Consider the following 71,558-nt stretch of genomic DNA (forward strand, 5'->3'; position numbering starts at 1 on the left):
TGCTGTAGCCCAGGCTGACCTGGAATTCACTATGCAGTCTCAGTCTGCCTAAACTCCAAACAATCCTTCTACCTCAGCCTCCTGAGTGATGGGATCAAGCGTGTGCATCACCACATCCAGCCAGAGTATGATCTTGTAAATACATTGTTATGATCCTTCTCGGGGGCCTGTTTTTGTTTTTTTTGAGGTAGGGTCTCACTGTAGCCCAGGCTGACCTGGAATTCACTAGGGAGTCTCAGGGTGGCCTTGAACTCACAGTGATCCTCCTACTTCTGCCTCCCGAGTGCTGGGATGCGTGCGCCACCATGCCCGGCATTTTTTTTTTTGTTTATTTTTATTTATTTATTTATTTATTTGAGAGCAACAGAGAAAGAGGCAGAGAGAGAGAGAGAGAGAGAATGGGTGCACCAGGGCCTCCAGCCACTGCAAACGAACTCCAGATGCGTGCAGCCCCTTGTGCATCTGGCTACCGTGGGTCCTGGGGAATCCAGCCTCGAACTGAGGTCCTTAGGCTTCACAGGCAAGCGTTTAACCACTAACCCATCTCTCCAGCCCTTGGGTGCCTTTTCAAGTGAGGGTTAAAGTTTCGTTAGTAAGTTTTATGAAAACTGACTTTTTGGGGGTGGGTTTCAAGGTAGGGTGTCCCTCTAGCCCAGGCTGACCTGGAAGTTACTATGTAGTCTCAGGGTGGCCTCAAACTCATGGTGATCCTCCTACCTATGCTTCCCAAGTGCTGGAATTAAAGGCATGTGCCACCAGACCACACCTTTTTTTTTTTTTTTTTGAGGTAGGATCTCACTCTAGCCCAGGCTGACCTGGAATTCACTATGTAGTCTCAGGGTGTCCTTGAACTCATGGCAGTTCTCCTACCTCTGCCTCCCAAGTGTTGGGACTAAAGGTGTACACCGCCATGCCCGGTTTAAAAAAATATATATATATATATATATATTATATATATATATATATATATATATATATTTATTTATTTATTTATTTGCGAGACAGAGAACAAGGCAGAGGAAGAGAGAAAGAATGGGCACACCAGGGCCTCCAGCCACTGCAAACAAACTCCAGATGCATGCGCCACCTTGTGCATCTAGCTTATGTGGGTCCTTTGGCTTTGCAGGCAAGCGCCTTAACCACTATGCCATCTCTCCAGTCCTTTTTCTTTTTTTTTGGTAGTGCTGGTATGGATCAAGCCCAGAGCCTCATGAATGCTAATTAAGCATTCTACTACTAAGCTATTCCCGTAGGCCCCCAAATCAGATTTTTCACGATTAAAAAAAAAAAAAGAAAATGTAGCTCAGTAGTGGAGTATTTAACTAACAGGTTCTGGTTGGATATTAATTTTGTTGTCATAATGACCATATAAGGTAACTATTATTGCAGATACTTGGAGAGGTAAAATGATTTGCCTAAGGGCACAGAACAAGTTGCCAAGTTGCAACTCAGGAGACCTGGTTCCCAGGTTCATAGCTCCAATCTACAGTATACTTCCTATTACATTCCACAGTACTATCCTTAAAAATTCACACTTGAAACTGGGTGTGGTAGTGCACACCTGTAATTCCAGCACTCCAAAGGTGGAGAGAGAAGGACCAGAAGTTCAAAATCATCTTGGGTTACAAGGGGAGTTTGAGGTCAGCCTGGTATATATGAGGCTTGTCTCAAAACAAAAACAGGAAAAAAAAATACAGGCAAAACACAAGTCTCTTCAACTTTTCAAATCATTTTTCTGAGACCAATGTGTCCCCTGCTTTATTTTTTTTGCAATACTTAAGCTCAACCTAAGGGCCTCGTTTATACAAGGCAAGCATTCTTCCACGGAACCACTTACTCTAATAAGCCTAAAGTACCGCTGTTTTAAGCCCAGGCCTTCCCCTTCTCTGCATGTAGCAAATGTAAAAAGCGGTTCTTCGCCATGGACTTCTATTAACATGTTGAACTGTTACTGAAAACATTGTGTATCATCGAGGCAGAATGAGTAGAAAAAGCACGTATGAGACCTCTCGGGGCAGATACACCAATTCCTACTACTTTTCTGTCTCGGGTTCTTTTACAAACACAAAACGTGAAAGGCCGACCTCAGAGAGTTGTGAAAATTAAGTGCAAGCCGGGAGACGCTGGAAGAGGTTTTTCAGGTGGGAGGCAAGGTCGTGGTATGTAACAAAGTGTCAAGAAATGTAGGTTCAGCCGGGCGTGGTGGTGCACGCCTTTAATCCCAGCAGCCGTGAGTTCGAGGCCACCTTGAGACTCCATAGTGAGCTCCAGGTCAGCTTACCTCGGGAAAAAAAAAGAGAGCGAGCGAGAAAGAAATGTAGGTTATTTGTGCATGATTCAACTTCTGTGGCAGTTTCTCTTATTTTTTTAATTTCTCAAGGGTCCTGAGCACTAGGGATTCTCATTTAATTTGATCACTTTAACAGATACTTTTGTATCAGGGCTTAAGTCAAGAACCTGCAATGTGGCCCACACCTTTAAATCCCACCACTTGGGAGGGAGGCTGAAGGAAGAGTATCGCAGCGAGTTCGAGGCCATTCTGGGTTAGAAGTGAGACCCTGCCTCAGAAAAAAAAGCAAAAGAAGACGAAACAAAAACTACAATGGCGGTGAGTCTTATTTCATAGCTTGACTTTCAGTTATTTAACCTCTTCAAGCCTCAAGTTCCTTGCTTTAAAACGTTCCTTGCAGAGGGTTGCGAGAATTATACAAGGTGACTCAGGTGAAGCGCTGAGCATGTCTTCGGCCCCCACAGCGCTGACTTCAACTTGGCCAGCTCCCAAAGCACGTCGGAGTCCCCGGCGGCAAGGCCCGGGCGCGTGCTCGGGTCTCCACGTGCCCACGGGCCGCTCTCCCGCCCCTTTCCCGCGCTCCCCGCCGCCGGCTCTTTAAACCCAACAAACGCCCCGGGGCCCCGGGCTCTGCGGGGAAAACCTCCCGGAACCCCGCCAACCGCTCCTCGGTGGGCGCCACGACCGCCGTCAGCCCGGGCGAGGACGCAGGCCCCGAGGGCTGCTGGGGCCCCTTCCCCGTCCCGGGCCCCGACGAGCGCCGGCCCGGGCTGGAGTCCTCGGGCGTCTGCCCGGGTTCGAGCCGCACCGCGTCCATTCAAACGCAGCCCAGTCCGTCCTCTTCCCGCCGCGGCGCACCTCGGGCTCGGGCCCCGGGGGGGACGGGGCGGGGAGAGCGGCTCTTCCTTCTCCTCCGGCACCAGCAGAGCTAGGGGACGACGGAGCCTGGGGACGGGCGCCGCCGCGCCGACCCCTCAGCCGCGCGGTGTTGCTGAGGGGACGCGATCCGCCGCAGCGCCGGCCGCGGGTCACGTGCCGGGGCGGGGCGGGGCGGGGCGGGGAGGGGGCGCCGGCGCGCGCGCGCACGAGAGAGCGAGCGGGGGCGGGAGGGAGGGAGGGGGCGGGCGCGCGCGCGCGCGCGGCCCGAGGCGTGTGCCGGCGCGAGTTGCCGCTCGCCGCGAGTATGTATGGCCAGGGAGGGGGCGGCGGCCGGGAAGGCCGGCTCCGCCCCCCTGTGCGCATGCTCCGGCCCCCGCGGGTTATAAGGCAGCCGCGCCTGCCCCGCCAGACAAAGTGTCGAGCTGCGACGTGACGGGCCTGTCGCGTGGGTGCCTGGACGAGCGAGCGCGGCGGCGGGCCGAGAGGACGCGAGCCGGAACCCCTCGTTGGCGGGAGGGGAAGAGGGCTCCGAGGACCCGCAGCCCGCGCCGCCGCGTCACGCCCGCCGCACACGCTCGGCTCCCGCGAGCCGCGCGCACGGATAACGGTTAGTGTGGGGCTCTGCGCGGCCGGCATCCGCCGTGCTGCTCTTCCCCTCTCCCGCCCCGTGATGCCCGGTGGAAACGGGAGGGAGCCCCCCGCTAGCCGGCCGGCCGGCCGGGACTCTGGTTTCCCCCGGCAGAGGGCATCTGGGGCGCGTGGCTGCGGCGCGCGTGAAGGGGACCTTGAAGGCGCTGGGACGCGAGCGCCCGGGTCCGGGCTGCCCGGTGCTGACCTTGGCGAAGCCGCATCCTCGCTCGTCCACGCCGGGCAGCTCTCAAGAGATGCTTTGATCCTGCTTAACTTGAGGGACGACCCGGCGCCGGCTCACGTGGTGCCCGGCACTTTCTCAGCGCCGGGAAGGGACTCGGGGCGGGAGTTACCGCGGACTCGTGGCACGGCCCGCCCCAGCCTCCTCCCGGCCTGGCCGGTCCTCGTCCCACCTGGTGACTGGCGTGCGTGGCGTGGCCGCGGGGCTGGGGCCCCTCGGGCGCGTTGGGATGTGGGGCTCTTCGTCGTCAACCTGTGGCTGCCGAGCGTCCGTTGCAGCGCCCTCTCTCTCTCGGGGACTTGGGGCGGCCCTGTTGAGAGCAGGCAGGCGGATAGCGTTACATCTGGTCACTTAGATAGATGCACGCCTTTTTTGTGTGTGTGTGCGTAGTACAATCGTTTTTTCAGCATGCATCTTTAACATTTCAGGTGTTTTTTTTTGTTTTCTTGTGACATATTTGGCGCAACCAACAGTTTGGGAGAACTAGTTTGTGATCAGCCTAAACCAGGAAACACACGTGTTACTGATTCAGTCTTTTCCTGGATTTCCTAGTGGCTGAGTATAAACTGGGCGTCTACTGATAATAGTTAAATAGTGACAAGTCACTTACGTTGTTTTTGATTTTTTTTTTTTTCCCCCCGAAGGTAGGCTCTTGCTCTAGCCCAGGCTGACCTGGAATTCATTATGTAGTCTCAGGGTGGCTTCGAACTCACAGCAGTCAAAGTATTTTTAACCACTGACTAGTTTTGAAATTTTTTCAAACATTATTTTGGTTTAGGCTGGGGGTGTAACTCAAACAGAACACTGGCCTAATGTGGGAGGCCCATGACTTGATCGTCCTGCATTGAAAAAAAAATTACTCCAGTATTGAAAGAAAATGTGTGGGATTAGTGACTACTGGAACTTTGTGATAGGTGAAGTGTGAATTGTGAGTTTGGGAGAGGGTATGTAGGAACTAAGTACATGCAGTTTTTTTTTTTAAATCCCATCTACCAGTCCAAAAAGTGAAGCAGATCTTTACTGTCTTGACTTTTGGTTAGTTACTAAATAGTACTCCTACATCTAAGTCTTTGGAGATAGGGGTGTGAGGCAGGGTCTCACTATATGGCCCAGGCTGGCTTCAACCTCTGGCATAAGTCCAAGGCAGAGTCAGGAGAGACCTGAGCTGAATAATAAGACCTTGTCTTAAAAAATAAAACAATATCCAAAGTCTTGCATCCCTCGGCACCATTTTGCCTTCACATTGCCATAGAAATGACCAAGAATTTAAGCTCTTAAGACAAATTGTGAGATTTTTTATTATAGGAACCAAGACTGAATATACTAAAATAATTCATAATGGGTTAAAATCCATGATATTTCTGTCAGATTACAGTGACCCTTGTTAAATATGCAAGTTAATAGTCTAAGGAACATTTTGTGAGTCTTAAAGATTTAAGAGGGTTTGGTGGTGCATGCCTTTAATCCCAACACTTGGAAGGAAGAGGTAGGGGGATCACTGTAAATTGGAGGCCAGCCTGGAACTACAGAATGACTTCCAGGTCAGCCTAGGGTAGAGTGAGACCCTACCTGGGGTGAGGTGGGAGAAGATGTTGTGGGGCAAGTTTTTAATCCCAGCATGATCGTGGTGAGTTTGAGACCACATAGTGAATTTCTGGTCCAGCTGTGCATCTGGCTTATGTGGGTGCTGGGGAATCAAACCTGTGTCCTTAGGCTTTGCAGGCAAGCTCCTTAACCACTAAGCCATCTCTCCAGCCCTGGAAAGAATTTTAAAGACCATGTAGTTTAGTTTTCTTATTTTATAGATAGTAAAACTGAGGCTGAAGAGGTTAAATGACTTAAATTCTGTGTCTGAAAACTTGTTAATGGTTGGATAGGAACTGTCTTTTGGATTACATCTTGTCAGATTAACATTCCATAGTTTTCTGTACAATTGTAAATAGAGATACAAATAATCTCACTGAAAATTGAATTTTAGATTCGTAACTTCCCATCTTATATTCTTTCCCATTAATGCTTCAGTTCATTGCTTATTATGCATTCTATGCAAGATTCAGATCCCTGTAAAATACCTGCTTGACTGTTTTGTTACAGATGAGGACTAGGATGATGGAACTTGAACATGAGGAGAACAGTTGTGAATTTTATATTCTGCAATTTGTTACTGGCAACCATGAGAGACTTAGGATTCAGCAGTGAGCAGATCCTAGCATTTCCTCCCGGAATTTATAGTCTAGTTGGAAAACAGTTGAATATATCATTACCACAGTAAGTACTCTTAGCAAACAATTACTGAGTGTAAGGGGAATATAGGTTCCCTTGGAAACAAATACTATATTGTGTAAGATGAAAAGACACTCAACTTAGTGGAGAAGCAGTCTGGGGATGCTTCTGAGGAAATGCTATTTAATCTGAAATTTGACGAATGAATAGGAGCTAGTTAAGCAAGGGAAGGATCCAGTGAGGCAGCATTTGACTCTCTTGAAGACTATAGTCAGAGTATCAGGTGCAGTGCAAAAACTGAAAAAATTTCAGCAAAAACTAAAGCATAGAAGGGCCAGAGAGAACAGAGGAAGTAGAAAATAGAAAAGTATCACCTTGCGGGAGGGCCTTAAGTCATTTTAAGACATCACTATACCAGGGCTACTCTTATAAGCTAGGAGGCAAAACTCAAAGACATTTCTATCTTGTCTGTTTTTCTGTTTTCTAAACAGTATAGTATGGAAAATTTTCAAAACACAAGCAGTTGAGCCACTAAAGTTTCATCTCTATCCTTACCTACCCAGCCCCCACTAGATTATTGTAAATCCTACTTATGTGTAATTATATCATGTAAATATTTTGGTATGTATCTCTGAAACATAGGAATGAGTCTGTGTTTTTTTTTTCTTTTCCCTTTTGACATTGTCCTAGGCTAGACTAGAACAGTATACACAGCACAGAATGACCTTGAAGTATTGATCCTCTTGCTTCTATCTCCTAAGTGCTTACAGGCATTAAAGGCATGTGCCACTATGCCTGGCTGGAATTTATTTTTCAAAAACATATTTTTAGTTAGTCGTGGTGGTGCACGCCTTTAATCCCTTCACTCGGGAGGCAAAGGTAGGAGGATTGCCGTGAGTTCAATGCCACCCTGAGACTCCATAGTGAATTCCAGGTCAGCCTGGGCTACAGTGAGACCCTACTTGAAACACCAAAAAAAAAAAAAAAAAAAAAATTTATATATTTTATTTATTTGTGAGCAGAGAGCATGTGGGTACATCAGAGTCTCTTGCCTCTGCAAATAAACTCCACATGCATGTTCTTACTTTGTGCATCTGGTTTTATGTGGGTGCTGGGGAATCAAACCTCTGGCCAAACCTCTGGCATATCCTCAGCTCTTGGAATGTTTTAAAATCATGCTCTTAAGTTGATGGATATCTTTAGGTGGTTTTTGCTCTTCTTGAATAGCTTATCTGTTCCCACAGCTTTTGGGTAATACCTAGTAGAAACACTACCAAATTAATTTTGAACCAGATTCCTTCCAATTTCAAATTCCTAGATACAGGGATTCAGTTACCTGTTCTGCTGGACATTTCAAGCTTAATGTATATTTAAAACTCACTTTTCGTCTGCTCTCAACTTCACTTTATTCCGTAAATCTCTTGTCTTGTGACTGCCATTTTTTCCAGGTAACCAGTCTTAAATCTCAAGTCATCTCTTTTGGTTGTGTGATTTTTGTTTTAAGGCTGACCGCTAACTTCTCACCTTCCCAACTGCTGGGCTTGAAGTGATCTTGCTTGTCTGGCATTTCTACCTCCTCCTCTCCTTAATTTGTATCGTTACTTAGTTCAGACTGTTGCTGTGATTAATACACTGGTCTTTTACCCTTTTTTATTGGGTGTGTGTGTATGCTTGTTCATTGTGTATGTGGATGCACATGTATGCACATACATGTGGAAGCCAGAGATTGAAATCAGGTATGTTCCTTGATCATTCTCTACTTTATTTACTGAGGCAGGGTCTCACTTGCACCCAGAGCTCACCAATTTCAGCTAGTCTACTTAGCCACCTTACCTTGGGGATCCTCTGTCCATCTCTCAAGCACTCAGATTACAGACGAGCCACCACACCTACCTGACATTGAGGTGGATGCTGGGAATTTGAACTCTGGTCCTCATACTTGTACAATTGGTATTTATCCAATAGGCTGTATCCCCTACCTTATTTTATTTTTAAAATTTTTTTCCAGGTAGGGTCTTGCTCTAGCCCAGGCTGAGATGGAATTCACTATGTTGTCTCAGGCTGGCTTCAAACTCCTCTTACCTTTGCCTCCTGAGTGCAGGGATTAAAGGCATGAACCACGCTCATGCCCAGCAGCTTTTTCTTTTCTTAGAAGTGTGTGTGTGTGTGTGTGTGTGTGAGAGAGAGAGAGAGAGAGAGAGAGAGAGAGAGAGAGAGAGAGAAAGGGGGTGGGGAAGGGAGGGAGGGGAAGGGAAGGGAAGGGAGGGAGAGAGAGAATTTTAATCAACTTTGAACTTGTGATCCTCCTGAAGCAGCAGACCACCATAACTGGTTTATACAGTGCTGGGGATCAAACTAGAGCCTTGTGCACGTTAGGCAAACACTGTACTTACTTAGCTAAATCCCTAGGACTTACCTTCTGTTACGACCACCTTTCTTCCTTCTCCATTAAGTTCTGTTTCAGGTACCAGTTTCAGGTCATCTCCCTAATCAAAAACCTCTCATGGCTTTCTGGTGTCTACAGAGTTATTTGTTTGGATAGAATTAGGTCTAAGTTTATTTCCCTAAGTTACCTTTTTAAATTTTATATGTTAATTTTCCTTTAATTTGCCCTAAAATGATCATAGACATTTTATAATGGATCTGTGTGGCAAAAAGACTAGTCTGGGTGACTTGTTTAAGCCTTTGTATCACACAGAGAAGGATTAAAAGCAAAGAACGAGCCAGTTGTAGTGGCACAGACCTTTAATCCCAGCACGGGAGGTAGAGGTAGGAGGATCACCATGAGTTTGAGGCTACCCTGGGACTACATAATGAATTCCAGGTCAGCCCGAGCTAGAGTGTGACCCTACCTTGAAAAACAAAAAGAAAAAAAAAGCAAAGAAGGGTGACTGGAGAGATGGCTTCACAGTTTCGGTGCTTGCCTATGAAGCCCAAGGACTCCGGTTCAATTCCCCAGTACCCACATAAGCCAGATGCACAAGGTAGCACATGCATCTGGAGTTTATTTGTGGTGGCCAGAACCGTGGTGCAGCTGGATGTGGGGTGGGAGTGGGGCCGCACGCCTTTAATCTCAGCACTCTGGAGGCAGAGAAGTAGGTGAATTGCTATGAGTTTGAGGCCACCTTGAGACTCCACAGTGAATTGCAGGTCAGCCTTGGCTAGGTACAGTGAGCCCCTGCCATAAAAGAACAGAGGCTCTCTGATCACTTAGGAACTTCCAGCTATGGATGAGTTTTTCCCTCCGCTGGGCCTGGGCTGAGGCTCAACTGGGAAGGGCCCCCTTTATCCCTTACTGTCTGTATGGGTTCTTTATCCTCTCTAGCTCCCCACATGGCAGGAACTCCTTGAACCTTCTTTTCTCCTTTCTTTCCACGATTCTTCCCCCAGATCCCTATCTGGTCACATGAACTCTGAGCTACATGTGGCCCACATGGGCTTTTGGGCTCCACGTGATGTACTACTATTCTCCCCACTTTGTTTCCCCTTACCTCTCAGCCTTCCCCTCTCGCACTCCTTTGTAAAATCTGAATAAAGGGCTGGAGATATGGCTTAGCAGTTAAGGTGCTTGCCTGCAAAGCCAAAAGGCCTTGGTTTGATTCCCTTGTACTCATGTAAGCCAGATGCACAAGGTGGTGCGGCATCTGGAGTTCGCTTGCAGTGGCTGGAAGCCCTGGTGTGTCTGTTCTCTCCTTCCCTCCCCTCTCCCTCTTTTCCTCTCTCAAATAAATAAATAAAAATATTAAAAAGAAAGGACAGAGGAAGGAGCTCTGCTGATTGTCTGCACTACCCTGTTGCCAATCGCAACCTATCATTAGCCTTTGTAGAAGACAGGATTTCTTTATGTTCTGCTTCAAACTGTAATCTGCAGAAGTGATCCCTGGCTGTGAAGATACTCTTTCTCAGTCTTCAAGGTTGTGCATTGGTTACCCTTTGCTGTGTGACCAAATACTAGACAAGAAGCAAGGGAGGAAGGATTGATTTCAGCTTACTGTTTGAGGGTATGGCTCAATGTGGTAGAGGAGACATGGCAGCCAGAATGCTTCCTGGCTGTTGTAGGAGTATGAGGTTGCTTGTTCACATCTAGTCAGATTAGGAGGTAGAGATGGGACAGGAAGCAGGGATAGGCTAACCTCAAGGCCTGGTTCCCAGTAACCCACTTTTCTCTAGTGAGGCACCACCTCCTAAAGGTTCCACAGCCTCTTGAAACATTGTCACCAGGTGTTGACCAAATGTTCAAACATTCACACATTTCCCTCCCTGGCCTCCATAGGCTCAGGTCATTTCATAATGCAAAATGTGTTCAGTCCAACCTCAAAAGTCCAAAGTCTCTTCTGAGACTCAAAACAAACTCTGTGAGCTCCTGTAAAATAAATTTTAAAAACAAGCAAGTTAAATATAGTGGCACAGAGTAAACCAATCCCTTTTTAAAAGGGAGGAACCAGGGTTGGAGGGGTGGCTCAGTGGTTAAAGGTACTTCCTTATAAAGTCTCCTACTGACTACAGTACCTATGTAAAACCAGATGTATAAAGTGACACATGACTCTGACATTCTCTGCTTGCAAATTAATAAAAAAAATTTTTTGAGAGGATTGTTGGGAGGGGAAGGGGGCAGGAGAATAGCAAGCAAGACCAAAACCCAGCCGGGTGTGTACCAGTGCTGGTGCTGTCTCTGGCATTTGGGACTCACGATGGCATCCTCTGGTCTCCAGTGAGTTGGTAGCCTTGTCCTTCCATTCCTACTCCATGTGCTTGCTCTTGGACTGCCTCCACTTTATGCCTCTTTCCTCCATTGCCTGGCCTCTGTATCTTTCTGGAACACTCTCTGTGACCTGATAACTTGTCATTTTTACGTGCCTGTGAAACCACCATGTGGACTGCACTGAGTTCTGCCTCCTCTAGAGGTAGCCTGCCACTTCCCTAGTCAGCTATTTTTCTTTGCTTTCTTTCCATACAGGGTCTCACCTGGAGCTCACTCAGTAGCTCCAGCTGGAACTCACAGAGACCCTCATACTTCACATTAAAAGCTTGCTTCACCACCCCTGCCAGCTACTCTCCTCTCCCCCCAGCCCAGCTGACCCGGAATGCACTCTGTAGTCTCAGGGTGGCCTTGAACTCACAGTGATCCGCCCTCCAGAGTGCTGGCATTAAAGGCGTGTTCCACCAAACCCAACTAGCTACTCTCCTTTCTAAAGAATGTTTTTCAGATGGGTGGAGTCTTGCCCTCAGGCTACCTTTACTGTTGTTCCAGGGTAAGTGTATGATTTCCCTTTAATGAGGTTTTAACAATTGTAGCTGCTTTATCCTAACTAAGCCATGTTCAAGCTCCTTTCCTAACCAGTCTGTATATTTTCCGTTATTAACTTTGTGCTTGGAATTTTCACTAAACTTCTCCAAATGAAGTGATCAGTAGCCATATATATATTCCAGCCTGTATGTTACTCTGTCTTGAAATTTCTTCCACCAAACAACTCAGTCCATTATATTTTAGTTTATCCTCACTCAGATTTTCAGGACACAGGAGCCAAGCCTGTAGGCACAGGCCTGTAATCCCAGTTACTCTGGAGGCTGAGGCAAGACTATCTAGAAGTTCAGAGTCTGACTGGTGTGCAGAGGACTCAGGCAGAATATAGCAAGGTCCTTTGCCAGAATGTAACACTAATGGCCTCCAGCTCAGTTCCTAACAGTCCTTGTTCCCTCTGAAATCTCGGGAGCCCGCCTTTTATACCCTGCGTTCTATCCCCCCACCCACCCCCAAGACTATTGTTGCATCAGGCTTGCATTGCTGGCATAAATTACCTGACCAACAGCAGCTTTTGGAAACGGGTTTATTTTGGTTTACAGACTCGAGGGGAAGCTCCACGTTGGCAGGGGAAAATGATAGCATGAGGAGAGGGTGGACATTACCCCCTGGCCAACCTAAGGTGGACAATAGCAACAGGAGAGTGTGCCAGACACTGGCTATAACACCCATAAGCCCATCCCCAACAATACACTTCCTCCAGGAGGCGTTTATTCCCAAATCTCCATCAGCTGGGAACCTAGCATTCAGAACACCTAAGTTTATGGGGGACAGCTGAATCAAACCACCACAACTATATAGTTCAGGTTGGCCTCAAACTCACTAGGAAGATCTTAAACTCCAGATCCTTTACCTCCCAATTGCCAGGATTACAGACATATTAATTACTATGCCTGACTGACTTCTGGTCTTTGGCACTGTCTGAATTGTCTGGTAGGTTCTGTTTGCAGCACTAGAGGGCTTTCTAGCCTCAGTTTCAAACTCCTCTTCAGCTTTCCTCCTACAAAAAAGGGCTAGGAGTCACATTGACAGGTTTTTCAGAACAACGAATCCCACTTTCTCAGTACCATTTCCTTTCCCTGCCTCCCTCTCTCCTTCCCTTCCTCCCTCTCTCTCTTTCTTTCTTTCTTTTTTCCTCCAAGGTAGGGTCTTGCTCTAGCTCAGGCTGTCCTGGAATTCAGTATATAATCTCAGGCTGGTCTTGAACTCAGTGATCTCTTACATCTGCCTCTTGAGTGCTGGGAATAAAGGCATGTGCCACCATACCCAGCTCAGTACCATTTTCTAAATTAGTTTGTTTTTGCATTCTTTTAAGCAAATACCTAACAAACACCCTAAGGGAGGAAGGATTTATTTTGGCTCATGGTTTGAGGGGGACAGTCCATGGAGGGAAGAGATGGTATGCTGTCAAGGCCATTTACCTTATACTTATATTTGAAAAAGATAGGATAGGGAATGGGACCATTCTATAATCTTAAACCTGATCCCTCAGCAATCCACTTCCCCACAGCTAAGTCCCACAACCTCTCAAAATAGTGCCACCAGCTGGTGACTAAGTGTTCAAACACAAGATTATCAGGAACTTCTAAATTCAAACCATAACAGGATGGAAGCCATGCACTACTGAATGAATAGAAACGTAAAGACACTGTTTGCTTTTGAACTGTTTTGGAGAATAAGGCCTTTTTAACCTGTTTATTAAGTTTTGAGAACCAACCAATATAATGTTTTTATGTTTTCAGTTCTATTAGAGGTAATTTATAAAAAATGTTCATTTGCAAGCAGAGAGAAGAGAGACATAGAGAATGGGAGTGCTAGGCCTCTAGCTGCTGCAAACAAACTCCTGATACATGCACCATTTTGTATATCTGGCTTTATGTGTGAATCTGGGTTGTTAGGTTTGCAGGCAAGTACCCCAACTGCTGATCCATGTCTCCAGCTCCTATTAGAGGTAATTTTCATTTAATGTCTACAGATTGATCTCCAGGATCTGTAGAATTTTGTGAGATCTATAAACTGTTTGGGGAAAAATGTATCATCTTTTCTCCTTGCAATATAGGCAGCAAACCATGGTTGTGTTAACAATACCTGTGACTTAATTACCAATGTAAGGCATATACTTAGAATCATATGGTTGTAGATAACTTAAAATTATTTAAGCTCATCACTACAAATCATCTACTGTGGCTATTGTACCCACTACTAGATATTGTAGTTTACCTAATTACAAATAGTTCTACCTTTGGATTTTATATTTATTTTGGTATGTGTGTGCACACGCGCATGTCTGCCACAGTGCATGTAAGGAGATCAGAGAACAACTTTTGGGTTGGTCCTCACCTGTCTACTTCATTTGAGGCAGTGTTTCCTACTTGTAGATTTTCACACTGCTGCACTTTGTCACTCTTGTCATGAGCTTCCAGGAAGTTCTCCTGTCTGCCTCCCATTTCTGCCACCCAGTGGGCTGGGATTGCTTCCAGCTTTTTACATGTGATCTGAGGATTGAACTCAATTTCTCCAGTTTGAGTGGTGAGCGTTTTATCCACTGAGTATCTCCCCAGCCCTGGATTTTTTTAATGCTTTTTAATTTTAATTTTTTGGTTTTCTTTTTTCTTTTCTTTTCTTTTTTGAAATGGGGTCTTGTTCTAGTGAGAATTTACTTTGTAGTCTCAGGCTGGTCTTGAACTTATAGCAGTCCTCCTAGCTTGGCCTCCTGAGTGCTGAGATTAAAGCAACCATGCCTAGGTATTTATGCATTTTAAGGCATTGTTTGTTTGCTCTTTGGGTAGATTTTACTTTGTAGCCTAGGCTGCTCTTGAACTCATTATGTTGTCCAAGCTAGCCTCACATATATGGTGATCCTTCTGCCTCAGCCTTCTCAGAGCTAGGATTATAGGCATTCACGACTGCCACAGTCAGCTTCATGTTGCTGGGATGAACTTCTAGACCAGAAAGTTATAGGGGGAGATAATTTATTTGAAGACTACAGATCCAGAGGAACTCCCATAATGGCGGGAGAAGCTGGCCCCCTCTCACAGATCCACACACAGAGAACAACCACTGAGAAGCAAGCACATTCCAGGAACCGCAGGCAGAACTCAAACTGCTCTACATACCTTAGACTGGAAATCAAATTCACCTCCAAACACCCTAGGATCCCCCCACATTGACACCTCCTCTAGCAGGGCAGCTGGAGATCTAATTACAAGCTTTAATAAACTCCTGAATCTATTGGGGGTCTCCATTCAAACTACCATAGCTACCATTCCTAGGTTAAAACATAACTCAGGGCTGGAGAGATGGCTTAGCGGTTAAGCGCATGCCTGTGAAGCCTAAGGACCCGGGTTCGAGGCTCGATTCCCCAGGACCCACGTTAGCCAGATGCACAAGGGTCACACATGTCTGGAATTCATTTGCAGTTGCTGGACGTCCTGGCATGCCCATTTTTTCTCTCTCTCTCTGTCGCTCTCCAAAAAAAAAAAAAAAAAAAAAAAAAAACCTCAGATAAATGTACAGGTTTTCCAAATAACTAACGGAATCTACCACCTAGGAAAATGAGGATCCCTGCTTTCTAACTCCTTTGCTTCTAAAGTTCTCAAGTGAGAATGGAATTAACCAGAATCTATCCTGCAACATAGCAGACAGCATGATGTCACAGGATCACATAACCATGACTGTTCTGCATATACTAAGGTAGATTGATTTTCACAAATAGAGGCGGAATAATGTTTGAATACCATAAATTAAATGGGATTATCTTCATCAGATTGGGTTGTTTGTTTTTTCTTTTTGGTTTTTCAAGGTTGGGGGTCTCACTCTATGTAGCCCAGTGTAACTTGGAATTCACTCTGTAGTCTCAGGCTGGCCTGAAACTCACAGCAATCCTCATACCTCTTCACATGCTGGGATTAAAGATGTATGATAATTTGTGGGGACATGCATGCTGAAGTGTGTGTGGAGGTCAAAGGAAAACCCTGGGGTGTGAAGTCTTTGTGACTACATAGTGAATTCCAGGTCAGCCTATACTACAGTAAAACCCTACCTTGAAAAGCAAAAAAAAAAAAAAAAAAAAAAGATTACTGCTGGGCATGGTGGCCATGACTTAAATGACTTAATCCCAGAGGCAGGAGGATGACCAAGAGCTTGAGACCAGCTTGGGACGACAGAGTGAGTTCCAGGGCATCCTGGTCTAGAATGAGATCCTACCTTAAAAACCAGAGAAGGAAATTTTAGAAGACTCCCTACATTTATGTTTAATTATGACTGGTATGGTAAAGAATGGCTCTCTTCTGTTATGACTTTGAATTATCCATAGCAGTTATTTTCTAATCTCTCTATACATCCTTGGTCTTCTTCAGTACTAAAGAGAACCAAACTAACTTCATTTCATTTTTTTTTCCTCCTTTGAGGTAGGTTCTTACTCTAGCTCAGCATGTACCACCATGCCTGGCATTATTTCATGGTTTTTGCTTAAGCTAAACTAAGTGTGCTATTGCATTCTACTTTTTCTTTTTGAACATTTTATATTTATTTATGAGGGGAGAAAAGAAAAAGGGCACACCAAGGCCTCTAGTCACTGCAAATGAATGCCAGAGGCATGTGCTACCACCATGTGCATTTGGTTTATGTGGGTTCTGGGGAATCAAACCTGGGTCCTTAGGCTTTGCAGGCAAGCTCCTTAACCACTAAGCCATCTCTCCAGCCCTATTTTATTTTATTTTGTGGGTTTTTTTTTTAAGGTAGTATCTCACTAGAATTCACTATGTAGTCTCAGGATGGTCTCAAATTTACAGAGATCCTCCTACCTCTGCCTCCCAAGTACTGGGATTAAAGGTAATCACCACCCAGCGGTATGTACCTTTTTTAAAATGAGGTAGTTTCGGCTGACCTTGAACTCATGATCCTCCTCCCTTGGCCTTCCAAGTGTGGAGATTAATGTGTAAGCCACCTTCCCTGGCTGATTATCATTTTTCAAGTGTCTCCCTTATGGCCAGTATGGCCTCTAAAATCAGAATCTTGCAGCTTCTGCCTTCGAAGTGCTGAAATTGCAGGCATGCCCTACCATACTTGGCTCATGTTCCCCAACAAGGCAAATTGACAAGCTTTTTGCATCACCCATTACTTCTAGGCAATACTAGCTAAGCTGATATGAAGGCTACTGCATATTGTAAGGATTAAAATCTTAAGCGTTAATTCTAAGCTTTTAGCCTCTGGATTTAGCATACAAAGAATACATGGTTCCCTTTTCTCAACAGGGCTCTGCATACTGGGCAAGGGGACCAACTCCTGACATCTACTTTTTAAAAAAAATTTCCTTCACCTCACACATTAGTCCATTATTTTAAATATATATTTTAATATGTATTAAAACTATATTTTAATACATATTAAAAATATATATATATTTGAGAGAGAACAAAAAGAAAGAGGATGGACACACCAGGGTTTCTAGCCATTACAAACAAACTCCAGACACATGTGCAACCATGTGCATCTAGCTTACCTGAGTTCTGGGGGATTGAATGTTAGGTTTTACAGGCAAGCACCTTAACTGATAAGTCATTTCTCCAGCCCTGAAATCTTCTTTATTTATTTGTAAGGGCGGGGCTGGGGGAGGAACAGAATGGGCGTGCCAGGGTTTCCAGTCACTGCAAAGGATGCATGCACCACTTTGTGCATCTGCTACTGGGGAATCAGACCTGGGTTGTTAGGCTTTCCAGGCAAACACCTGTCGAGCCATCTCTGCAGCCCTGAAATCTACTTTCTGGGGTTTTGCCCCATAATTTATTATTTATTCAGTAGTGTTACAACACTGCAGGCATAGAATTGCTCATCATTTATTTTTGGTTTTTCAAGGTAGGGTCTCACTCTGGCCCAGGCTGACCTGGAATTCACTATGTAGTCTCAGGGTGCCCTCCAACTCACAGCAATCCTCCTACCTCTGCCTCCCAAGTGCTGGGATTAAAGGCGTGCACCACCACACGTGTTTTTTTGTTATTAGTTTGTTTTTCACTGTAGGGTCTTGCTTTAGCCGTAGCCCATGCTGACCTGAAATTCAGTATGTAGTCTTAGGGAGGCCTTGAATTCTTGGGTCCTCCTAGGTCTTCCTCCGAAGAGCTGGGATTAAAGGCATGTACCACCATACCCAAGCATGAAATTTTTTTTTGTTTTGTTTTGTTTTTTGTTTTTTGTTTTTTTGAGGTAATTTCTCACTGTAGCCCAGACTGAGAATTCACTAAGTAGTCTGTGCTACACCACATCCGGCTGAAATATACTTTTTGAATGAGCCCTTCTTGTTTCTAGAATATATTTGCCAGTTTGAAAGGAAATACTATGCTTAATGAGATTACTAACTTTTGAAAAATGTAGTTACCACTGTGTCAGCAGCAATGACTGTTTATAAGGTGGGTGTAGAATTGTGCTGAAGCTGTTTCTGCCTTTTTGTTTTTCAGAATTATTTTGGATAGTCATTTCTTATATTTCATATTCACTTATGAGTCTTTTAAAGCTTATTTGAAGTTGAAAATCTGAATCTGCTACTGTAGAATAATGTATTATTAACTTGATGAGGTAAGTCTTTATGACTAAATATCAGACCTGCTTTAATTGGTACAAATCCTAGCTGGCAGCTAAGCTCTGAGCTCAGCCACGTCTAGCACGTATTGCTGTCCAGTCAGAGCTTGATGTGTTAAACAGTGTTGCTGTCTGCGTGGGCCTTACTCTGTAAATATTCTGAGGTGAACTCATCTTTTTTAGTAGTTTTGTTTTTTTAAGTAGTTTTTTGAAAAGTGTTCCCATGTTCTCTACTTTCATACTTAAAGGAAGGCTCGTGAAATTAATGCCCAGAGCAGTTCTGTTTACCATAGATTTCAGAGTCCATTAGCAGGACTAAGATATTGTTGCAGTCCAGTTCGCATTGCTGGTAGAAATCACCCAACCAAGAGCAGCTTCTGGGAAAAAGAGATTTATTTTGGCTTACAGGCTCGAGGGGAAGCTCCACGATGGCAGGGGAAAACGATGGCATGAGCAGAGGGTGGACATCACCACCTGGCCAACATAAGGTGGAACACAGCAACAGGAGGGTGTGCCAAACATTGGCATGGGGAAACTGGCTATAAAGCCCATAAGCCCGCCCCCAACAATACACCCCTTCCAGGAGGCATTAATTCCCAAATCTCCATCAGCTGGGAACCTAGCATTCAGAACACCTAAGTTTATGGGGGACACCTGAATCAAACCACCACAGATATTAAGTAACTTTTTTGTTTTGTTTTTCAAGGTAGGGTCTTGCTGACCAGGAATTAGTCTCAGACTAGCCTCAAACTCTGGGCGATCCTCCTACATCAGACTCCCGAGTGCTGAGATTTAAAGGTGTGTGCCAGGACCTTAAGTAGCTTTTTTTTTTTTTTTTTTTTTTCCTTCCGAGGTAGGGTCTCACTCTAGCCCAGGCTGACCTGGAGTGCACTATGTAGTCTCAGGGTGGCCTCAAACTCATGGTGATCTTCTTACCTCTGCCACCTGAGTGCTGGGATTTAAGGTGTGTGCCACCATGCTCGGCCTTTAAGTAGCTTTTTAATTGCATTCATTCTACTAGATTCCCGCCCTCCACCCCCCCCCCCCATGGTCTCACTCTAGCCCAGGCTGACCTGGAATTCACTATGTGTCTCAGGGTGGCCTTGAGGTAGGTCCTCCTACCTCTCAAGTGGGATTAAAGGTGTATGCCACCACGCCTGGCCAGAAAACAAATCTTTAACTGTTGTTAAATATTTCAGACAGTTCTTCAGGGCCTTAGATTGAGAACCTTAACTAAAACTCATCTTTTCTAAGAGTGGATGCCTGCAGTCTTAATTTTTTTTCCAACTTACCTTACCCAAAGATCTCTTTCCCCATTATACAACATACATATAGTCCACTCATCCTTTGTCCCAGTGTGATAAAAATCTCAGGCTTCAATGGAAAAAAAAAATTCAGAATGCATAGACCTATAGAAAGTTGTGGCTGGAGAGATGAGTTAACAGTTAAGACATTTGCCTGCAAAGACTAAGAACCCAGGTTTGATTCCCCAGTATCCACATAAGCCAGATGCACAAGGTGGTACATGCGTCTGGAGTTTATTTGTAGTGACTAAAGGCCCTGACACATCCATTCTCTCTATATATATCTGCCCCTCTTTCTCTCTGTCTCTCTCAAACCAAATAAATAATATAAAAGCAGAAAGTGGATTCTTTGGGACGAGAAAGGGATGGGGACAATAATGGAGGGTAATGGGGGACAAATATAAGCAAAATATGATATAAATGTGTGGCAATGTCATGATTAATTTGTTTTGGGGGAGAAGGGTCTCACTGTAGCTCAGGCTGGCTTGGAACTTACTGTGTAGCCTAAGCTGGCCTACATCTCACAGAGATTCTTGGACCCCAGACTCCCAAGTGCTAGAATTAAAGCTGTAAGTCACCAGACCCAGCTTGAAATTCACTATTTTGTGTGCTAACTAAAAAATATTAATAAGCTTCTTATGGATCCTAGCACTTGAGAAGTAGGGCAGTCCCGCTTAGTAGCACAGGCTGGCCTCACACTTGTGATCTTGCTTCGACCTCATTAGTGCTCAAATTTGAGCATAGCCTCAGGTTTATCACCTCAGTTAGCATTTCTTTGTGGTGAGAATATTCACAATCCTTTCATAGCTGTTCTGAAATGTATATTATATATGACTAGTTAGTGGTTAGTTTCATGCCATTGATCTTATTCTAGTACCTGAAGTTCCTGAGTGTCTAGTTTGTTCATTTGACAGTATTTTTTTTACTCATAGTTATTTTTTTTATATGTTCTGAAATTTTAAAATGTGAGCTTTTGGTTAGTAGGTCTTTGTGAAAACTCTGTTAGCAATATCAAGCAGCCTGGGCTAGAGCAAGATCCTGCCTCAACCCCCCCCCCCCCCCAGACAACAAAATAAACCAAAAAACAGGACTGGAGAGATGGCTTAGTGGTTAAGTGCTTGCCTGTGAAGCCTAAGGTTCCCTGTTTGAGGCTCGATTTCCCAAGACCCGCGTAAGCCAGATGCACAAGTGCATGCGTCTGGAATTCATTCACAGTGGCTAGAGGCCCTGATTGCCCATTTTCTCTCTGCCTCTTTCTCTCTGTGTCTGTTGCTCTCAAATAAATAAAGCAATAATCTTAATTCTAACTATTCATTGCTAGCAGAGAAAAAATAAGCCATGTGTGGGGTAGTGCACACAGGGTGATGGGTAGAGGATTATACATTTGAGGTCAGCCTGGTCTGCATGCAAAACCTTGTCTCATCAATCAATCAATAAAACAAAGCCACATTCCAGTTTTTTCTTTCAAGGTAGTGTTTCACTCTATTTCAGGCATGACCTGGAACTCACTTTGTAGTCCCAGGCTGGCCTTGAACTCAAAGCAATTCACCTACCTGTGCCTCCCAAGCACTAGGATTATAGGTGTGCACCACCATACCTGGCATATTCTATTATCTTAAAAAATATGCCAGGCATGGTTTGTAATTCCATCACTGAGTGACATGAGGCAAAGATTATTGGAGTCACACTATCTCACAAGGAAACCATCCTGGCTTGGGATGTACCTCAGTTGGTAGAGTGATTGCCTTGCGTGCATGATTACTAGGTTCTGTCCTCAGTACCACATAAACCAGGATGGTGGTGCACACTTGTACAGTCTTAGCACTTGGGAGGAAGAGGCTAGGATCAAAAGTTGAAGTTTATCATCTGCTACATAGCAAGCTTGAGGCCAGCCTGAGGTACACAAGACCTTGTCTCAGAAAAGCCCAACAAACAAAGGTGCTTCTATTTTCCTTGTCACTCAGGAAATTATAAAGATTTAGGTTTCTTGTTAGTAGTATGTATGAAGGCCAGAAACCTATATTACTATACCAAAAGGATTTATATGTTTTGTTGTTGACATCCTATTTTATTTCTTCTTCAGGTACTTGGATTTGAGCTGCATATTGGAATTAATCTACACTTAAAATGCCACCTGCAATTGGAGGACCAGTTGGATACACCCCCCCAGATGGAGGCTGGGGGTGGGCCGTGGTGGTCGGAGCTTTCATTTCCATTGGCTTCTCCTATGCCTTTCCCAAGTCCATCACTGTGTTCTTTAAAGAAATTGAGGGTATATTCAATGCTACCACTAGTGAAGTGTCATGGATATCTTCCATTATGTTGGCTGTCATGTATGCTGGAGGTGAGTACACACTGCAGTCTGCTTTTTTAGTTGATACTAAGCAACCAGTCTCAGTATTTGGTCAAGAAAAGTCTGAATATCTTTTTGTTTCGTTTGCTGAGGTAGGGTCTAACTCTCGCTCAGGCTGACCTGGAATTCACTATGGGTGGCCTCAAACTGCCAGCGATCCTCCTACCTCTGCTTCTGGAGTGCTGGGATTAAAGACGTGTGCCACCATGCCCAGTGAGATTCTTTTTTTTTTTTTTTTTCTCCCAGTGAGATTCTTGAAATGTCACTTTTTAAAGTTTTGTGTTTAAGGGCCTGTTTCTCATTATTAGCAGTAGTGACAACTCTTATTCTTTATTCCACTGTGGTTTTCTGGAAAAGAAACAAAAAGGTGTGAGGGGCTCTAATTGCCCTATAAGTTTAAAACTTCTCATAAAAATGATGTGTTTTTTCTTTTTTTTTTAATTTTAAATTTATTTTTATTTATTTATTTGAGAGTGACAGACAGAGAGAATGAGGCAGATAGAGAGAGAGAATGGGCACACCAGGGCCTCCAGCCACTGTAAACGAACTCCAGGTGCGTGCGCCCCCTTGTGCATCTGGCTAACGTGGGTCCTGGGGAACCGAGCCTTGAACCAGGGTCCTTAGGCTTCACGGGCAAGTGCTTAACCACTAAACCATCTCTCAGCCCATGATGTGTTTTTTTTTCTTGCTCTGTGCTGTGAAATGTAAACATGAGTACAGATCTTTAATTAGTCAGGCTATCTGTTATTTAAGAACTGAAAGAAATTTTTCCCTTGGTCCTTTTTCTATAAGTTCTTAAAGCATTTCAGCTACACTTAGAACTTTAAAATGAAACTTTAAATAAATTGTAAAATAGGTTTATCATGTCTTCCTCTTCTGTTTTCTTTGACATGTGAAGGATATGTAGAAAGTAAATTGCTTACTTAGCATCACTTTAAATACTGGTTTTTGTTTTCACCTTGAGACCTTAAACCATAATTAAATCAGTCAAAGTTAAATCTGGGCTGGTGAGATGACTTAGGTGTTAAAGGCACTTCCTTGCAAAGCCTGATGGCCAGGGTTCAATTCCCCAGTACCTACATAAATCCAGATGCATAAACTGGCACATGCATCTGGAGTTCATTTGCAGTGTCAAGAGGCCCTGGCACTCCCATTCTCTCTCTCTCCCCTCCTCCCTCACTCCTTACAAATAAATAAAAAATTTTAAAGTGAAGCCTACAATAATACTTAAAATATGCAGTTGCTTAGAATTCATTTTTTAAAATATTTTAATTTATTTGAGAGAGAGAGATAGTAGTTTGGACACACCAGGACCTCCTGCTGCGGCAAATTACAGCCACATGTGCCTCTTTGTGCATCTGGCTTTATGTGAGTACAGGCCTTCAGGCTTTCCAATCAAGTCTTTAACCCTTGAGCCATCTCCCCAGCCCTGTTTAGCAAGAATTCTAAAACCAGGTATTTTGTTTTGAGGTAGGGTCTGTAGCCCAGGATGACCTAGAATTTACTATGTAGTCTCAAGGTGGCCTCGTACTCAGAGCAGTCCTCCTACCTCTGCCTCCTGAGTGCTGCGATTAAAGGAGTGCACCACCATGCCTGCTTTGTCTTTTCTTTTTTGAGGTAGGGTCTCATTCTAGCCCAGACTGACCTTGATCTCCTTCCTGAGCTTCCTGAGTGCTGGGATTAAATAAAGGCTTGAGCTAACACACCAAGCTATATGTTGTCTTCTTAAGTTTTCATTTCTGTTCATCTTGGTTCTGCTAGCAATTTAGTACCTCAGATTATACTCACATGTAGTTCTTTAATAACCAACATAAAGAGTCTACATTTCACCTATAAATAACTTAGCCTTGGGTTGCTGTGCTGGTAGCACATTGCACCAGTATTTACTGGGACCATGAGTACATATAGACATATAGCTCTGGGCTACATTGTGAGTGATGAGAACATAAACCTGATTCCCTTCCTCTAAAAATAATTCTCCTGAGATAATAAAATAAGCTCATGGTACAGAAACAACTAGTTGAAATTACCATTCATTAATTACAATTATATTGCACTAAATGAACAGGTAACTGCCTTGGAGAGGGATAAGCTGGATGGATGGGAACAGGAGTTTGAAGACTTTTGTCTACTGTTATCATTTTGTACTTTAAACATTGTGAATGCAGGCCTATTCTAAAAAATACATTTTTAAAAAATCTTAAGTGGTATATTGTATTACTTTGGTTTTTAGGCAGTTTCTCTGTGTAACACAGGCTTGCTTCAAACTCATGATCCTCCAGCTTCAGCCTCCTTAGTATTGGGATTATGGGTATAGTATATTATTTATTTTTGAAATTCAGAGAAATCAGAAGGGACTTGACAGTATGTAGTTTGTGAAAAGCAATGATCTTAAAGGTTTTGAAATCAAATCCACCAAGATTTCTAATCAGATTTTGACTATGGTAGCCTTTTACCCAGAGGTACTCCAGTGCTTGCTGCGTCCTTAAATTAACACAAACCAGAGGTTCAAATGTTGCAGTTCTTAAGCTATCAGAGCTCCGGTCACTTGCATTTTGCATCACAAGTTAGTGATGTCAGTGTGGTAGTTGCACATGACACTTTGCTTTGGGGAAACAGTTCCCTTCTTTGTCCTCATCCAGTTGGGGAGATAGCTGGCACATTTCTCTACACAAAGGCCTATAAGCGACCCTTTTCTATTTTATTTTTAACTATAACTAATTAGTACCATCCTTCCTGAAATAACTGAAGGACAAACTGACCTGTGTGGCAGCATTTTAATTAAATAGGTTATTCTGTTTTGATTGGTTCCTAAGTAATACAACCCCTAAGAATTTTAATTACTTTTTAAGACTGCTATAATCCTTTAATTTGTGCACATAGATGACACTGTAAACAGTGCTTTTTTTAAACAGTGCATTCTAATAACATTATTTATTTATTTCTTTTTATTTATTTATTAGACAAAGAAATGGGGGGAGGGAGAGAGAGAGAATGGATGTGCAAGGGCTTCCAGCTACTACAAATGAACTCCAGATGCGTGTGCCCCCATGTGCATCTGGCTAACGTGGATCCTGGGGAATCGAACCAGGGTCCTTTGCCTTAACCACTAAGCCATCCCTCCAGCCCAACAGTGCTTTTTTTTTTTTTAAACAGTACTATTTTGAGGTAGAAATAATTTCTTAAAATATTTAATTAATTTAATTTATTTATTTGAGGGAGGGAAGGAAGAGGCAGATAGAAAGAGAATGAATGTGCTAGGGCCTCTAGCCACTACAAATGAACTCTAGATGCATGTGCCACCTTGTGTATCTGGCTCATATGGGTACTGGGGAATCGCACCTGGGTCCTTAGCCTTCGCAGGCAAGTGCCTTAATAGCTAAGCCATTTCTGTAGGCCCTATAAATGATTATGTTTGCTTCTTTTAGTGTTTTCAATTTGAGGTATGTACAAGGTAGTTATTAGAATACAAGTATATTGTTGAGGGTGAAGACATTAGTTACCTGTTTTTGTTTATGATTTCTTTTGGGAGATTTCACATACTGCAAAATTGAAAGCATTAACTTAAAACCTCACAATCAGCAGTGTGACAATATTGGTTTTTATAACTCTGGCTCTATAAAAATTTCATGACTATATGGAAATACTTTGCCAATCAATATTCTGTCAGTGTTCAGTTCTTTCATCTTATTTATACAAGCTGTAAATTCAAGTTTTCAAAAATGACCTATGACTTAATATTTTCATGAGGCATCTGTCTCTGTTCATTTGGGCATCTGGTGAAGGGCTTTTCCTTGTAGATGATGCCTTCTGATTGTATCCTCACATGCAGTAGGGAAGTTAGGCTGCCTTAGGCTCTTATAAGGATATTTACTCAATTTATGAGGGCTCTGACCCAAATCTTTCCTAAAGATTCTACCTTTTAATACTGTGGCTTTTAGGGATCTTAGGGGGATAGGTCTCAATTTTTATCCCCTTTGCTGGGGGTGGAACCCAGGATCATGCACATGCTCTGCAAGTGCTCTGCTGTTTTGAGGGGACACCAACATTCAGGTCTCAGCTGTAAAATCTGTTTTATGTGCCAGGTGTGATGGCATGTGTCTTTAAGCTCAGCACTTGGGAAGCAGAGGTGGGGAGGATCATTGTGAGTTAAGGTCAACCTGGGCAAGAGTGAGACCATACCTGGGGTGGGAGGAAGGGGACTGCTTTGTGTATGTTCCAGGGTGAGCCTGAGGTTTCTCTGTTTGGCCAGTGCTTATTGTCTGTCTTTTTTTTTTTTTTTTTTTTTTTTTGAGATCGGTCTCACCAATTTGAATTAGGGCTCCCTGGAGCCAGAGCCTACCCTTCCCTACTTTGCAGCCCTGTGTAGCACTAGAGTTATAACTGGAATCTTTCAGTGTAGGTAGGCTAGACTATGACAACATGTGATTATTAATATATTCTGAATATGTGCATTAATGTATGTTTTTAAAAACAGACTTACTTTCTCCAAGGAAGCTGTTTATAGAAATAAACAGAATCCGATCAGAATGTGCTGTTCTAATAGAAATACGCATTGTAAGCCCAGTTTGGTGGCTCACACCTGTAATCCTAACACTTGTGAAGCTGAGGCAGGATTATTGTGAGTTTGAAGCCTGCCTGGGCAACAGAGTGTGATCTCAGTCACATAAAACCAAAAGAAACATGGTGATTTGTGTGTCTTCTGCTGTGCGATGAAGTTCTAGAAATACAGAGTACGTGTGGTAGGAGGGGAAGTGGGCTCGAGGTTACTAATCTCATAACCTGCTTACGACTTTGCAAGTTAGAACTTTGTTCAGTTCTTTTACTTTGGATTTTCCCTAAGGAGGCATTGCAGTGAGCCTTTTCTGTTTCTGGTCATCTGGTATAATCAGCAGGTAGACTAATGTCCTACCAGTAGTCTGTGTCTATGAAGTAGGAAACCTAAGCACTTTTATAAATTCAAATAAATGAAATCCAATGAATATGATTCATTTTGTAATCAGCAAATACTAGGTTCTTTTCTTTTTTTCTACATTAAACAAGTAACATGCCAACATCATGGCAAGGTTTGAGAGTAGCATATTTTATCACATAATGGCATAAAGTTGTGTTCTAAGACAGGGACCATAGCTCAGTGGTAGAATACTTGCCTAGCTTGTGAGGCCCTGGGTTTTCCCAGCCCTGCAGAGGAGAGAAAAGAAGAAGGTAGGGGAAGGGGAAGAGGGAAAAATACTCTTGCTGGGCTGGAGAAATGGCTTAGTGGTTAAGGTGTTTGCCTGCAAAGCCAAAGGATCTAGGTTCAATTTCCCAGGGCCCGTGAAAGCCAGATGCACAAGTGGCACATGCATCTGGAGTTCTTGCAGTGGCTAGGGGCCCTGGCATGCCCATTCTCTTTCTCTTTCTGCTTGAAAGTAAAGTAATTAATTAAAAAAATACAATTGCTTTTGCTGGCTGGGCTTGGTTGCATACATCTTTAATCCCAGCACTTTGGGCAGCAGAGATAGGTAGATCACTGTGAGTTTGAGGCTACCCTGAGATCACATAGTGAATTCCAGGTCAGCCTGGGCTAGAGTAAGACCCTACTTCGAAAAATTGAAAAGAAAAAAATAAACACTATTGCTGGGTTTAAGGGTGTGTACCACACAGTCAGCTTGATTTTTTTTTCAATATTTAAGTTTTTTTTTAAATTTTATTAGCATTTTCCATGATTTAAAAAATATTTTGTCTGTTTATTTATTTGAGAGAGAATGGGTGTGCCAGGGCCTACAGCCACTGCAAACAAGCTTGAGATGCATGCACCACCTTGTGCATCTGGCTAAGGTGGGTCCTGGGGAATCAAGCTTCGAACCTGGGTCTTAGGCTTCACAGACCGCTAAGCCATCTCTCTCCAGCCCTACTCTTTATTTGAAAGAGAGGTAAAGACAGAGTATGGGCATGCCAGGGCCTCTTGCAACTGCAAATGAATTCTAGGTGCATGCACCACTTTGCACTTTAGCTTTGCAAGCAGATGCCTTTAACCACTGGGTCATCTCTCCAGATAATTACAGAAAGCAGTCTTCTTGTCATTGCCTTTTATTGATTTTGGAAACCATCACTTACTGTCATTCATTCTTTACAAATATGAGAGTACTTTCTTAGACTACTACTCTTTTGTTCTTTCTTAGGTCCTATCAGCAGTATCCTGGTGAATAAATATGGAAGCCGTCCAGTCATGATTGCTGGGGGCTGCTTGTCTGGCTGTGGCTTGATTGCAGCCTCTTTCTGTAACACTGTACAGGAACTTTACTTGTGTATTGGAGTCATTGGAGGTGAGTTGCTTCTGGTTTATCTGCATTCATATGTGTGTTGCTGGCTATTTGATAAAATTTATCTGCGCTCTGCTTTTGGTGTTTTTAATGAAATTCTTTTCCTTAGACTAGACATTATCATTTCAGACAACAACTACTCATTAAGTGCTAGCAAAGTAAACTTAAAGTAATTCCTGTGTGCTGGGGCTAGAGAGATGGTTTGGTAGATAAAGTGCTTGCCACACAATTCTGAGTGCCTGAATTCAGCTTGCAAACCCCAAGGAAAAGCTGAAAGCTGTAGTGGCAGGCCTCTGTAATCCCAGTGTACCTATAGAGAAAATGGAGGTGGTAACCAGAGAGTTTACCGAATTCTTGCCAACCATCTGGCCTCTAGAATGGAACGGTGAACAATGAAAGACCCTGCCTCAAAATGAATGAAAGATAAGGACCAATCAGCACATGTGAGTGCATGCACACACAAATTATAGCCTGCTGTCTTTCATTCATGTTTCCCATTCATTCACTGTCTGAGCAAATGAAGTTCATGGCCTTTGGCCCCTTGTCACTCCAACATTCCTGCATCCTACATATAAAGACAATGGAGGCCAGGCATGGTGACACATGCCTTTAATCCCAGTACTTGGAAGGCAGAGGTAGGAGGATCCTGGAGAGTTCAAGGCCACCCTGAGACCACATAGTGAATTCCAGGTCAGCCTGAACTAGAGTGAGACTCGACCTTGAAAAACAAAAACAAAAAAAGTTACCTTCCTCCTATTTCAGGTTGGCCTAGAGCAAAAAACAAAAGCAAAGAGGGATGGAAAAAAAAATAAAAAGATAAAATTTATGTGGTGGCTTTAAGAGTGGTCATTGCTTGGTTATGCTCTCAGTTCTCCCTCCGAAGAGGAAGGGGCCTTCATTGGAATGGGTATCATGTTAAACACAAAGCAGGAGTTATCTGACATACTGTCTGGTCAATACTTCTGAAGGATATAGGGTATTCTTTATTTTATTTTATTTTTTTGGTTTTTCAAGGTAGGGCCTCACTCTGGCTCAGGCTGATGTAGGAGGATCACTGAGTTTGAGGCTCCCTGAGACTACATAGTGAATTTCATGTCATCCTGTACTAGAGCAAGACCCTACCTCAAAAAACAAGTAAAAAATTCTGGAGCTAGTGAGATTCCTCAGTAGTTAAAGGTACTTGCTTGCAAAACCTGATGGCCTGGATTCAATTACCCTATACCCATGTAAAGCCAGATGCACAAAGTGTTGCATGTGTTTGGAGTTTGTTTGCAGAAGCAAAAAGTATGCTCATACTTTTTCTCTCTGTCCCTTTCTTTCAAATTGATAAAAATTCTGGAGTTGGGCATCAAGGTTTATGTAACAATTTCTACATTTGAGATGTAATTTCAAGGCCAACAAGCAAATAAGGTAGCTGGGGACCCAGTGGTAGAGTGCCTGGCTGCCATAGTCAAAGCTCTAGTTTTTTGTTTTTTGTTTTTTAATTTTATTTTCTTGAGAGGGGGAAAGAGAGAGAATGGGCACGCCAGGGCCTTCAGCCACTGCAAAAGAACTCCAGACACATGTGTTAACCTTGCGCATCTGGCTTATGTGGGTACTGGGGACTTGAATCTGTGTCCTTTGGCTTTTCAGGCAAGAGCCTTTACCACTAAGCTCTCTCCACCCCAAAGCTCTGGATTTTATCAGCACTACAAAACTAATTAATTAGTTAATCAGTTAAAACAAAGGTAAAAAATATGCATGTAATTTGTTCCAGCTTAGTTCGTCTGTGCTTGATTAATTCAGTCATTTTTTTTCCAAGGTAGGGTTTCATTCTAGTCCAAGCTGACTATGTGGTCTCAAGATGGGCTCAGACTCATGATGATCCTCTTGCCTCTGCCTCCCAAGTGCTAGGATTAAAGGCATGTGTCACCATGCCCACCTTTCTTTTACTTTTTATTGAGACAAACTCTTGCTGTGTAACCCTAGATGGCCTCATCTCAAAATCCATTGTTGTTTTTTTTTCATTTGGAGAACCTTGCTAACTTGACAATATTGAGTCTTATTTACCCCAGATTTCATGTATGTGTTGTTTTTAACACTCCGGCTTTCCAGACTTCTTTCAACTTTAAGACCTGCAAGTGCCATTTATTTTATTTTATTTTATTTTTATTTTTTGTTTTTCAAGGTAGGGTCTCACTCAAGCCCAGGCTGACCTTGAATTCACTATGTAGTCTCAGGGTGACCTTGAACTCATGGTGATCCTCCTACCTCTGCCTCCTGAGTGCTGGGATTAAAGGTGTGCGCCACCACACCCGGCTGGCATTCATTTTTTAATTTGGGATGCTAATAATTAAAAAGACTCATTTTGTATTGTATTTTCTGTTTGTAAATCTAGCTTGTCTTTATTTGGTAACTACTTAATGATCTTGCATGGGTATTATAATTGTTCAGGTCACTTTAATTTGACAAACAGATACTAGCCTTTAGATAATAAAAATAACGTTTGTTGAGTGCTTACTACATGGTGGGCACCTTTGTAATTGCTTTGTCTCCTTTCCATTACTTAAGATTCTTTCTTTAGAATCTTTGGTTAAGTAATTTCAGAGTTATTTCTAGTATTTATTTTATAGCATGCTATTTTTGCCCCTTTCCTAGGTCTTGGTCTTGCCTTCAACTTGAATCCGGCTCTGACCATGATTGGCAAGTATTTCTACAAAAAGCGACCCTTGGCCAATGGATTGGCCATGGCAGGCAGCCCTGTGTTCCTCTCTACCCTGGCCCCCCTCAATCAAGCTTTCTTTGGTATATTTGGCTGGAGAGGAAGCTTCCTAATTCTTGGGGGCCTCCTACTAAACTGCTGTGTAGCTGGATCCCTGATGCGACCAATAGGGCCCAAACCAGAAGAGGTAGAGAAACTTAAGTTCAAAGACTCAATTCAGGAAGCTGGAAAATCCTCCAAAAAAGATGGGGGTGATGCAAATACAGATCTTATTGGAGGAAACCCCAAAAAAGAAAAACGATCAGTCTTACAAACGATCAATAAATTTCTGGACTTGTCCCTATTTACCCATAGGGGCTTTTTGTTATACCTCTCTGGAAATGTAGTCATGTTTTTTGGGCTTTTTACCCCTTTGGTCTTTCTTAGTAATTATGGCAAGAGTCAGCATTATTCCAGTGAGAAATCGGCTTTCCTTCTTTCCATCCTGGCTTTTGTTGATATGGTAGCCAGACCTTCTATGGGACTTACAGCCAACACAAAGTGGATAAGACCTCGAATCCAATATTTCTTTGCTGCTTCTGTGGTCGCAAATGGAGTGTGCCATTTGCTAGCACCTTTATCCACCAGCTACATCGGGTTCTGTGTCTATGCGGGAGTCTTTGGATTTGCCTTTGGATGGCTCAGCTCTGTATTGTTTGAAACGTTGATGGACCTCGTGGGACCCCAGAGGTTCTCCAGCGCCGTAGGACTGGTGACCATCGTGGAATGCTGTCCTGTCCTCCTGGGGCCGCCGCTACTAGGTATAGTATGTCTCCCTCCCTCTGGTGCTCTGTTATGATAGAATAAGTGGACAAGATTGAGACCATAATGCACAGTAGAAATGAGTGAACTGTTTTCTAAAGAGCAAGTATTTTTTTTCTTTTTTAAATTTTGATGTTGGCAAAATGGCACATCCTGGTTGCACAAGACTCAGAGGTGGAAGTAAATTAAACCTTAAGCTGTGAGGATGGGATCAAATATTACCAGTCAGTACTTTCATTGTTTATTTTTTCCCTAAACCAAACATGATGCCAGTCTTGCCTACAAGGTGAGGCCCTATCTCAAAAAAAGGGGTGGGGACCAGAGAGATTGCATAGTGGTTAAAGCACTTGCTAGCAAAGCTAAAGGATCCAGGTTTGATTTCCCTAGTACCCACATAAAGCCATATGCACAAACTGGCATGCATACCTGCAGTTTGTTTGCAGTGGCTAAGGCCCAGGCATCACCATTCTCTCTGTCTGCACCTCTCTCTCTTCCAAATAAATAAAATATTTAACAGCAACAACAACAAAAAAGACAGGCATGACACACACTTTTAATCCCACCATTTGGGAGACTGAGGTAGAAGGATTGCCATGAGTTGAAGGCCACCCTGGGGCTAGAGTGAGAGTCTACCTTGAAAAAGCAAAAGGCTGGAATTATGGCTAAGCCATTAATGCACTTGTCTGTGAAGCCTAAGGACCCATGTTCTACTCCCCAGGTCCCACGTAAGCCAGACATACAAGGTGATGCAAGCTCAAGGTCCTATGCACACAAGCTGGTGCCCATGCCTGGAGTTCAGTTGCAGTGGCTGAGGCCCTGGCATACCAATTCTTTCTCATTAAAAAAAGAAAAGAAACTGGATCCAGCTGGTTAATTCTAAATACACCTTTTTTTTTTCACTATAAAAGGAAAGAAAAGACCCGGGCATGGTGGTGCACACCTTTAATCCCAGCACTTGGGAGGCAGAGGTAGGAGGATTGCCATGAGTTCAAGGCCACCCTGAGACCATATAGATATACGTACGTACGTACGTACGTACATACATACATACATACATACATACATACATACATACATACATACATATAGTGAATTCCAGGTCAGCTTGGGCTACAGTGTGACCCTACCTCGGAAAAAAAAATCTGATCATAAACTAAAATGTAGAAAACAGCTGTACATTAAATGCACAGGTGGAGAATGCATTTTAAGAGTGTGATTATTTCAATAGTTGTGGTGTAATAGTTGCTATTGAGTCAGCCCATAGTCTACCATATGTATCCTGTTGTATCTCACCAAGGCTGCATGGTGAGACTGTTTCAGTATCTGTTTCATAAGTGAGGACAGAAGCTTCAGAAGGTGAAATAATTTGGCCAAACTTATAAAGTTAATATGTATATTGAGATTTTGAAATTTATTTGTTTGAGGAAAGAAAGAGGCAGATAGAAGCCAGGCATGGTGCCATACTCCTTTGATCCCAGCACTCAGGAGGCAGAGGTAGGAGGATCGCCATGAGTTCAAGGCCATCCTGAGACTACATAGTGAATTCCAGGTCAGCCTGCACTAGAGAGTGAAACTCTACCTGGAAAAAACAAACAAAAGAGGCAGATAGAGAGAATGGACATGTCAGGGCCTCCAGCCTCTGCAAATGAATTCCAGATGCATGTGCTACCTTGTACATCTGGCTTTATGTGGGCACTGGGGAATTGAACTTAGGCCCTTATGCTTTGCAGGCAAATGCTTTAACCACTGAGCCATCTCTTCAGTCCAGAATTTTTTTTTTTTTCCAGGCTGACCTGGAGTTCACTATGTAGTCTCAAGGTGGCCTTGAACTTATGACACTCCTCCTACCTCTGCCTTCCTACTGCTGGGATTAGAGGCATGTACCTCAGGGCCCAGCTTTTTTGGGGGTGGGTGTTAAAGTAGGGTCTCAATTCTAGTCCAGGCTGACCTGGAACTCAGTACTCAGTTGGTAGTCTCAGGCTGGTCTTAAACTCAGAGCAACTGTACTACTTCTGCTTCCTGAGTGCTAGGAGTAAAGGCATGCACAGCCATGTCTGGCATGAGTCTTGTTTTTTTTTTTTTTCTCGAGGTAGGGTCACCCTCTAGCTCAGGTTGTCCTAGAACTCATGGCAATCCTCCTACCTCTGCCTCCCAAGTGCTGGAATAAAAAGCATGAGCTACTACAAGAATTCTTAATGTGGGCTGGAGAGATGGCTTAGCGGTTAAGCGCTTGCCTGTGAAGCCTAAGGACCCCGGTTCGAGGCTCGGTTCCCCAGGTCCCACGTTAGCCAGATGCACAAGGGGGCGCACGCATCTGGAGTTCGTTTGCAGAGGCTGGAGGCCCTGGCGCGCCCATTCTCTCTCTCTCCCTCTGTCTTTCTCTCTGTGTCTGTCGCTCTCAAATAAATAAATTAAAAAAAAAAAAAAAAGAATTCTTAATGTTACCAAACACTGCATTTTTTTATATTGATAGCTCCAAAAACCTGGGTGTGGTGGTACACACCTATAATTCCTGCACTTGGAGGCTGATGTGCAGTGATTGAGTTTAAGATTAGCCTAGGAAAGATACTGTTTTAGTTTTGTTTTAGTTTTTGTTTTTTAAGTTAGGGTCTCACTGTAACTCAGACTGACCTGGAATTCACTATGTAGTCTCAGGGTGGCCTCAAACTCATGGCAGCCCTCCTACCTCTGCCTCCTGAGTGCTGGGATTAAAGGCGTGTACCACCACACCGGCTAAGATATTATTTTAAAAGGGATGGCTTACCTGCAAAGCCAAAGGACCCAGGTTTGATTTCCCAGGACCCACATAAGCCAGATGCACAAGGTAGTGCATGCATCTGGAGTTTGCAGTGGCTGGAGGCCCTGGCGTGCACATTCTCTCTCACACACAAATAATTTTAAGAAAGGAAAAATAATTACCTCTCTGTATAACACATAATGAAAATATAATTCAAACCTTCTTTTAGATGTGATTAGTAATATGTAATTTCACTTTGAGGAATGAATATACAAAACAGGCAGAAGATTGGTAGACTTTTTCTTTCTTTGGAGGGATTGAGGAGCAGGGTACGCTGTGGCTCCAGCTGGACTGGAGCTTGCTCTGTAGTGAAGATGACCTTGAATTTCTCATCTTCCTGTGCCCTTCTCCCAAGTGCTGAGATTACAGGCATATACACTACATCAGCTTTATAACTATCTCTTCCAACTCCTCCCCATTGAGTGGCCACATTTCAGCTCCCAAAGCTCTCTGTCCTTATCCTCTGTCACAACCACCACCCTGACCCTCGTGCTCCTCTCTGGCTCCTGGTCTTCAGTCTCTTGCACCTTGCCATCTGCTTCCCATTGCTTTCGAGGTGAAAGTCAAATGTCTTTTTAAATATATTTTGTTTATTTATTTATTTGAAACAGAGGCAGAGAGAGAGAGAGAAAGAGAATGGGTACGCCAGGGCCTCCAGTCACTAATGAACACCAGCTGCATGCGCCCCCTTGTGCATCTGGCTTATGTGGGTGCTGGAAAATCGAACCAGGATCCTTTGGCTTTGCAGGCAAAGCCAACTGCTAAGCCATCTCTCCAGCCCAGAAAGTCAAATTTCTTAGCAGGGCTTGCAAGGCTCTGCACAGCTCAGCCCCACCCCACCTGTCTTATAGCCTCATTTCCTGTGTGGCCTTTTCTCTGCTCATCCGCCTATGCCTTTGCACAGATTGTTCTGCCTGCCTGGATCCCCTCCACCCCCCAGATTAGTCCTATCCTTTGCCCTAAAGCTTTCTTTGTCCACCTGCCAACCCCACCCACCATAGTCTGCTTCCAGAACTCTCCCTGTGGCATTGTCCCTGTGTAAAATTGTTAGCATTTCTCTTCTCCACTGAAGTGCATGCTAAAGCCTTTGCTCATCTTCCCCTGGGCCTTGCAGAGCCAGTGCCTAGCAGATGATTGAGGCTCAGTGAGCAGTGCTGGGTGAATGGTGCTCTAAGTAGGAAACCATAGGAAATCACATTCAGACTGAACATGTGTAGAGTAGGGTTTTCCAGAGCATATTTCTTTGCAGCCTGGGCTAGAGAAAGATCCTACCTTGAAAAACCTAAGGGAAAATATCACTTTGAGATGCTAATAAATAGGCTATAATAAGAGCTTCATGGCCAAAAAAGTAAAGAAGAAAAGATGTAGAAACACCAAGTTAAATTAGGTTTTATTACTAACAGACCTCACACACAAAGCCTTTGAGAGAAAAGAATGTCATTTCATTCTCAAGTTCATCTGGCTTTACACCATTGGAGAGGCTTCCTGTAGCCACACTGGTAGGAGCAGGTCGGGGAGTCCAACCTCCTCAGTCAAAGCCAGTCTAGTTTATGTACCAGCTTTGTGACCTTAGACAAAGTTCTTGGTGTCTCTATTAAATGCACAAGGATGGGGATAGAATCCATGAGTTGTGAAGATGTAAGTACTTAGCATGGCGGAAAGTACCACTATCACACTTCTTGCCTGGGGCCAGTGATGGTGGGAACACAGGGAAATGCTGACATGGAAAGGGCATTGGCCTCGCTCGAATAGCTCTGTGGCCTAGACAAGACTCCTAAGCCTCTTTTAGCTTCGGATTGTAGATTTCCTGGTCTTTGTTCATTCAAATTTGCCAAGATTTAATTATTTTTCAAGTTGCTAAAATAGTAAGCTATGCATACAAGTCTACCCAAAATCAGAAACAAACTGAAGATAATCTTGGTGATGTAATTCCATTTATACTTATCATTTACTGGGCTGCTTGGAGGCTGTATTGACATCTTCTGAGGGGGTCCTTAAGCTCTTTTTGGAAAAGGATATCTTTGTCTTACTCTCATGGCTTTTTTGTTTTGCTTCACCTTCCACCCTAGGCCGTCTCAATGACATCTATGGCGAGTACAAGTACACGTACTGGGCTTGTGGAGTCATCCTCATCATCGCGGGCATCTACCTCTTCATCGGCATGGGCATCAACTACCGACTTGTGGCAAAGGAACAGAAAGCAGAGGAGGAGAAGAAGAAAAAGGAAAATAAAGAGGAGGAGACCAGTATAGATGCTGATGAGAAGCCAAAGGCAGTAACAGAAGCAGCACAGTCTCCACAGCAGAAAAGCCCGGGCGACCCCACAGAAGAGGAGAGTCCCGTCTGAGCCGTGGGCCGAAGCACGGATGAGCAGTCCTGACCCCAGACACCTGAACATTCTACTGGCCTCTAGTCTACCAGTGGTGCTCAATGCAGACAATGGACATTTGTGTGGAAAACCTCCCAGGTGTTCATTGATGGAATTTTTGTTTCACTCCTTACCAATGTCTGAATTTAAAATATCCCAAGCTTGTGGGTAAGGAGCAGTTGGCAAAGGATATGGGAAAGAAGTGTAGAGGTTTTTGTTTTGTTTTATTTTAATCTTAGCTTTTAACAGTGTCATGAAGATTATAATGTGCCTTAAGTTTTAGTCTTTAGAACTCTTTAGAGAGCCTTAACTTTTAAAACCATTCTGCTGAATTCATCTATTTTAAGTGTCATGTTAAAAGGAAAAAATAACTAACTTGCTTGAGATAACTCTAAAATTTAAATAATCTTCCTTTGTTATTTGTAATGTGTTGTCAGATGTTGTTACTGGGACATTTATGAATAGAAATATTGGTTAAAAGTTGGGAGGTGGGAGGTTTTATAAGATACTGACTAAAATATTTTTCTAGCATCAACAGTTGCCTGGTATATGTGCCTGCTAGCTACCTATTTAAGAAAATTTAAGTATAAAACTTCAGAAACATCTCAGCTACATTCAGTTTGTCAACACTTTCTGGGTAGGTACTTCCTCTTTGATGCTTATTACAAACCTAGAGCTAGAGTGTGTCACTCAGTTACCACTTCTGCTCCACAAATATTTTGAGTTATTGCAGGTTGTTGCCCCTTGGAAATCCCATGGAATTCTTTTTCTGACTTTGAAAGCAAGAATTAATCTAAAAAACTTTTTATTCCTCGTGGCTCCTTAGTAAATACATCACGTCTGATTTAGTGTAGCCAGGTATTTCAAGCATCAGCTGAATTCAGCGTAGGTTTTTCCAACACTGAGACTGTTGGAATCGTTGGGTATGAATTTGGTTTTGGGTTTTGGTGTTAGTTGGTGGTACTGGGATTGAACCCAAATACAAAACAAGCATGCTAGGACATGGTCTGCCACTGAATCACACCCCCTAGAATGTTTAATTCCCCTGAAACTTTTGGTTTTTGGTGGTTTCATTTATATTTGCCTTTAGATTAGAGCTGTATGTGAGATAGCACAGACTGAATGAGTGTGTTGTTTTGTTTGTTGTTTTTTACATTTTTCCCTCCCACTGTTTGCAAAATCAAGAGGGCCAGAAAAATTTGGGTCCAGGTAAACCAACAAAGATAAAATAGAGGGATGCTGGTAGTTTCCATAAGGAATCCCCTCCCTCCACCTACAATAAGACTTCAGGGGAAAAAAAAAATTCCGACATGCTTAAAATTATTGGACACACAAACATGAGGTTTTTTGACCCTTTTCACTGACCTGAAATATAGAAAACTTTGTTCAGTTTAAGGATAAGAAGGGAGGGTGGGCCAGAATGGAACTGTAAATGTTTTTTAACCCAAAAGGCAAATGCAATGAATTATTTAGTTCATGTAAAATACCGCTGGAACTGAAAAGATTCAAAGTATAGATTAAAAACATATAAAAAGTCTTTTCCAAATAAAACATTTATTTTACTTTTAGAAAATAATTCTTCCCCCATATGTTTATTTTCATGAGGAAAAATATTGTGCCTTCATTTTCATTATCAATTTTAGTTTGGCCCTTGCTATTATTAAATCTTTGGTTTATATAGTGTGTGATTTGTGTATATGACTTATTTTATCTTGATTTTTCTTCTGTACTCTTTAAGATATCAGGAGGGAATTTTAAAACCTTTCTCTCTCTTTTTTTTTTTTAATTTTTTAGGTATGGTCTCAGTCTAGCCCAGGCCAACCTGGAATTCACTATTTCTCAGGGTGCCTTGAACTCACAGTGATCTTCCTGGTGATCCTCCTACCTCTGCCTCCTGAGTGCTGGGATTAAAGGCCTGTGCCACTGCGCCTGGCTTCCATTGTGTTAAGATTATCTACTCGTCATGTTCTCAATTCAAGAGTGATTTTAAAGGAGGGAATGGTGGTGCACGCCTTTAATCCAGCACTCGGTAGGAGGATCACTGTGAGTTCAAGGCCACCCTGAGACTACTTAATGAATTCCAGGTCAGCCTGGGCTAGAGTGAGACCCTACCTCGGGAAAAACCAAAAAGAAAACATTGGAATCCTCCCTTAGCTTAGGAGTGTTGAGGCAGGTCACAGGAATGTTAGGGGAGATCCTGCTGAGAGTATTGGCAGGTGTGGAGCCACATCTAACCCTTCTTCTGTAAAAATGAGATTTCTGTAGTGAAGCGAGTGGCAGAAATGTAGGAAGTACAAACAAGGCAAGAGTAAGGGTTCCTTACCCCATCCCAGTTGCTGAAGCTACAGTCACTGGGCAGACTCTGCTCATCTGTGCCCGGCAATGAATAGCTGGTTTATGATGCAGGTGCGCCATCACTCTTCGGAAGGAAGAGTTCTGAATTTGCTGTATTCAAAGGCCAAAGCTAGTAACTGGTATAAAACTGGAATTAAACTTTTAAAATTTCATACATTTATTTGTTTACTTTATTTATTTGGGGGGGGGGTGAGAGAATGGGCTCTCCAGGGCCTCTAGCCACTACAAATGAACTCCAGACACATGTCCCACCTAGTGCACCTGGTTTCTGTAGGTTTTGGATTACAAAGAGAGAATTGACATGCCAGGCCGTCTAGCCACTGCAAACAAACTCCAGACGCATGTGCCACCTTCTGCACCCTACATGGGTACTGAGGAACCAAACCTGGGTCTTCAGTCTTCGCAGTCTAGCATCTTACCTGCTAAACCATCTCTCCAGCCATTTCTGATCCTTTTTGGTATCCTGTACTCATCTGAATACTGAGGACATTGCCAGCTTTGAAAAGAGACATGCACATAGTATCTGTCTTCCTTTTCTCTGCCCTACACTCTCCTGGGTAGTTGCAGTGGCAAAGCTATCACACTATTCAAGACGGTATTCTAGGGCTGGAGGGATGGCTTAGCAGTTAACCGCTTGCCTGTGAAGCCTAAGGACCCTGGTTCGAGGATCTATTCTCTAGGACCCATGTAAGCCAGTTGTGGCGCATGCATCTAGAGTTCCTTTGCAGTGGCTGGAGGCCCTGGCGCGCCCATTCTATCTGCTTTCTCTATTTTATTTATTTGAGAGCGACAAACAAAAAGCTGGGCATGTGGCTCATTCTTTTAATCTCAGCACTCAGGAGGCAGAGGTAGGAGGATCACTGTGAGTTCAAGGCACCCTGGGACTACATAGTGAATTCCAGGTCAGCCTGAACTAGAGTGAGATCCTACCTCAAAAAAACAACACAAAGTATTGAGGCTGGAGAGGTGGGCTCAGCATTTAAAGTGCTTGCCTGCAAATCCTAATGATCCAGGTTTGATCCCCCAGTACCCATATACAGCCAGATGCACAAAGTGGTGCATGCATCTAGAGTTCATTTGCAGTGGATAGAGGCCCTGGTGTACCCATTTCTCTCCCTCACAAATAAAGTTTTTTGTTTTGTTTCAAAGAATGTATTCAGCCAGGCATGGTGGCACATACCTTTAATTCCAGCTCTCTGGATGCAGAGGTAGGATCGGAGTGAGTTCGAGGCCACCCTGAGACTACAGTGAATTCCAGGTCAGCCTGGGCTAGAGCAAGACCCTATGAATTTTTATTTTTTATTTATTTTTATTTTTTGACAGTCTTACCCTAAAGCCCTGGGCTGACCTCAAACCCAGCAGTTCTGCCTCACTTCCTGAATGCTGAGAATAGAGCATGCGCTACCATATCTGGTGGAGTGGGAGAAACAGTTTCAGAAGATCATGAAAAAGTACAGTAGCAAGCTAGCGAAATGAACAGTTTATACAAAAGGGGTTCAGGAAAGGATGGTAGAACATGGAAAATTCAAGAGTTTATTTTATCCCTGATTACATAATTGCATTGAATAGATATTAAATATATATGTGTATATATATAAACACTAAAGTGGTTAACTTGTATTTTTAAAAGAAAATGTTTAAAACTATTTATATGAACCCATATTGTGTTGATGGATAAACTGGGTATTGGCCCCATGTTTATGAAGAATGTTCGTCTGGGTGCAAGCCTGTCCAACACGTGGTTTACAGTATAATAAAACTTCTCAGCACTCTAGTATGGCCCCTCCCCACCACACACTTTTGCAAAATAGCTTACTGTAATAGTGTAGTCAGAAACTTGGCCTGGGAGACATGAAGAAAGAAGTTAATGATAGAGTTGGGCAACTATGAGAAGTACTTGACAGGAAATGACAACCCAGGCTTTCCAGGGTTGCTCAGATGTGAACTGTCAGGCTGGGTTGCATCTGGGCTAGTGTGATGTGGTAGGCAGGGATGGGGAGGCTGTGCAAGTACATCCCTCCTGAAGCATGTTTTAGCATTAGGGTTTTAGGTTGAGTCACCATTTACCATTGGCTCCGTTCTCTGGGTCATAGTAACACAACATCAAATGAAGAAACAACAGCATGCTGGGATTACAGGCGTGAGCCAGCGTGTCCAGCTTAATGACATAGTGATAAATTACCAAATGTTAGCTGAATAAACTCATACGATATTTTTTGATCGATTTTGTAATTTGAATCAAGTACCATAAGCTCCTGTTTTATCCTGTTGCCTAAAAGTTCAAGAGTTTAGGATTTAAGAAAAATTTTGTCTATGAACTTACAAGGACGTAGACAGCACAAAGACAATACAATCTAACCTGGTACTGTGTGTAATGTGTACAGGCAAAAGGGGTACACAGATACGCTAATTGTAATTTTGTGAGTGACAGAATCAGAGGTGATGCCTGTGTGCCTTCATGTGGATAGCTCTGCTGAGTGACATGCCTGGCATGCACTGGCCCTGAGGCTCAACCTCTAGCATCAGCAAAAACATAAAGGAGAAAAGGGGAGGGACTTACTAATCCATGTAGCTGTTACTTAACATACATATATACTTTCTTTTTTTTTAAACAGGCTGCCCTAGAACTGAGTATGTAGTTGACTATAGCCTTGAACTTTGTTTTTTAGCTGTTTTGTTTATAAGCATTTTTATTTATTTGAGAATGGGCACACTAGAGCCTCTAGCCACTACATATGAATTCCAGATGAATGCGCTTCTTTGTGCATCTGGTTTACGTGGGCTCCAGGGAGCAAACCGGGGTCCTTAGGCTTTGCAGGCAAGTGCCTTTCTCTAGCCCTGACCTTGAACTTTTTTTTTTTTTTTTTCTTTGGTTTTTCAAGGTTGGGTCTCTCTCTAGCCTAGACTGCCCTGAAATTCCTGGCCTCAAACTCCAAAGGATCCTCCTACCTCTGCCTTGCAAGTGCTGGGAATAAAGGTGTTCACACACCCAGCTGACCTTGAACTCTTGATTTTCCTGCCTCTACCTCCCAATTCAGGGATTACAGGCATATACTTCCACATACTGTTCATGTGGTGCTTCACATCCAACCCAGGGCCTCTTGCATGCTAAGCAAGTACTCTATATACTAACCTACTTCCCCAGCCCATCTCTCTTTTACTCTTTTGAGCAAGTTAATTTAAAAATTTTTTTTATTTGAGAGCAACAGACAGAGAAAGGCAGAGAGAGAGAGAGAGAGAATGGGTGCACCAGGGCCTCCAGCCACTGCAAACAGAACTCTAGGTGCGTGCGCCCCCTTGTGCATCTGGCTAATGTGGGTCCTGGGGAATCGAGCCTGAAACCTTAGGCTTCACAGGCAAGTGCTTAACCGCTAAGCCATCTCTCCAGCCCAGCAAGTTAATTTTTCTTTACCTCAGGCAAACATGACAAAGTGGGCTGTGATCATTTTAAATGTAAAAGCACATAGCATACCTATTATTTTTTGGAAGTGCATATAGTACTTGTAAGCATTATCTAGGTGCCAGGCGTGGCAGCTCATGCCTAGGCTATAGAGTGCATCCCTGGCTCCAAGTTTGTGAACGTGTGTACGTGTTTGTGTGTGTAGACCCGACTGTGCTTGAATATTCTGCAGTGCAGCCAAGTAAGTCAGTAAAGCCGTCATCCAGAACAATGAATAAAGAAACGCTGGTAATGGTTTGCTCATCAGTTAACAAAGGCCTTTCAAATATATTCAATCATCTGATCTGTGCAAGATCCTAGGGAGGTGGGTGTAAAAGTGCTGACCTCTCCCCCGAGTCCTCGTCCCAGCGCAAGACTGCTAGCACTAAAGGTTGTGTGAACAGTCTTTGGAAATACACAAGGAAAGAACACGTCCTGAAGGGTGAAAACTGACCAGTCCAATCAAGCGTCCCACCACACTCAATGAGTAAGGTGACTTCTGTCCTCAATGCGTTCATAACCTCATTTACAATCCTTTACCTTGGCCTTGAAACGCTGTGATTTTTTTTTTTTCCACTTGTGGATTTCCTTTCCTAATATGCTTTACTGATTCCAGAATTAAAACTTTGTATTTCCTGAGCTGATCCTGGCCAGTTCCCAAGAGGAAGTGGCTCAGAGCCATCAAGAGGGCCAGGAGGGGAACTGGACTGGGATTAAAAGTCACCTGGTGTGCAGACAATCTGTACGTGCATAATTAGTTGGAGCTTATGACTGCTAATTTCTTTCCCCTCTACCTCATTCCTCTTTAATCTTCTAACGTCTTAAAGCCAAAAGAAGAAGGCTTGTATGTTTTGGGCCAGGCTCTGCTTGTGTATGTTTCTTGAAATGGGGGCCGACCTGCTGGGGGGTGGATGTCTTCTGAGCTGCGCACTGTGGGAGGCTGTGTGTGCCGCCTCCCTGCCTGCCCGCTCTTTCTCCCTGCTCTCCCGCTCTCCTCCCTCACGCTTTGCCTTCCTGCCACTGCCTTTGTGTCTAAGAGCCTCCCAGACTTTTCCTCTGTACTGTGTTTTGTGGGGTTTGTTTTGTTTTGTTCTTTGGTGTTTTTTAAAATTTATTTTTATGTATTTATTACAGACAGAAAGAGGGAGAGTAAGAGAGAGAATGGACGCGCCAGGGCCTCTAACCACTGCAAACGAACTCCAGATGCATGTGCCACCGTGTACATCTGGCTTACATGGGACCTGGAGAATAGCACCTGGGTCCTTAGGCTTCACAGGCAAGCACCTTAACCACTAAGCCATCTCTCCAGCCCTGGTTTTGATTTTCTTTTTTTTTTTTCTCACTTTTTATTAACATTTTCCATGATTATAAAAAATAACCCATAGTAATACCCTCCCTCCCCCCACCTGGTTTTGGTTTTCTGAGGCAGGGAGGGTCTCACTCTAGCTCAGGCCGACCTGGAATTCACTATGTAGTCTCAGGGTGGCCTCGAACTCACGGTGATCCTCCTACCTCTGCCTCCCGAGTGCTGGGATTAAAGGTGTGCACCACCATGCTCGGCTATGTTTTGTTTACTTTTTGAGGCAGGGTCTCACTATCCTATGCTGACCTGGAACTTACTCTGTAACCTTGGTTGGCTTCAAACCCACGGGATTCCTCCTACCTCAGCATTCCCAGTGCTGGACTTGCAGGTGTGAGCCACTGCGCAGGTGTGTGTGTGTGTGTGTGTGTGTGTGTGTGTGTGTGTGTGTGTGTGCTTTCAATCCAACTTAACACTGTCGCCAATTTTTTTTTTTCCTAAAAGGACCAAATTGCGCTGGGGAGGATTGCTCACTGGGCAAAAATGCTTTGTTCTATACAAGTGAGAGGACCTGAGTTCAGATCCCCAGAATCCACTCAGAGCCTCTGTCAACCCTGCCCTCTCAGACAGGAGGATTTCCAAAAGCTCTTGGGCCAGTCAGCCTGGAGAACGAAAAACAATGAATGAACAACAAAGAGACAAGGCAGCAGGTGAGACCAACTGCAGAGGTTGTACATTCACACTCTCGTCACATACATACAACCAACGTAAGAAAAAAAGAATAACAGGGCAAAATCCTTCGACATTGTTGCTTTTAAAGACCATATAACTTTTATAACATCAAACAAAAGCCATAAAGATAAAAACAATAAAATTCAAATCTGATCATGTCACTCCGTCATTTGAGGATAAAGTCCAAACGTCTTAGCCTGACCCCAGGGTCCTCCCTGATCAGCTCTTGTCCAGCCTTCTGCTCCCCTCTTGTTAGCCTCAACCCAAGCCTGCTCTCCATCGCTACCGCCCTGACTCACCGCTCCCTGTAACTGCCGGGCCCCTTTCCTCGGCACTGCCTGCAGTTCATCCCAGCACTAGTGCCCTGAACTGGCTTCCTTCCCTCCTTTCTTTCCTTCTTTGTTCTTCCTTCCTTCCTTTCTTCCTTCTTCTTTCTTTCTTACATTCTTTCTTCTTTCATCATGCTTTCTTTTTTATTCACTTGAGAAAGAGGCCACGCTGTGCATCTAGCTTTACGTGCGTACTGGGAAATCCAACCCATCAGACTTTGCAGTCAAGTGCTTTTAACTGTTGAGCCATCTCTCCAGCCCCTGGCTTGCTTTTCCACACCCTACTACATTAAGTGCTTGAGATGAGAAGGAGCAGCACTGCAAAGCGAGAGCTGCCTGTGGCTCTGAGGTTCTTGGGGTTTGTAGGCGGTGGCGTTTGGGAGAGAAAAGCAGAGCGACACTACTCCCAGGGAGAGCTGGGCGGGGGCCAGAGGTGGACATCGGTGACAAGCCCGTGATAAGCTCAGACTAAGTCCCAGGCTCTGGGCTGACCTGCTTTCTATTCTCCAGAAGCCTGCAGTGTGTGCGCCATAAAAGCAATAAAAGGTAGTGACTAATGCAGTGTGATGAGAGCCCTAAAATCCACAGGCCAAACCCCAGGACAGGAGCAGCTCCGAAGATGGCCGAGACCCGGGTAGGAGCAATAGGCTATATTTCTGTACACGCACACTTAGCACAATACTTCTGTGGCCAAGTAAGTGGAGTTCTCCCCCCCCCCCCCGCACATCAATTAATTCTCTGCAGACAGAAACTGGGCATCATGCACTGGAATTTAGTTTTGACACTGTCTGCCTGACTTCACAGGTTACCAGCTCAGTCCACTTCAGAGACCAACTGTAAGAAGTAGGATCCCATGTTAACAATGGAACAACACCTAGTATGAAGAAGTTTCTAAAAAGATCTCAAATTTCACAAAGTTGACTAAAACGCCCTTCTTTGTACTTGTAAACATTCTATCATAAAACTACATTTCCATGCCCCAACTTAATTTTTTTAAATTTTATTTATTTATTTATGGGGAGGCAAAGAATGGGCATGCCATGGCCTCTAAGCCACTGTGAATGAACTGTAGATGTATGTGCATCTGGCATTACATGTGTACTGGGGAATCAAACCTGGGTCCTTAGGCTTCACAGGCAAGCACCTTAACTGCTAAGCCATCTCTCCAGCCCCCAGCCCTTACCTTACCTTATCCCTATCCAGGTTTACTCTGGGCATAGAAAAATGCTGTGTCCACACAGAACTCTATAGTTTGGTTTTTAAAAAAAAAGTTGGAAAGCTCTTTCCTTACTAAATTAGTAAACTCAAATATTCAAGGTTTTCATGTGGAATTTGGACTTTCTATTTAAGAAGGAGAATTATTTGAAAACCGGCAAATGAAAATATCAAGGTTTTGGAGGAGAGGGGAGATTGAAAGGCACTTGTTTACAAAGACTGTTAGCCTGGGTTCAGTTCCCCAGTACCCACGTTAAGCCTGATGCACAAAGTGGTTCATGCATCCAGAGTTCGTTTGCAATAGCAAGAGACCCTGGTGCAAAGCATCCCCGCTTTCTAGCAAGATAATTAAATTAAAAAAAATAAAGGGGGGTGGGCTATAGATGTGGCTTAGCAGTGAAGGCACTTGCCTGTGAAGCCTAAGGACCCAGGTTCGATTCCTCATGTAAGACAGATGCACAAAAAGGGGGGCATTCCCACAAATATTCGTGGGATAAAGTTCTGATCATGTGAGCAAGTAGACTTAACTTGTCCTATGGTTCTCATAAATACAATTTAGTTTAAAAAACAACAGTGGAAGTTGGATATGGTGATACATCCCATGGTCTTGGTTACTCAAGATACTGAACTGGGAGGAGTATCTCAGAGACAAATTTGAGAACCAACTTGGACAACATAGCAAGACCCCGTCTCAAGAAGAAAATGCCCTGTGCATAGATCCCTGGGGCAAGATGGCTAGCTAGACTAGCCAGGTAGGTAAGTGCTGGATTCTCATGAGAGACCCTGCCTCCATAAATAAGGCAGAGAAAGATGGAGGAAGATGCCTGATGTCAATCCCTGACCTCTGTGCATACACCTGCATGCTCACTAGCATCCACAGGTGTGAACACACATACATGCAGAAAAGAACTTTGTTTCTCTTGTATTTCGAGGTAGGGTCTCACTCTAGCCCAGGCTGACTTGGAATTCACTATGTAGTCTCAGGATGTCCTCAAATTCGTGACAATCCTATCACTGCCTCCTGAGTGCTGGAATTAAGGCGTGTGTTCAAAAAAGAATTTTAGGGCTGGAGAGATGGGTTAGTGGTTAATGCACTTGTCTGTAAAGCCAAAGGACCTAGGTTCAGTTCTCCAAGACCCATGTAAGCCAAATGCACAAGGTGACACATGTGTCTGGAGTTTGTTTATAGTGCCTGGAGCACCCATTGTGTCTCTCTATCTGCCTCTTTTTCTCCTTCCCTCTCCCAAATAAATAAGTTAATTAAATTAAGTATTTGGGCTGGAGAGATGGCTTAGCAGTTAAAGTACTTGCCTGTGAAGCCGAAGAACCCAGGTTCAATTCCCAAGTACCCATGTAAGCCAGATACACAGGTGGCAAATGCATCTGGAATTTATTTTCAGTAATCAGAGACACTGTATCTTTTTTTGTTGTTGTTGTTGTTTTGGTTTTTCCAGGTAGGGTCTCACTCTGGTCCACGCTGACCTGGAATTAACTGTAGTCTCAGGGTGGCCTTGAACTCATGGTGATCCTCCTACCTCTGCCTCCTGAGTGCTGGGATTAAAGGCGTGTGCCACCATGCCCAGCTCTCTGAATCGTAAATAAATAGAAATCTTTTAATTTTTTTTTAACTCAAAGTTCCTTTCTTTTCTTTTTTTTTCTTTTTCAGAGGTAGGGTTTCACTCTAGCTCAGGCTGACCTGGAATTCACTATGTAGTCTCAGGGTGCCCTCGACCTGATGACGATCCTCCTACCTGCCTCCCAAGTGCTGAGATTAAAAGTGCGCCACCACACCCGGCCCAAATACAAATACCTTTTTTTTTTAAAAAAAAATCTTAAATCTTTTTAAAAAGAAAAATAAAGTGTATTTTTGTATGCTTGGTGAAAGTTCAAAGGTTTTGAGAGTATAGACTTTTTGGGGTGGGGAAGGTTTTGTGTGTGTATGTGTGTGTGTTTGTGTGTGTTTTCAAGGTAGAGTCTCACTCTTAAGGCATGCTGACCGGGAACTCAGCCTGTAGTCCCAGGTCTGCTTTGAACTCATAGTGATCCTCCTACCTCTGCCTCCTGAGTGCTAGGATTAAAAGCATTCACCACCACACTTGGCTAGATTAAAAAAAAAAATTTTTTTCCAGGCAGGGCCTCACACTAACCCAGGCTGACCTGGAACTCCCTCTGTAGCTTTCGGCTGGCCTTGCACTCATGGCCATCCTCCCACCTCAGCTCAGCCTCCTCCTGTGTGCGAGGATTAAAGGACCCTGCCTCAGTAAGTAAGGAATGTCCACCAGCCTCTGGTTTCCACAACACACACACATGTGCATGCACACACTTGGGCCCACAGGCATAAGAACATGCACGCACACACACACAAAGTTAAAAAAAATACTTATCCTGATTAATTGTGAACTGGTAACTAAAAATTAAAAGCAAAACTAATGTTTACTTTCTTCATAAATCTCGTGCTCATAAGGCTGAGGCCTGACCAGATTTTTTTGTTTGTTTGTTTGTTTTGTGAGGTAGGGTCTCGCTCTGGTCCAGGCTGACCTGGAATTAACTCTGTCATCTCAGGTAGCCTTGAACTCATGGCAATTCTCTTACCTCTGCCTCCCGAGTGCTAGGATTAAAGGTGTGCGCCACCATGCCCGGCTCCAGATTTTTTATTTTTCCCCCGAGGTAGGGTTTCACTCTAGCCCAGGCTGACCTGGAATTCATTATGAAGTCTGAGGGTGGCCTTGAACTCATGGCAATCTTCCTACCTCTGCCTCCAGAGTCCTGGAGTAAAGATGTGCACCACCATGCTCGGCCTGACCAGATTTTTTTGTTGTTTTGTTTTTAGAGAGAGGGTCTCACTCAAGTCCAAGCTGACCTAGAATTCACTATGTATTCTCAGGGTGGCCTCGAGCTCACAGCTATCCACCTACCTCTGCCTCCCAAGTGCTAGGATTAAAAAATGTGTGCCAGCACACCTGGTTTATTTATTTACTTATTTATTTGCATGCAGAGAAACAGAATGAGAATGGACACACCAGGGTCTCCAGCCACTGCACACAACTCCAGATGCACACACCATCTTGTGCATCTGGCTTTACATGGTTACTGGGGAATTGAAACTGGGTCCTTTGGCATTGCAGGCAAGTGCCTTAACTGCTGAGCCATCTCTCCAGCCTCTTTTCTACTTTTCCTTCTCCTCCTCTCCCTCTCCTTCTCCTTCTTTTTATTGTTTGTTTGTTTGCTTTGGTGGTGCTGGCGGTTGAACCAGGAGTCTTGAGCATGCGTGGCAAGCCTTCTACCACTAGGCTACATACAGCCTTAGCTACGTTGCCCATGTTGGATTTCAATTTGCATCCCTCCAATGTCAACCTCCTGAAGTGCTGAGATTACAAGTCTGTGCACCACACTTGGCTTTCTATGAATTCAAACATTGATTTTTAATTTGTTTTCAAACCTAAGGAAGCTAGAGTTTGGTAAAGTTGGGCCTGGAGAGATGGCTTAGTGGCTTTTTTCTCTTTCAAATAAGTAAATAAAATATTTATTTTATTTTATTTTTTGTTTGACAGAGAAAGAGGGAGGGAGAGAGAGAGAATGGGTGTGCCAGGGCCTCCAGCTACTGCAAACAAACTCCAGATGCGTGTGCCCCCTTGTGCATCTGGCTAACGTGGGTTCTGGGGAATCAAACCTGGGTTCTTTTTGGCTTTGCAGGCAAATGCCTTAACTGCTAAGCCATCCCTTCAGCCCTAAAATATTTTTTATAAAGTATACTTTTGTGAAAAAAAGCATTCATTTTTACTCCCTATTTGACCACTTCAGAATTAGAGAACTCTTAGTATTGTTATTTATATGGTAATGTAATTATGCACATAAGCTCAATCAGAGCCAGTTCTCTTTGTAACAGGATAGACTACTGGAAATGCTGGTTGTAGTAACCAAGGCTTTGACCAGAATGTTATATTGTCAGGTATGATAAGACAACATGAAGGAACAGGTAGGCTATGTACTCAATAAAATACACCCTGAATGCCTGGTATGGTGTTGCACACCTGTAATCCCTCACTCAGGACTGAATCACAAGGATTCCAAGACTGAAGCTAGCGTGGCATACCTAGAAAGATGCTGCATTAGAGAGAGATGGCTTGGGGGCCTAGAGCCTCTCATGGTGGTACATGCCTTTAGTCCCAGCATTGGGAGGCTGAGGTAGGATTGCTGTGAATTTGAGGACAGCTGGAAGCTGCAGAGTGAGTTCCAAATCAGCCTGGGCTAGAGTGAGACCCAGCCTCAAAAAAACAAAACAGGAGTCAGGTGTGGTGGTACATATCTTTAATCCCAGCACCTGGGAGGCAGAGGTAGGAGGATCACCTGAGTTTGAGGTCACTCTGAGACTACATAGTGAATTCCAGTTCAGCCTGGGCTAGAGAGAAACCCAACCCTGAAAAATAAATAAAAGTTAAAAAGAGAAAGAAAATAATAATAATATATATATATATATATATATATAAAATAAAACAATGCCCAGCATGCTTTAATCCCAGCACTTGGGAGGCACAGAGGTAAAAGGATCACTGTGAGTTCGTGAGTTCAAGGCCAGCCTGAGACTACATAGTGAATTCCAGGTCAGCCTAGAGCAAGATCCTACCTCAGAGGGGGTAGGAGGGTGAGGAGTAAGGAGGGGCTGGAGAAATGGCTTAGCCATTAAAGCACTTTCCTGAAAAGCCAAAGGACCTCGGTTTGATTCCCCAGTACCCATGTAAGCCAGATGCTCAAGGTGGAGTTTGTTTGCAGTGGCTGGAAACCCTGGCGCACCCACTCCCTCTCTCAAATAAGTAAATTAATTAATTAAAATTTTTAAAAGGCAGGAAAAGGAAAACCAGACCATATTAAAAGCGTTCCTAATGCAACAGTACTTGAACTTGAATCAGGAAGACTTGATTATAAACTTCAGAGAAATCACCCAATAAACTGGATCAAGACAGCTGTCTGCCTGTTTCTGTGTGGATTGCCCAGAAGGATCCCTGGGACACAGACACAAACTGCAAGCCAGGAAGTTTTGTCTCATGACCACTTCCAGACACCAGTATCTAAAGGTCTTCTCCGCTGTGCTCTGGACCCAGAGACCGAGGTTAGACTTTGTTCAACCTGGAGCTTTAGTCCACTGGGCTCCTGCGGACGCTGGTTGCACCTCCTGATACTCCTTGCTGTCATCTGTCTCCTGCTTGCTCTCGCAAGGTCAAAACTGCATGTCCAAAGGCGTCCATGGAATACAGACGGTGTCACTGCGATTAGGCAACAAAAATGAGATGAACAACAAAAAGGACATTTCTTCCATGTGCCTGACGTCAGGACCAGTCAGCCTGGCTCTCCCAGGCGGCTTCCTTTCCCCACGCATCCCATCTAGGTCAGCCCGGCCTAGGGACTGTCCCTGGGAAGCTGGGCTGCTCAGGAAGGTTCAGGCAATGTGGGGACACCTGCCTCAGGACCTGTGTACACGGTTTCATCTCCATGAAGATGAGGGTAGTGATAGTAGAATGAGTCATCAGAGTTCAGTGCAGGCCACTGGAGCCACCAGAGGTGCTTTGAGCAGTGATTTGAGTCGGGTTAGGTGGGTGGGGGGAGAGGCAGGCAGCAGGGCTCAGCCCCCTGCCCACCACCTCTCACCCCCTGTCCCAGTTGAGGTCCCGGCTACACCTATGAGGCTGTGGTAGAGAAAGCAGAAGTCATCTCACCGCTGCCAACTGTCCCCTGGCTCCCCAGAGGTGGTGACTGGACCCCATAAACTGCTGCAGGAAGGAATGCCAGAGGAACCAGATAAAGCAGCAGGAAGACGACCCTGTCCCCTGTCCCCCTTCTAGACATAAGGGTCTCAATGCTGATGCCTTCTGCACAGGCGCACTCAAGGGAAATGGGATCTCCAGTTTTTCTTCCTGCCAAGGACAGAAATAGGTGTGGGTAGATCGGGGCGCTCCACAGCCTGTCTTGATGGACCTTATTGTGCCTGGAGAGTGCCCTGAACAGCAGCTGGCAGCCAGCCACATTTGCTAAGTGAATTTGGGCTACAGTCCATATTCCCGCCATTGTTTCTCTGTTACATGCCAGCACTGTGCTTGGCCCTAGATATTCAACAATGAACAAGATAGGACCTTACATCGTAGCAGTATGTAGACAAGATTAGAAAGCATAAAATAGGGGCAGGGCATGGTGACACACATCTTTAATCCCAGGTTCAATTCCCCAGCACCCACATAAGCCAAATACACATGGTGTTACATGCATCTGGAGTTTGTTTGCAGTGGCTAGAGGCCCTGGCACACTCATATTTATTCATTCCCTCTCTCAGAAATAAATAAAAATTAAAATATTTTAAAAAATAAAACATGCCGGGCGTGGTGGCACACGCCTTTAATCCCAGTACTCGGGAGGCAGAGGTAGGAGGATCACCATGAATTTGACCCTGAGACTACATAGTGAATTCCAGGTCAGCCTGAGCTAAAGTGAGACCCTACCTCAAAAACAAAAACAAACAAAAAACCCAAAAATAAATAAACAAAAAACTGTCATAAAATCCTGGGACACTCAGGGAAAGAGGCTTAGTGGTTTAAGGTGCTTATGTGCAAAGCCTAAGGACCTAGGTTCCATTCCCCAGTACCTGCGTGTGGTGGTTTGATTCAGGTGTCCCCCATAAACTTAGGTGTTCTGAATGCTAGGTTCCCAGCTGATGGCAATTTGGGAATTGAAACTCCTGGAAGGAGTGCATTGTTGGGAGCGGGCTGATGTGTGTTACAGCCAGTTTCCCCTTGCCAGTGTTTGCCACACACTCTGCTCATGCCATCATTTTCCCCTGCCATCATGAAGCTTCCCCTCGAGTCTGTAAGCCAAAATAAACCTTTTTTCTCACAAGCTGCTCTTGACCAGGTGTTTTCTGCCAGCAATGAGAACCTGACTGCAACGCCACGTGAGCTGGATGCACAAGGTGGCACATGTGGCTGGAGTTCATTTGCAGTGGCTAGAGGCCCATGTGCGCCCATTCTCTCTCTCAAATAAATAAGACACACAGAGAGAGAGAGAAACCAAGGGATATGTAACCGTATTCATTCCCGCCTTGAGGAGTATATGCAAGCCTTGGAAGAAGAGGGGTCTGGCACATTTTCAGAAGTGAATAGCTCAGTCTTGCCGGGGCCTAGTATGGTGGATGAAGGTAGTGGGTAAGAGACAAAATCGGAGAGGAAAGCAGAGGCAGGGAGACCACGCTGGGCATACCAGATCATGCTAGAGAATTTGAGCTTTGGCCTGCGGGCAATGGGGAGTCAAGGGAGGTATTTAATCTGAGGGAGGATCATCTTTGTTCTGCTTTCTGGAATCACTTTGATGTCCTTTGTGCACCAGACTGGAAGAGGGCAGGATTGCATGCAAGATGTCATTTAAAATTCAGTCATCTGGGCCGCAAATAGTGGTGGCCTAGAGGACCAGGAGAGGGAGCCTAAGGAGGGCAGGAGGCTGAGCGAGCAGCGGGGGTGGGGGATGGGAGGAACCTGGGACAGCTGCCAGTTTCGGCAGCAGGCTCCACCCGATAGGGTGGGGCCCCCATCTACTTCTGGCACTTGATCCCAGGGAGGTGCCCACCCACATCTCCCAGCCCCGGACTAAACTCACAGAAAGCCCCATTCCTCTCCTCAACTTTACAGCCTACGTGCAATGCAATCGCACCAACCATGAGTAGGCACCCTTTCTGTGCCAGGACCCTCCAGCAGGAGGCTTCTCCCAGCCTCACCTGCTGGAGCCACCCCCCCCTCCCAACAGAGCCTGAGACAGAGATGTGAGGTTGGGGTGCGTGGGGAAAAGAGAGCTGTGAACCTATGGCCTCCAGTGAGCCCCAGACCCTGCCATACCTGGCTGACCCCCCCCCCTCTTCTGACCCCCCTCACTCTGCTGTGAGGCTCAGGAGGAAACCGAGCTCCACCCGGCCCCACATTGTGCGTGTGCACACATGCGCGCACACACAGAACACATACACACATGCACACGACACACGCACAAGAATTCAGCCAATACACTCACTCCTGGAAATCCAGACATTTCCCCAGAGGTCTCTTATTAACAAGAAAGGAAGAAGCTGGCTGGAGGGATAGCCTAGCAGTTAAGGCGCTTGTCTGCAAAGCCAAAGACCCAGGTTTGATTCTCCAGGACCCACGTAAGCCAGATTTTCTCTCACTGAAGTAAATAAAACTTTAAAAAAATGTTTTTGTTTTGAAATAAGATATTACTCTATAACCCAGGTTGGTCTGAAACTCCCTATGTTGTTCAAGCTGGCTTTAAACTCATGGCAATCCTCCTGCTTCAGCCTCTTAAATTCCTGAGTGCTGAGGTCACAGGCATGAGCCAACCACACCTGGCTCTAATTTAACTCTTCATGCTGGAGACTGTGGGGGGGGGAGGAAGGGAAGCCCTTACATATGGTACATGCTCCACCAATGAGCTGCACCTCCAGGCAAGTTATAGGAAACTGATTCTTTGTTTATTTTTGTGAATTGAGAATTGAACCTGTGCCTCACATAAATTAGGCAAGTGTGATACCACTGAGTTACAGTTCTAATCCAAAAAAAAAAAAAAAAAATGCTGGGCGTGGCGGCACATGCCTTTTATCCCAGCAATCAGGAGACAGATGTAGGAGGATCACCATGAGTTCGAGGCTACCCTGAGACTACATGGTGAATTTCAGGTCAGCCTGGACTAAAATGAAACCCTACCTCAAAAAACCAAAAGAAAAAAAAAAGAGAACCCCCCCCCCAAAATAATATATATACACACATATATAATTTATTTATTTTCAGAGAGGGAGGGAGAATGAGAATGGGTACGTGAGGGCCTCTCACCACTGCAAATGAACACCAGGTACATTTATGTGGGCACTGGGGAATTGAACCTGAGTCATTAGGCTTTGAAGGCAAAGCCTTAACCACTGAGAAATCTCTCCAGCCCTTTTTAGTCAGGATTTCACTCTAGTCCAGGCTAACTTGTAGCTCAGGTTCACCTCAATTTCACAGCAAACCTCCTACCTCAATCTCCTGAGTTCTGAGATTACAAGTGTGAGCCACCCCCACCGGCTACCCAGTCTTTTATTTATTTATTTATTTTTATTTATTTATTTGGTTTTTCAAGGTAGGGTCTTGCTCTAGCCCAGGCTGACTTGGCACTCACTATGTAGTCTCAGGGTGGCCTCAAATTCACAGCCATCCTCCTACCTCGGCCTCCCAAGTGCTGGGATTAAAGGCATGTGCTACCATGCTCAGCTCCATCATAGTTTTAGTATTTTCTTCCACTTTCTTCTTTCTGTGAGATAGGTACTTGAAATGTTGCCCCAGACAAGTCTTGAACTCCTGGGCTCCACGTGTGAGCCTCCTGTTTCAACCTCCTGAGTAGCAGGGACTTTGGGTGTGCACTACCTCACCCAGTTTAATATTAACTTCTCACTATCACACTAATGCAGGCAGATTATAGGACTACTTTTCTCTTTTTCTGTTTTTTTTTTTTTTTTTTGGTTGTCCGAGATAGGGTCTCACTCTAGTCCAGGCTGACCTGGAATTCACTATGTAATCTCAGGGTTACCTCTGCCTGCTGATTGCTGGAATTAAAGGCATGTGCCACCATGCCCGGCAGGAGTGCTTTTCTTGAAGGCTGGAAGACAAGTCTGCTTTTCAGAAAGGTGAAAGGCCCAGAGTGAAAGCAACCAGCTAGCAACATTGATTAGTGACCACGTGCCTCACTCGTCGTTTCTAAGCTTTATACATCTACAAAGTTAATATCAGTCCTACTTCTCACTGGTGAAACTGAAGTGGGGTTACATTAAATATATATTTTTTAATTTTCTTTAAAGATTTTATTTTTATTTATTTATTAGAGACAGAGACAGGGAGAGAGAGTGAGAGTGACAATGGGCACATCAGGGCCTCTAGCCACTGCAAACTCCAGACTCATGTGCCCCCTTGTGCATCTGGCCTACGTGGGATCTGGAGAATCAAACTGGGGTCCTTAGGCTTTGTAGGCATGTGCCTTAACTGCTAGGCCATCTCTCCAGCCCAAATTGAATAATTTTTGCTAGCCGGGCATAGGGGCACATGCCTTTAATCCAAGCATTTGGGAGGCAAAGGTAGGAGAATTTCTGTGAGTTCGAGGCTACCTTGAGACTACATAGTGAATTCCAGGTGAGCCTGAGCTACAGCGAGACCCTACCTTGAAAAAAGAAAAACAACAAGTTTTTTTTTGCTTATCAAGATCACATGACTCCCTTGTGGACAATTTAAAATAAATTTTTAAATTTTTTATTTATTTGCCGGTGTGTGCGGGGAGAGGGCACACAAGGGTCACTTGCTGCTGCAAACAAGTGAGCAGGCTTTGAGGGCAAATGCCTTTAACAGTTCAGGCCAACCCCGCCTTCCCAGTCCCTAAAAGGTATTTTTTTTAAAGCCAGGTGTGGTGGCACACACTTAAAAAATATATTTAATTTAATTTGTTTATTTGAAAGAGAGAGAGAGAATGGCCACACCAGGGCCTCTAGCCAGTGCAAACTAACTCCTGGCGCGTTCACCACCTTGTGCATCTGGCTTACATGGGTTCTGAGGAATCAAACCAGAGTCCTTTGGCTTTGCAGATAAGCACCTTAACTACTAAACCATCTCCCCTGCCCAAAGATATTGTTCTTTTTTTATTGTTTCTTTTTTCTTTTTTGAGATATGGTCTCACTCTAGCCCAGGCTGACCTGGAATTCACTATGTAGTCTCAGGGTGGCCTTGAACTCACAGTGATCATTCTACCTCTGCCTCCTGATTGCTGGGGTTAAAGGCATGTGCCACCACACCCAGCTATTTTCTTTTTTTGGTTTAATGTTGTGTATTGAACCTCGGTCCTCCTAGGAAAATGCCTTATCATTGAACTTCACCTCAAGTTCTCTAAACTGAAAAATAAAAGGGGTCCCACTCTGGACCAGACTGACCTAGAACTCACTCTGTAGCCCAGCCCTCAAACTCATGGCAATCCTCCTATCTCAGCCTACTGAGTGCTGGGATTTAAGGAGTGCTCCACAAAGCCCAGCTAAAGGAAATCTCTCTCCCTCTCTCTCTCTTTCTCTCAATATATATATATATATATATATATATATATATATATATATATATACACACACACACACACACACACACACACATATATACATATATATTAAACTATTTTTGGTTTTTCGGGTTAGGGTCTCACTCTAGCACAGGCTGACCTGGAATTCACTATGTAGTCTCAGGGCGGCCTTGAACTTACAGCCATTCTGCCTCTGCCTCCACCCAGGCCTAAAAGAAATCCTCGCACCCTCCGCACCCTCCCGCAAGGCCAGATGCTCGCCTCCCACGCTCTCTCACTGCCTGCCAGCAAGCGTCGGCCCCAGGAGGCTGCTTTTCTCTCACATTGAGCTCAAGGTTGGCTGAGGACTCACAGTCCCGGCCAGGCTGCTCAGGGAAGGCAGGCTGAGAAGTCTGGACAGGCAGAGAGGAAGGAACCCACTGGGGCCCCCCCGAGAGTCCTTGGCTCCCATGGGTCTTTCCTTGTTACCCCTTTCCCGGGCTGGGGTCCCCAGTCACTGCCGTGCCCCGTTCTTATTAGCATTCAGCACCCTTGGGGCCGGCTCTTCCCCTCTCCAGCCCCAGTCTGGCTCCTGCGCGCCTCGGGGCTTCCTCTCCTGTTCTGGGACACTGTCCAGGGCTCGGCCTGCTGACCTGGGGCTCCCTCCCGGGTTTAATATCTACCAACCCTAATGCCCTCAAATCCCTGGCTGAACCATCAGGCCAGGGTACAACCTGCAGAGCTGATTCATGTGAAGTGGCTGTCTGGTGACCACGGCGGGAGTGGGCAGAAGCCTCCAGGCCACGGCCGCTGCCTCCCCCAGCCCCCATTCTAGGCTCCCAGCCACTGCCCCACGCAGTTTTTAAGGGGGTAAAAATGTCCAGGTCTAAATAAGACCAGGGCTAGTTCCCGGGTCATAAGACCTCAGCTGTGGCCCTGTGGGCACGTCTTGGTGACACCGGGTCCCTGCGCTGCATGACTGGTCAGGCTCCGGCGCTTGATGCTTCTGTCGATCACGGCCTCCGTGGCCTGCGGCCAGGATGGACTGGTGCGGTCAGCGGCTTGGCCGACGCCAAGGCTCTACCCGCTCTTTCAGACAGTGGACCGCCTCACATGGAAACCCCGAGTCCACTGGGCCTACAGCATGCTCCGGGTTTGCCTCCTCGTCGGCCCAGCCCTGCGAACCAGGCCCGCGTCCCCCGCCTCCGCCGACACGGGGTCCGTGGAGCGCGGCGCAGCTCCGCGCTCACCGCCGTGCCCAGCGCCGCGCCCAGCGCAGCTCACCTCGCAGCAGGCGCCCTCCCGCCCCGCCCAGGTAGCTCTCACCTACGCAGGCGGGCATTCCTCGGGCACCGGAACGCCCGCTGTCTCCAGTGGCCAGAGAGAACTCACGCTGATCCTTCAAGACACCCGGAGAGAGGGGACCGACCCTGGGCGCAAAGGGCAGCTTTCCTCCCTAGCCCCTTCCCCTCCCCACAAGTCCTCCTCTTCAACTATACATTCCATCGCGTGGCCTCGAGCCTCGATGGGGCAGCGTGGGGCGCCCTCGTGTGGCCCCTCGCCGCCCTGCAGCCCGGCCGCGGCCCCCGGCTCAGGCTTCACCCCGGCTGCCCTCGGCGCACACCTGGGCATCCCCTCCCCCAGCTGCCACCGGATGACGTGGCTCCGCCCCCGGTACTCTGAGCTGCCCTCTGCAAGATGAGGCTAACAGGCCCTGTTGACATTGTTGTAAGGGTTTCGTGAAAGTCCTGACAATGAATCCTGCCGTACTTAACAGATGTTTACCGAAGTGAATTTCCTCTCTTGTCTCGGGCCCACTTGTGAGGCCGCTGCTTTTAGGAAGTGAAAGAAAAGAAGAAAAAAAAAAAAAAAGAAAAGGCAAAACCAAAACAAGATCCACTCGCTCCCCCAAATCATGCTTCTCCTCATTCACAGATCTGTTCACCCCCAGAGAGGGAATGTGAACAATTTCCTTCCATGTGTTAAATAAAATTTATAGGAGGCCATTGGTTTGAACTGAGCTCCTGTCCTGGGCCCCCCAGATGAAGCCAAGATGGAGTCACTCGTGGTGAGTTTCCATACCATGGAGCCAAAACTAAGTTGTTATTTGACCTTCCAAAAACACCAAGAGAGAGAGAGAGAAATAGCTAAATCGCCTAACAGGCCAGACGTAGCTGGACGGATAAGAAAACCCTCTCTATTTTAACCTGCACAAGTTAACATTTTAAAAAACATTTTTTATGTATCGTGTGTGTGTGTGTGTGTGTGTGTGTGTGTGTGTGTGTATCTTGCACAGTGGGATTAAACCCAGAGCCCTTCTCCCTCACCTGCTCTACAGCTAACCTGATCCTTATGTCCTCAAGCAAGTCTTGCTTTTTGTTCTGTTTTTGCTTTCCTGGGCAGTTTTTCCTTTTCCTCCATAAGGCGCCCTCTTGCTAAACCCATCAGAATCTAGGTTACAGAATGTGGTACTGCTCTATTTGTGAATCACAAATAAAAATCACACCTATAACTAAATTTGTTGTCCAGGGCCAAAGGGATTTTTTTCCCTTTTAAATTTTTGTTTTGTTTTGTTTTTAGAGACAGGGTTTCATGTACCTACTACAGCCAGGCTGAAATATTACATTGTGTATATAGACCACATTTTCTTTCTTTTCTTATATATTTCGATTTTTTGTTTGTTTGTTTTTCGAAGTAGGGTGTCACTCTAGCCCAGGCTGACCTGGAATTCACTATGGAGTCTCAGAGTGGCCTCGAACTCATGGCAATCCTCCTACCTCTGCCTCCCAAGTTTTATATTTCAAATTTTTGTTAACAACTTCCATGATTATAAAAAATATCCCATGGTAATACCCTCCCTCCCCCACTTTCCCCTTTGAAACTCCACTCTCCATCATATCCCCTCCCCATCTCAATCAGTCTCTCTTTTATTTTGATGTCATGATCTTTCGTCCTCTTATGATGGTCTTGTGGAGGTAGTGTCAGGCACTGTGAGGTCATGGATATCCAGGCCATTTTGTGTCTGGGGGGAGCACATTGTAAAGAGATATTGCAGTGCTGATCACTGTTTTTACTTCTTTCCAGCACCATGATGCCTTCTGAGTCATCCCAAGGTCACTGCCATCTGAAAAGAGAAGGTTCTCTACTAAAAGTGAGAGTAGCATTAATATACAGATATGAACATAAAGAGAAGTGCTTACTGAGCAGTTTGATAAGCATAGTTATATACATTTAGCCAGACAGCAGTAGACGTTATACCCCTAGGGCTCATGACTACCCCTGTTGTAAGTTTTCAGTATCAAAGATGTATTTCCTCTCATGGAACGGGCCTCCAGTCCAATTAGAGGGCAGTTGGTTTCCACCATGACAGAAGTGCTTCTGTTGCACCCATTGGCTCATTTGGCCTGGCTGGCAAAATTTAAGACTTTCAGTGGCCACTGTTGAGTATCTTCACTGATGATTTCTCTCTCTCCCATTGAACTACATGCAGAATTGCTTCTTCCAGCTTTCTGTCAGTTGCTCTACATGGAGGAGGTACATTTTCTTAAAATATATTTTATTTATTTATTTGAGAGAGGTAGAGAGAGTGTGTGTGTGCGTGAGAGAGAATGGGCACGCCAGGACCTTCAGCCACCGCAAACGAACTCCAGATGCGTGCACCTCCTTGTGCATCTAGTTTACATGGGTCCTGGGAAGTTGAACCTGTGTCCTTTGGCTTTGCAGGCAAATGCCTTAACTGCTAAGCCATCTTCTCCAATCCAGACCACATTTTCATTATCCACTCTTCACTGATGGTTGCTGGGGGAGAGGAGGAGGAGTTACATTTTTTGTTGGCATAGCCACTGGCAAATTGCCCATACACCAATAAACCACCCCTCAACCCATGCTCATGGAAACACCCCTGATTTAACTTAGTGAGGTACACCACACACACATAATCATAACATGAAAGTACAAAATACATTGCACACATGTATTGTAAAAAAATTTTAAAAGTATATTTTTTAAAAGCTGGGACTGGGCTGGAGGGATGGCTCAGTGGTTAAGGTGCTTGCCTGTAAAGTCTACCAACTCAAGTTCGATTCCCCAACACCCACATGAAGCCAGATGCACAAAGTGGCATATGCACCTGGAGTCTGAATGTGGTGGTTAGATGCTCTGGAATACCCGTTCTCTCCATTGTCTCTCTTCTATCTCTCTCTGCTTGCAAATAAGTTAATAAAAATTAAAAAGCTGGGACTGGGGAGATGGTCCAGTGGAGAAGACACTTGTCACACAAGTGTGAGTACTGCGTTCAGATCCCCGGGCTCAGGTAAAAAGCTGGGTGCTGTGGCAGGCTTTGGTAGTCCCAGTGTGCCTGTGCTGAGAAGGGAGGCAGAGACAGGAGGGTTTCCCAGACACTTGTGGACCAGCCAGCCTGGAAAATAGCAAGATGACAGCAAAATCAAGAGGCCCTGGGGCTGGGGAGATGGCTCAGCAGCTAAAAGGTGCTTGCTTGCAAAGCCTGATGGCCAGGGTTCAATTCTCCAGTCACCCACATAAAAGGTGTTCATTTGCAGCAGCAAGAGGTCCTGGACCCGCCCTCCCCCCAACACACATTCACTCTCACAAATTAAAAGAGAGAGAGAGAGAGAGAGAGATCCTACCTCAAACCAGGTAGAAGGGGAGGGGCAACCTGAAAGTTGTCTTTGGCCTCACATGCACACCATGGAACATGGAGCCTTATACACGCACACCCACCAAATCCATCAACCATCAGTATATATATTTTGGTTTTCTAAAGTAGGGTCTCACTCTAGCTCAGGCTGACCTGGAATTTACTATGTATTCTCAGGGTAAACTCAAACTCTCAGCGATCCTCCTACCTCTGCCTCCTAAGTGCTGGGATTAAAGGCGTGCGGCACCACGCCCGGCTACTGTCAGTAATTTTTTGGTTTTTCGAGGTAGGGTCTCACTCTGGCTCAAGTTGACCTGGAATTCACTACGTAGTCTCAGGGTGGCCTTGAACTCACGGCGATCCTCCTACCTCTGCCTCCCGAGTGCTGGGATTAAAGGCGTGCGCCACCACGCCTGGCTTTGTCAGTAATATTTTTAAAGCTGTAGGGAGGTGCTCAGTCAGTAAAGTGCTTGCCATTCAAGCATCAGTGCTTGACTGAGATCCCAGCACCCAAGTAAGACCCCAGAGCTCAGGAGGCAGCAGCAGAAGTTCCGTGGGACAAGCTGGCGAGCCAGATTGACCGAATCTGTGAGCTCTAGGGTGGAGGGCAACTGAAGAAGATACTCGACTTTGACCTCTGGCCTTCACATGCATACACACGCATGTGTACCTGTACATACACATGTGGTCACACACATACAAATCCACGTATAAACTTATATACCCCACTCACCCATTTTATTGTATTTTATTTTATTTGGTTTTTCGCGGTAGAGTCTCACTATAGCCCAGGCTGACCTAGAATTCACTATGTAGTCTCAGGGTGGCCTTGAACCCATGGCGATCCTCCTACCACTGCCTCCCGAGTGCTGGGATTAAAGGTGTGCGCCACCACACCCGGCTTCCCCACACACAATTTATGTTAAGCAACTGACCACCCAGACGGCATCTGAGCCCAAGTTGAGCAGCTGGTCTAGGGATGGAGAGCGGGCTCTTACGCTGACAGGGCGGGGGCCCATGCATTGGCCGCAGAGCTGTCCCACTAGAGGCTCTTTTTCTACTGCCCAGCTTCTGGAGTCACACAGCAGGGCTCGGTGTGTGGGCGGGGCCTGTGCCAGGTGTGAGGAGCTGAGGAGCACAGGACGCTGCCGACACTGTGGTGGGGTCCCATGTGAAGTGGGAGCTGAGCCCTGGCTGCCCCACCTCCGCATCCCTAAGACATGCAGTTGTCCACCCCTTAAAGGTCCTCACTGTACCTTTGATGGAGTTCAGTGGGATGCTCACCCACTGGCCCTCTCTCAATCGCCTGGTTCTCAGGAGACTCATAGTGAATGTGTCCTTTTATTTAGTATCATTACTATTGTTATTGCTGCTGCTGTTTTGGTGTTTTGAGCTAGGGTCTTGCTGTCTAGTCCAGGCTGACCTGGAATTCACTATGTAGTCTCAGGGTGGCCTCAAACTCACATTGATCCACCTACCTCTGCCTCCCGAGTGCTGGGATCAGAGGTGTGTGCCAGCATGCCCTGCAAGGGAGATGGGTTTCAACCCTTCTGGATGAACTGTGCTGGTAGTGAGAGGGCCTGGGTCCCTGGACTCCAGCTCTGACACAGTCTGCTGAGCCTGAGCAGGAAGCAGGCTGAATTTGCTGGGAAGACTCGCCTTTGATGCCATTCTGGAAAAAGGATGGGAATGAGAAAGCCAGTTGTCTACTTAGGAAACAGTCAGAATCAATCACTAGAAGTCACAGCCAAGGAGACACTCAGAACAGAGATCTACCTTCCTGGCTTTGAGCAGGGCACAGGGTGGCAGAGAGAGAAGTATCACCTCCTGCTATTGAAAAGCTTAATGCTGTTAAAGGTGTAGGGTGTGCTGGGGAAAGGAGGGACAGTTGATTCAGGAGCAGAGAAGTGTTGCTGCTGCTGACCGGGTCATGCCTCGCTGGACTCAGAGCTGCATCTCGGCTTCCTGGGAGAAAACCTCAGTGGTGCCCTGGGAAGACAGCAGATGTGAACACAGAGCCAGCTTTGTTTCTCAAGGCATTTATATTAGTTAGCTACTGCTACATAACAAGTATTCCAAATCTTAGCAGACCAAAATTAGATGTTTATCTTTTCACACAGTGTGTTGAGGTCAGGAGCTCTCAGTCTCATGAGGTTTAGTCTAGCTGTCATTCAAAGTTTCAGTCATCTGAAGGTTTGGCTAGGATTTATGAATTAGTTTCCTTTTTATTCTTTTCAAAAGTTAAAAAGAAAATTTTTTGTTTAGTTAGTTGAGAATGATAAAGAGGGAGAGAGAGAGAGAGAGAGAGAGAGAGAGAGAGAATGGGTGTGCCAGGGCCTCCAGCCACTGCAAATGAACTTCAGACACATGCACCCCCTTGTGCATCTGGCTAATGTGGGTCCTGAGGAATCAAGCCTCAAACTGGTGTCCTTAGGCTTCACAGGCAAGTGTTTAACCGCTAAGCCATCTCTCCAGCCCTCAAAAATTTTTTATTAACAACTTCCATGATTATAAAAAATATCTCATAGTAAAACCCTACCTACCCCACTCCCCTTTGAAACTCCACTCTCCATCATATCCCCTCCCCCTCTCAATCAGTCTCTCTTTTATTTTGATGTCATGATCTTTTCCTCCTATTATGATGGTCTTGTGTAGGTGGTGTCAGGCACTGTGAAGTCATGGATATCCAGGCCATTTTGTGTCTGGGGGGAGCCTTTTTTTTTATTTTTAAAATTTTATTGGAAACTGGGCTGGAGAGATGGCTTAGAGGTTAAGGAGCTTGCCTGCAAAGCCAAAGAACCCAGATTCGATTCCCCAGGAACTACATCAGCCAGCTGCACAGGTGGCACATGTGTCTGGACTTCACTTGTAGCAGCTGGAGGCCCTGGCATGCCCATTCTCTCTCTCTCAATCTCTTTCTCAAATAGATAAAATAGTTTTAAAACATTTATTGGAAACCTGTTGTTGCAGTCCGGTTCGCATTGCTGGTAGAAATCACCCAACCAAGAGCAGCTTCTGGGAAAAAGAGGTTTATTTGGCTTACAGGCTCGAGGGGAAGCTCCACGATGGCAGGGGAAAACGATGGCATGAGCAGAGGGTGGACATCACCCCCTGGCCAACAGAAGATGGACCACAGCAACAGGAGGGTGTGCCAAACACTGGCATGGGGAAACTGGCTATAAAGCCCATAAGCCCGCCCCCAACAATACACTCCCTCCAGGAGGCATTAATTCCCAAATCTCCATCAGCTGGGAACCTAGCATTCAGAACACCTAAGTTTATGGGGGACACCTGAATCAAACCACCACACCTGTGTTACTGTTTGATAGGTATACCCCCCAACCAAGCTCCCCAGCTGGCAGTGACCCCGGAGTGGGTTGTGCTCAGCAGACAGGCAAGACTTCCAAGGCCTGGCAGTAACACCAAGAGCCATGTAGTTTAGGACTGTTACCAGAGTTTTAGGACAAAACTCCTTTTTCCAGCATCCCTGGTAGTCTAGGCTCAGCCACTCCTCCAACACGCCAGCTCAAGACCTGAGGAATGGTGAAAAGCAGAGAAAGGAGCTGTAATCAATGTGCGCACTGGGAAAGGGCACAGAGAATAGGGTCCAGTGATCCTAAGGCTGTCTGTCTTCAGGGACCAACAGGAGCTTTAGGTTAGGTAGAGGAAGATTCGGAGTAGGGGTAAAAAGGCACGTATAATTGGGCAATGCTGATCAAAGTGAGGCCCGGGTGATCACTATCTCAGTTCTGCTTCTGCGAGGTGGCTTGGAGAAGTCCTTATTGCTTGAGGGGAGCAAGCTGGTTCCCATTGAGGGGATTCCGCCTGCTCCACAGTGCTGCTTCACCATGTGGACAACCGTTCTGATCTGGGGGTGGTCTGTCCTGGGAGACTGTGCTTTCCCTGGAAGTCAAGGTTACATGCAGGTTTAAGACAATGACTGGAGACCTTTGGGTACCTGGACATGTTGAGGTTTTCTGGAATAATGCATTGTGAAGGCTGACAGTGAGATGTTTTAGACTCTGCCTTGAAGGGGGGATGAGATCAGAAAGGTCTTCAGCTAGACATTCCTTGAGTGACTAACACGCCCACATGCAGAGGTGAGTAGCTGACCCAAGGTAAGGGAGACACAAGAGGGAAGCGAAGATGCAAGGCTTTCATCATGTGTTTGAGTCTGGCTGAATCCCAAGTGCTTCTTTTTTTTTTTTTTCTCAATTTTTATTAACATTTTCCATGATTATAAAAAATATCTCATGGTAACACCCTCCCCCACACACACCACTTTCCCCTTTGAAATTCCATTCTCCATCATATCCCCTCCCCATCTCAATCAGTCTCTTTTTTATTTTGATGTCATGATCTTTTCCTCCTCTTATGATGGTCTTGTGTAGGTAGTGTCAGGCACTGTGAGGCCACTTTATGTCTGGAGGGAGCACATTGTATGGAGTCCTACCCTTCCTTTGGCTCTTACATTCTTTCCACCACCTCTTCCGCATTAGACCCTGAGCCTTGGAACGTGCAATCGAGATGTTACTCAGTACTCCAGTCACTTCTTTCCAGCATTATGATACCTTCTGAGTCATCCCAAGGACACTGCCATATGAAAAGAGAAGATTCTCTATCCAAAGCGAGAGTAGCATTAATATAAGGGTATAAATATTAAGAGACGTGTTTACTGAGCAGTTTGATAATCATAGTATATACATTTCTCAGACATCAGCAGGTGTTACACCCTAGGGCTCATGACTACCCCTGTTTTAAGTTTTCAGTATCAGGGGTATATCCCCCCCCCCAACCAAGTGCTTCTTAAAGGACCATCGACTTACAAGCTTATCAGTTCCAAATTCAAATATTTTCATACTGAATTCAAATGAACTTTGTTAGTTATTTAGAGATGGCCTGATTTGCATACTCCATAAATGCTTTTCTTATTGCTGTGAAAAACACCCAACAAAAAGTAGCCTAATGAAGCATAGATTTTTTTTTTTTTTTGTCTTTTTGTGTTTGGAAATTAATGCTTCATTCTTGCTAATTGTGTTACTAATTTCAAATTAGTGATAATATCTTATTTAGTATTTATTTTTAGAATTATAGTCTTGTTGGTTTGTTTTGAGGCCAGGTCTCACTCTAGCCCATGCTGACCTGGAATTTACTATGTAGTCTCAGCGTGGCCTTGAACTCACAATGATCCTCCTACCTCTGCCTCCCAAGTGCTGGGATTAAAGGTGTGCACCAGCACACCCAAATTACTTTAATTAAAAATTTTTTTCAATGTATAACAGGTTATACTCTTTGGTCCCCTTGTCCTGCTCCCACTTCCCTGGGGTCCCCCCAGTAGGGTTATGGTATTCACTGTGGAGTCGGGAAGACCTCAGTCAGTTCCTATGGTGTAGCAGGGAGGGGGGGACAGGGCCTCAGGGTATTTCTACCCCCTTTGTGGCTCTTACAATCTTTCTGCTCCCTCTTCTGCAATGTTCCCTGAGACATGGCAAGCCTGTTAGCAGTGTGGTGTAGGGTTGAGTTCTCTGTAGCCTCTGTATTTCTGCTTTGATAGGATCTGATTGATCACTGTGTATGTCACCATCACCCTGGAGCTGTTGTCAGACTCGCAATAAGAGCAGTATTCATGTTGCCTCTTCCTCTTCAATTTCTCTTGGGCCCGGGCAGATGTGGTAGAGGTGGAAAGTCTCATGGTGGGTAGTCAGTTATCTTCTTGTCTTATCAATGGATGTAGGCGTTCCTGTTCCTCTGCTTGCAGCTGAGCTTCCACAGGTTTGTCCCTCCAAGGCAGCTGCCCTGCAAGGACAACTAGGCCTGGTGCACAACTCCACATTTGGCCTGACTCACAGTTGAAATGTTTGTTTTGATTCACAGTTTGAGAGCACTATTCATCATGGGGACTGGGGAGGACAGGCATGTCACCTGGAGGTGAGGCAGCTGGTAATATTGTGTCAGGAAGCAGGAGACATGGATGCTGGAGCTGAGCATCAAGAAGCAGGAGAGATGGATGCTGGAGCTGAGCATCAGGAAGCAGGAAAGATGGATGCTGGAGATGAGCATCAGGAAGCAGGAGAGATGGATGCTGGAGATGAGCATCAGGAAGCAGGGAGAAATGGATGCTGGAATTGAGCATCAGGAAGCAGGGGAGATGGATGCTGGAGGTGAGCACCAGAAAGCAGGAGAGATGGATGCTGGAGCTGACCACCAGGAAGCAGGAGAGATGGATGCTGGAGCTGACCACCAGGAAGCAGGAGAGATGGATGCTGGAGCTGAGCATCAGGAATCAGGGGAGATAGATGCTGGAGCTGAGCATAAGGAAGCAGGAGAGATGGATGCTGGAGATGAGCATCAGGAAGCAGGGAGAGATGGATGCTGGAGCAGAGCATCAGGAATCAGGAGGGATGGATGCTGGAGCTGAGAATCAGGAAGCAGGAGAGATAGATGCTGGAGCTGAGCATCAGGAAGCAGGGAGAGATGATGCTGGAGCTGAGCATCAGGAAGCAGGAGAGATGGATGGTGGGCTGAGCACCAGGAATCAGGGAGAGATGGAGGCTGGAGCTGAGCATCAGGAAGCAGGGGAGATGGATGCTGGAGCTGAGCTCAGGAAGCAGGAGAGATGGATGCTGGAGCTGAGCTGCAGGAAGCAGGGGAGATGGATGCTGGAGCTGAGCATCAGGAAGCAGGAGAGATGGATGCTGGAGCTGAGCCTCAGGAAGCAGGAGAGATGTATGCTGGCGCTGAGCATCAGGAAGCAGGGGAGATGGATGCTGGTGCTGAGCATCAGGAAGCAGGGTGAGATGGATGCTGGAGCTGAGCATCAAGAAGCAGGAGAGATGGATGCTGGAGCTGAGCATCAGGCAGCAGGAGAGATGGATGCTGGAGCTGAGCATCAGGAAGCAGGAAAGAAGGATGCTGGGGCTGAGCATCAGGAAGCAGGGGAGATGGATGCTGGAACTGAGCATCAGGAAGCAGGGGAGATGGATGCTGGAACTGAGCATCAGGAAGCAGGGGAGATGGATGCTGGAGATGAGCATCAGGAAGCCAGGTGAGATGGATGCTGGAGCTGAGCATTAGGCAGCAGGAGAGATGGATGCTGGAGATGAGCATCAGGAAGCAGGAGAGATGGATGCTGGAACTGAGCATCAGGTAGCAGGAGAGATGGATGCTGGAGCTGAGCATCAGGAAGCAGAGGAGATGGATGCTGGAGCTGAGCATCAGGAAGCAGAAGAGATAGATGCTGGAGTTGAGCATCAGGAAGCAGGAGGGATGGATGCTGGAGATGAGCATCAGGAAGCAGGGGAGATGGATGCTGGAACTGAGAACCAGGAAGCAGGAGAGATGGATGCTGGAGCTGAGCATCAGGAAGCAGGGGAGATGGATGCTGGTTCTGAGCATTAGGCAGCAGGAGAGATGTATGCTGGAGCTGAACATCAGGAATCAGGAGGGATGGATGCTGGAGCTGAGCATCAAGAATCAGGGAGAGATGGATGCTGGAGCTGAGCATCTGGAAGCAGGAGAGATGGATGCTGGAGCTGAGCATCTGGAAGCAGGAGGGATGGATGCTGGAGCTTTGCATCAAGAATCAGGGAGAGATGGATGCTGGAGCTGAGCTTCTGGAAGCAGGGGAGATGGATGCTGGAGCTGAGCATCAGGAAGCAGGAGGGATGGATGCTGGAGCTGAGCATCAGGAAGCAGGGGAGATAGATGCTGGAGCTGAGCATCAGGAAGCAGGGGAGATAGATGCTGGAACTGAGCATCAGGAAGCAGGAGAGATAGATGCTGGAGCTGAGCATCAGGAAGCAGGAGGGATGGATGCTGGAGCTAAGCATCAGGAAGCAGGGAGAGATGGATGCTGGAGCTGAGCATCAGGAAGCCAGGTGAGATGGATGCTGGAGCTGAGCATTAGGCAGCAGGAGAGATGGATGCTGGAGCTGAGAATCAGGAAGCAGGAGGGATGGATGCTGGAGCTGAGCATCAGGAAGCACGGAGAGATGGATGCTGGAGCTGAGCCTCAGGAAGCAGGGGAGATGGATGCTGGAGCTGAGCATCAGGAAGCAGGAGGGATGGATGCTGGAGCTGAGCATCAGGCAGCAGGAGAGATGGATGCTGGAGCTGAGCATCAGGAAGCAGGAAAGAAGGATGCTGGGGCTGAGCATCAGGAAGCAGGGGAGATGGATGCTGGAACTGAGCATCAGGAAGCAGGGGAGATGGATGCTGGAACTGAGCATCAGGAAGCAGGGGAGATGGATGCTGGAGATGAGCATCAGGAAGCCAGGTGAGATGGATGCTGGAGCTGAGCATTAGGCAGCAGGAGAGATGGATGCTGGAGATGAGCATCAGGAAGCAGGAGAGATGGATGCTGGAACTGAGCATCAGGTAGCAGGAGAGATGGATGCTGGAGCTGAGCATCAGGAAGCAGAGGAGATGGATGCTGGAGCTGAGCATCAGGAAGCAGAAGAGATAGATGCTGGAGTTGAGCATCAGGAAGCAGGAGGGATGGATGCTGGAGATGAGCATCAGGAAGCAGGGGAGATGGATGCTGGAACTGAGAACCAGGAAGCAGGAGAGATGGATGCTGGAGCTGAGCATCAGGAAGCAGGGGAGATGGATGCTGGTTCTGAGCATTAGGCAGCAGGAGAGATGTATGCTGGAGCTGAACATCAGGAATCAGGAGGGATGGATGCTGGAGCTGAGCATCAAGAATCAGGGAGAGATGGATGCTGGAGCTGAGCATCTGGAAGCAGGAGGGATGGATGCTGGAGCTTTGCATCAAGAATCAGGGAGAGATGGATGCTGGAGCTGAGCTTCTGGAAGCAGGGGAGATGGATGCTGGAGCTGAGCATCAGGAAGCAGGAGGGATGGATGCTGGAGCTGAGCATCAGGAAGCAGGGGAGATAGATGCTGGAGCTGAGCATCAGGAAGCAGGGGAGATAGATGCTGGAACTGAGCATCAGGAAGCAGGAGAGATAGATGCTGGAGCTGAGCATCAGGAAGCAGGAGGGATGGATGCTGGAGCTAAGCATCAGGAAGCAGGGAGAGATGGATGCTGGAGCTGAGCATCAGGAAGCCAGGTGAGATGGATGCTGGAGCTGAGCATCAGGAAGCCAGGTGAGATGGATGCTGGAGCTGAGCATTAGGCAGCAGGAGAGATGGATGCTGGAGCTGAGAATCAGGAAGCAGGAGGGATGGATGCTGGAGCTGAGCCTCAGGAAGCAGGGGAGATGGATGCTGGAGCTGAGCATCAGGAAGCAGGAGGGATGGATGGGGGAGCTGAGCACCAGGAATCAGGGAGAGATGGAGGCTGGAGCTGAGCATCAGGAAGCAGGGGAGATGGATGCTGGAGCTGAGAATCAGGAAGCAGGAGGGATGGATGGGGGAGTTGAGCACCAGGAATCAGGGAGAGATGGAGGCTGGAGCTGAGCATCAGGAAGCAGGGGAGATGGATGCTGGAGCTGAGAATCAGGAAGCAGGAGAGATAGATGCTGGAGCTGAGCATCAGGAAGCAGGAGGGATGGATGCTGGAGCTGAGCATCAGGAAGCAGGAGGGATGGATGCTGGAGCTGAGCATCAGGAAGCAGGGAGAGATGGATGCTGGAGCTGAGCATCAGGAAGCAGGAGGGATGGATGGGGGAGCTGAGCACCAGGAATCAGGGAGAGATGGAGGCTGGAGCTGAGC

At 45.4% G+C, this 71,558-nt stretch overlaps 1 protein-coding gene across 2 annotated transcripts; it reads left to right on the forward strand.

Moving 5' to 3' along the window:
• The first annotated feature begins 3,703 nt into the window (after nucleotides 1-3,703).
• On the forward strand, nucleotides 3,704-39,274 carry Slc16a1 (solute carrier family 16 member 1). Of its 2 annotated transcripts, none has more exons than XM_004658979.2 (5): nucleotides 3,704-3,776; nucleotides 21,526-21,786; nucleotides 27,960-28,103; nucleotides 30,738-31,601; nucleotides 36,469-39,274. In XM_004658979.2, the coding sequence occupies exons 2-5, from the start codon at nucleotides 21,570-21,572 to the stop codon at nucleotides 36,744-36,746; spliced, it is 1,503 nt and encodes a 500-aa protein (XP_004659036.1). In that variant the 5' UTR covers nucleotides 3,704-3,776; nucleotides 21,526-21,569; the 3' UTR covers nucleotides 36,747-39,274. The 2 variants fall into 2 exon arrangements, with proteins under 2 accessions (XP_004659036.1, XP_044994238.1); XM_045138303.1 differs by lacking the exon at nucleotides 3,704-3,776 and adding an exon at nucleotides 6,169-6,308.
• The last annotated feature ends 32,284 nt before the right edge of the window (nucleotides 39,275-71,558 follow it).

Source organism: Jaculus jaculus, chromosome 19 (genome assembly GCF_020740685.1).
Source record: "Jaculus jaculus isolate mJacJac1 chromosome 19, mJacJac1.mat.Y.cur, whole genome shotgun sequence".
NCBI lineage: Eukaryota > Metazoa > Chordata > Mammalia > Rodentia > Dipodidae > Jaculus > Jaculus jaculus.

Excerpts from the sequence above, each read along its gene's own strand:
- Slc16a1 (XM_004658979.2), top strand. The coding sequence starts at position 21,570 with ATGCCACCTGCAATTGGAGGACCAGTTGGATACACCCCCCCAGATGGA. Across the intron at positions 28,104-30,737 it reads GTGTATTGGAGTCATTGGAG|GTCTTGGTCTTGCCTTCAAC; the intron begins GTGAGTTGCTTC and ends CCCCTTTCCTAG. Across the intron at positions 31,602-36,468 it reads CCTGGGGCCGCCGCTACTAG|GCCGTCTCAATGACATCTAT; the intron begins GTATAGTATGTC and ends CTTCCACCCTAG.